Raw genomic sequence first — 72,089 nt, 5'->3', positions numbered from 1 at the left:
TCTTTTTCAGATGATTTAAAATTACATGAATTACTAGCCCCTACAGATCTTGCCTTGTTCCAAGAATGTAAATACTGTGATGACACCAACTTTAGTCAACTAAAAATGGTTGGATTATCATATTCTCCTAGTATCTCATAACTTCTTGAAAATATGGGAATCAACCTAGCTCAGACTCACTTAGCAATCTCACTGTTGAACAGTCCTGGTGTACAGTGCACATCCAAATCCTTCTGGTTTTTTATGGAGCAGCAACCACTTGTTACAAAGCAAACATAAGAGGGATACCTCCAAAAGCCAGTAATAATTACAAAGGCTACATCTCACAGTGCTGCACAGTGCTACTCAAAAAAAAAAAAAAAATGTCATATTTTCTGACTACCAGTGAAAAAACAAAACTGAGCTGCAGAAAAATATCCAATCCAGTTATCTATTACTGTATAGGAATAAAACCACATTTCCCATATGGCAGTAGTCCATCCTTGCTATCCATAATGAGTTCATCAGCGGTTGCTCAACACTGGTCTGTGCAGCATTAGAAGGGGTCAATGAAACCCTGAACCAATGGGTGTTTTTCTCAGCATGAGGTCCCACTGCAGTTTAAGGCTGATGCAAAGCAGTGTAGCTGCAGTGCTGCCCCATCTCTTGGAGCAGGAGAGTGATTCGGAGATTTCATTGAAAAACCTATAAGAGCAATTAGATCATCTCCCTGAGACATCTAATTGGGAACCAGGCCACAGCAACCTTCACTCTGTTTGGGCTCCTGTACAACCACATCCTTTCTAGTGAAACTGGTTCAGGTGTTCCCTGCTTATTGCACAACAGAAAAAGTAGAGTTCTTTTAACTTTACTTAATTAATGCTGTGATTTGTCACATGTATTCCAAACAGTTACACTCTACAACTACTAAAAAGAAGCCAAAGGCAGGAGAGTGTAGATGTTTTAAGCCAGCTTTGCCAGCACCCAAGGCCTTTGTGGAATAACAGCCAGAGCAGAGTGTGGACATCTGACGTGAGGTAGGTTCCTCCTCCCTTCACACTCCTCCAGGAGCCACACAGAGCGCTCTCAAAGTAGATATCAGCAGTGTACACCTCAATTTTGTACTTTCAAGCATAGAGAAATGCTGTTTCACAGAGACTGACACTGTACCCTCTTGAATAAGATCTTTAGATGCAGAGTTAGGAGATTACTGCACTCTGGTTTCTATCAGGACTAGTTCAACGGAAGTCAACAGTATTTCGTGTGACTAAATCCGATGCAAGACTCAAATAAAGCGCATAGCATTCAAACATTGTTTGCTATTTATTAATCTTCTTTGCATGGTTTTACTTCTTGAAATATGATTAGGAGGGCCACAGAAATAACGTGAACATGGTTGAAATAATTTCCTTGAAAGTAAAATATCTAAAATTAGCCACTGTCAGAACAAGTCTTTTACTCTAATCTTGCTACAGCTAACACCCTGAATTCTGGGACAGCAATCTAGGGAAAAACAAGTTAGGTACTCATTTTAAAATCCTTTGGGAGATGAAGGAGTCTATAATTGCTTAGTATGTTTTAATCAGGCCACAAACCATTGCTATTTAAACATAAAATTTAGTTTACAATCCAGTGCTTTGCTTTGAGAAATGTAAAATATATATATTCCTTACAGACTTTGTAATATTAATTATCATCATATTTCTACTTTGCAAACCATTAATTTATCACAGACCCAGCACTGTTAACTACCCAGGAGTTGTATGTCTGGCATTTTTATGAAATTGAGTATAACTTTGGCCAGCTGTGGGAAGTGAAAGACATGCAGGTTCTATAGCCTCATGATGTCTTAATCATTAACTTCCAGGTGGTTTATGTGCTTTAATAACTTAGAGGTTTTGGGACAGCACCTGCCCAAAGGATACCTCTGGCGAAATTGGAATTAAATTCAGATCCCACTCTAGAATTTTATCCATACACTCAACTTGACCATTTTCTCTGTGGCAGCTGCTTTCACCAGCTCTAGTTCCTCATCTAAGTAATCAAAACTACCCCTAATTTCTCTCTCTTTTAATAAACCTTGACTTTTCTTATCTTTACCTCCTGTGGACAATTCTGTTGACACTAGACTAGTTTTTACTTGCACCCTTGGGCAATTTCCTAGAGATTCAGACTTCATTCTTTGAATACATCTGTTCTTCATATGTACACCTTTGCCTATTACCATACTCTTCCTACTAAGTAAGAATCCTGTCAGCACAAGTGCCGCATTGTGCTTTATTTACTGCATGTTCTGGGTCCAAAGCGAAAGGATATTGCAAAAAAAAAAAAAAAACATCAGCTTATTATTAGAAGAATAATTTATTCTAATTAGGATCCAGTGTATTCTCCTTTTATGTCTTTCCAGGACCTTGGCAACTGACTGAAATTTCCACAGAAGGATTCAACAAAAATAAGAATTCCAGGCAAAGTAACAATATGTACCTGAAACATCCTCTTCCCTCCCAGGAAGTAACACTTTCAAAGAAACTGAATTTCTTATGAAACTGTATAACCTTATTGTCACTTTTGACCAGAACAATTAGTAGTCATGAGATTTGAATTGATTTGCACTGCTGATTAAAGTGAAGCAATACTTTGATGGGATACAAAGAGGGAATACCAGGAACCCTGAATGTCACTGCCTTCCCTGGTTGTTAATCTGCCCCTTTACATTTTGAAGTTCTGCCCCAAATCTTCCTGTCTCAGATTTCTGTCTGGTCCACAATACAAATACTTCTCCTTCAGTAATTTTTAGGTTTGTTTTGCCAGTTTCATTTTGGTTTTGTAGAAGACAGTTGTCATGAGGAGCAATTTTAGAGAGTTTTGTGATTATCCATCACAGCCTTCTGACCACCAGCCTAATATTCTTTAAAGCAGCATAAAGGATAATACAGATTTAATCTCACAAAAAAAAAGAGAAAAGCTCTCTATTATAGGACACGAGTCAAATACATACAATTGGATTAGCTTCCGAAAAGCTGTATCAGCATTTTCCTCCGGTTTTGCCAAAAATGGCCACCAGAGCCTTTCTGCCCCTGCTGGTCTTTTCGGGTATTTCTACAGGAATTTGAGGGAGAGGGAGGCCAAGGCTTTTATGCTTATCTCGTTTTCCCATCCAGGTTGAGGAATAATGGTTATATCTTTCCTTCTTACATTCTTATCATGAGCTGAGAACAGGAAAATTCTATCAGTAAACATATACCACTTTTCATATACCATTTTCCACCCTTTTCTCTTCCTAAGATCACAGGTGCAACAACAGCTCATTTACCCTATCATTTTGTCTTAGATCCAGTATCAGGACTAAATAAATTTAGTCGGGATTAGGTATTTATTTGGGTTGTTTTCCCCCTCAGACCCTTTTTAACTGCCTAACAACTGTCCTGCTTTCAGCTGGGACATTTTGTCTTATTAGCTGGTCCAGCGCTATGTTTTGGATTTAGAATTAGAATATGGACTTGGGGATTTTCATGCTTGCTCCTAAAGAAATATGGCAAACTTCAACTACCTTCATAGACACAGACACCCTATTAATCAGTGGAGTCCAATGTCAAATCACAGTAGTGTGTCAAACAGTTGATTTTGTACTATTAATGTGTAAAAGCAGGATTTTTAAATTAAGACATCGGCTTCTTTTCTCCTCAGTCAGGAGCCAGTGCCTACTGAAGTGCTGTCAGTGCTGTTATTTCTCATTTCTGTGACTTTAGAAATGCTACATTGATCAATGCATCCATCATACAGCTACTATATAAGTAACACCATACCTGACTGTATAATGTATAAGCGGCCACACCTGACTAAACACCCCTGACAAGAATAATTGCCTATTTAACAAACTTAACAGTCTACAGCAGCATATAGGATTTTTACTAAGATACATGATGCAGGGAATTCATATGAGCAGGACCAACTATACTTGAAGCAGACAATTCTATTTGGTATTTGGTAAACTGCACTAAATAAGGATGTGGAGAGCACAGTCCCCTTTTCATTTACCACCAAACAGTACAGGAATCTTTTAGTAGGAATCCGCTTTTAACAAGCAGGAGTATCTGGACTGCTGTCTCATCTGCAGGTGTATTGATCCCACAGTTGGGATTGTTTCATGTGATCAAGAGATGAAAAGGTCCTTGAGCTCTTTTTTCCATACTCTACTTCTAGAGCTGCCTGGCACAGCAGGGCTTCCACAAGGCTGGCATCTGCCCTCACTCACACTGAGTTACAGAACACTGACAGCTCAGGCAGAGCATAAATCATACAAAGTTTTAAACCTATACACTTAAAATTACAAGTTTTCACTGTAAAGATGTCATTCAGGACAAAAAAAAAAAGGAAAAAAAGGAAAAGAAAAAATGCAACAAAGCTGTTCTTTCACAACTGAACTGTTCCTCACTTCCACCAATACCTAGCAGCCAAAGTGAGGAAGAAAATGGCAGCACAGTGAAGGTTTCCACTACATATTTACCATTCCACTGTCATCCCAATGCATACATTCCTGTTTGTCTTGTGTAACAAAGGCAGACCACCATGGAAAGACCTTCACTGAAAGGGGGTTAAACATCCCATTTTTAATTGCAATTTCTCAATGCTAAGAAAAGTATTTTCATGGCAACCTTCATCAATGTCAAGTTCCAGGCACTCAGAAATTATATTGTATAATGCTAAAAATACCTAGCAAGTCTTCAGAAAAATTCTAGCCTGTAGGAAGTTTCATAACATACTGAACAAAGTTACAGTATTGCTTTGGACAGAATAAAACTTTTCTGAGGAGTATGTTCAACACCCACTCATGTTTTCTGAACTCTAGCTTGCAGAGAAAAAAAAGTCTTAGTAGCAAAAAATGTGGTGACAAGCAAAAATAAATAATTGCCTATCTCCTTGTAATCTTTTACAGCTCTGTTATTGAAAAAGTTCTAGATATTACTCTAAAAAATACATAAATTTCTAAGTGGCATTTCAATAAGTTAAAGAAAGATTCTGCTCTAATTTGCATCTATAACAGAATAATTGAATTTAATAGTATTTTTATTGCAGCTGAGGATACAATTAATTCAGAATGCTTAGGGCTCATGTGGCCTACAGGTGAAGAGAGTGGATTTGAAAAGCAGCCAGAAACAGAACATGAACATCTAAGGCAGTGACATCTCCCCTCTGTGGTCTGGAGAATGAAAACTGTGATCCTTGAGGACAGATGTTAAAATGAAAAATAGTATTAGCTGTGATTCCTGAGCCTTGTCCCCTTAACTTGACTGATGTGTTCAATCAGTTCTGTTACAGCAGGAAAACTTTTGGGGTTAGTTTTCCCTCACAGGCCTCCCACTGCTCCTTCCAAGCAGAGCCAGAAGTGCTCTGAGCTGCCACTGCCCTTTCCTCTCTCCAGCAGCTCCCTTCAGTTGCCCATGGCACTACAACAGGAAGGGATTTTTGTAGGGTTCATTTATTTGTTTGTTTATAAACTTGTTTTATGGCTGCAGAACTTTTGGTACAACCAAATCACATTTTCAAGTATTTCCCCGACATAGTGAGAGCCAGCAGTGCATACTACAAAAAGCTGGTATTTTCAAGGCATCTCCTGAATCCAAGAGCTCAGGCTTTAGCTGCAATTAATACAATATGCCACTAACACAACCCTGGCATCAGCAACTACAAGAAGTGGAGCCCATGTCCCAAGCACATTTTTGTCTCTCCCTCTGTCATGTCCCCAACAACAGCATCTGCAGTGGGGGCAGGGGAAGGGGGAAAGCTGGTTATGTTGCAGATGATGTCTTCAAATGGATAGGAAGAAATATTTTGCTTGTGAGTTTCAAGAAATATTTATTTTCTTGGTCAGAAGTGGTTGTTACTTTCTCTGCAAAATCCTCAACATACAGAAATAACTCTTTCATCCTCGGGCTTCAAAACACCTGGGGATCAAGAGGCAGCTGTTTGAAGATGATCACTAAGTTATTTCCGTCAGTAAGTAAAAATCTACAGTTACATCCTTTTTCTCTTTTTTTTAGCAGAATTTTCATCACCCTGGAGGAAACAGGGTAAGGAATGATCCACAATTATCAGGAGGAGAACACCATATCTATCCTAACTTACAGAAAGGAAAACCCAAAGGAATAACACTTGCAAGCATCAGCTGAATTGATTTATTCACTGCTACAGTCTGTAAGCAACGGTTTTTAAACTGTTAATTTTTCACTTCTTCAGCTACCACTAAAGCAATTAGCAGAACTCATTAGCCAAGTGACATTTTACAAATTAATGATTTACTCCTGTAAACTGATAGAAATGCTCAGTAAATAAATCTTGAGTTAAATAGGATCAGGAAATCGCTCAGTCCTAGACTGTGTTTAATCAGTATTCATGGTTTTAAAAACAGAAGTGTTGAGAAAATTATTATCTTCTGTTCCAGTCTAGCTTTTGCTCTATAGAAATAATTTTTTCCATGACATTAATCAAGGGTAATTTTGAAAAGACAGCAAACATTAAGATTTCAAGGGACTGAAATAATGACAATGTGCATATGAAAAAAGGCTGAATTTCCTTCAGTGTATTTCTATTACTGCAGACATCTTTATATTTTAGTATACGCAGAAATAATCCCTTATCTCACTGGAGTAAGAGTGTAATAAGTGAAAAAACATCAGGAGTCTCTCCCGCATCCACTGCAGTTCAGAGACCTGACTTTTGATACACCTGGGTTAGGCAACACTTTGGTGTAGATAGCTCTATTTCACAGTAGATACTGAATTAGAAGACGATATTTAAAATTAAAAATTCTGTCCTCATTATTCTAACTGTGGCTGTTGTTGTACCACATGATTCCATTCTCCTTCAGGCAGTCTCACTGCAGGTGATTGCTTTTCAGTAAGGCAGCTCTACTTACACTTCACAGCTGAGGAATAATAAAAATGTTGATTTCTGTGGTTTAGTCAGTGCAGGGAAACTTAACTTTAGATCAGAAGGAAGCTTTGGTATATTACTGAGCTTCTTAACATTATGTAGTTATTGTATCCTCAGGTTTAAATAATGAAAACCGTAGATTTTTTTTATCTTTCATTAAACTTTTTATATACTATCCTCCTCCCCAACACATAGGCATTTTCCACTCTAGCACTTTGACACACTTTTTCACACTACTCAAAGTAATTATACTATCTTTTTATCTTAGTAAACATACTATACATATATGTGTCAGCGTTACACAAGGAAAGAAATTTGTTAACAGGTCAAAATTCAACCCATGCAGTGGGACCCACAGAGGCCATGGGTATCAAGTATTATTTCTGCCAAACAGGAACTATGTCAATGAATCCAAACATGAGATTCTTCTATTTTTATACCGGCACCTTGTGCATTTCTTCTGGGACAGCACATGATGTGAGTGACTGTCAAAGGACAGTTACTTTGAACCTCTCTATTCTGCTACTGAGCTTGGCAAAACCCTATCTCAAAAATGAAATCAAAGGGTGGTTGAGTTTATGTTTCAAGAAACAGTATCACTTCCTAACAATAAGAACTTTTCCCAAACATCAAGAAATTGTACTTACAGACATAGTTCAGGGGCCTTCCCTGTCCAAAAGGAAGATCTGCAACTCTAGGAGGAATCCAAAGGTATTTAGTAAAGAAAACCAGGACTAAAGTTTGTAAGTGTATTAACCAAGGAACAAATAATCATCACTGGGGGAAAGCCGATGTTTTGAGGCGCAGGTCACTAGAGCATTTGCATCTGAACAGAAACTAGTTACAGTCAAAACTGAAAGTGAATTGGTGCTCATTTCCTTTGTTAGCTTCAAGCATTGAATCCTAAGCGTCAGTAATAATTATCAACGACCAATGACATGAAGGACAATAAAGAATACTATTTGGCTTTCTGTGTATGGACTCACTGGTAGAGAAATATATCTCCAACACTTCTATTGATAAGTTTCCAAATACAGAACTGAGTTCTCCCTACAGTATTTTTCCTGCTGCTATTTTTTACCTGAATCTTTGAGTGACACTGAAATGATGTTATGCATTGCAAAATCTATCCCGAGTCAAGTATCAGGTTCTTGATAGAGATAAAAATAAATTCATTTTCTCTCCCTGTAATGGTCTATATCAAACCCATCGTAGAGGATACATTTTACAGTTATTGCCATTTATCCATAACCTTCTCAGTACATGTCTGTGGTGCTTTTCCCAGAAACTACCAATGTTTTGGGGCATCACTGACAGCCTTTATGATTTTACTTTTGATTTTTTTACAAGATACTCCCTATCTCATTTACTACTGTAAAAAAATGAGATGAAAAGGCTAAATTATTTTGAGTGGAATTTTTGAAAGTCTCTGGGAAAACTAGAGAAATTCCCTTTCATTTAAGAAAAATTTCTTGTCATAAAAATGCAATGGAGAAACTAGTTCAATTTCCTTTTTTAAGTAGAAGGGTAATGTTTTATTATTTTGAAACAATAAAGTAAAACAATCATTTTACTTTTTTCCCCTCATTTTCATGCTAAGTTTTTCCTGACCCTACATGGCTAGTCCCACTTGTTTCACTGTAGAAACAGTCTTTCCAGTATAAGTGAATCCTTTCAGAAACTCATAAGCTTTTAAATTTTAGGAAACCATTTTTAAATTAAGGGGACTTCAGAGGATTTTTTTTTTACTAATTAGTATCAAGCCAAGCTGAGTAAAAAAGAGCAATTACCTCCAAACTTCCAAACTTGAAGTTGTAACCAACTCCTGCAGAGGGCAAAGCTTTTCATGCATGCTGAGTATCAGGAGAATAATACCTGTCTTAAACCATTGTATGGATGGACTTTTTATGTAATTTGCTAGACACTTTTCTAATAAGACAGCAATAATCAGTTAAAATTACACCAACCACAAGAGTAAGGAAACAGACATTTTGTTTACAATTTAGACAACAATTGATACTGCTTTTGCTACAAACTTTTAGGTATTTATTGCTAGTTAACTCATTATTCCATTACTTGATGTTTAGACAGGATTGAAATAATATATTTTCAGATAAAGACATTAAATGAGTTTCTGTCATAAGTAATTTTTTATTTTAAAGTTATGATTACGTTTCCTATTTTGGAGTATAGAAAAGGTCAGTATACAACTTAAGACAAGGAAACAAGTTCAGAAAACTGTTCTATCAGAATAACCACTCCTTCTAAAATTTTTTTAGAATAAAGTTTTGGTCAGGACAAGTACACAATTCAAGAATACCCCATTTAGTATGATTTCTACTATTTTTGAGGAGATAGATGCTTGAGATGAGAAAAAGCACAAGATCTTGCTATATTATCAGTCATCTCCTGTAACACTCACAGCCTGTGAGTGACTCTGTAAAACCTTATCACTCCAGATTTGCATTGCACAAAGTAGTAATCTGTCAATGCAGCATTTCAGCAATTTTTGGCTAAGCAGCCTAGAAACAAAAGAATTCCTCCAGCACAGGATGGAGTAACATGTGCCAAGAAGTATGAAAGGGATGGCAGAATTCACCTCATTTCTGGTGCAAGTTTGCTGGGGGCACAGCTCAGATTAAAAGCCTAACTTTATGCCTATTACTGTGCAGAATTATTTCTGTATTTTATGTAATACAAGATCAAATTGTTCCCACTGTGCCCAGATTGAAATAGGGCATTCTATTTCTCACCAAAACCTCCAGTTTGACAAGTTTCATGGTTTTATCTTATAAAGGTAGTACCAAATGAAAATTCATTAAATTCCTAATACAACAAAGATCCCCTGGATCTTAGCATTTTTGAGTGCTTTTTCTATCTCAAAGTAATATGTGGTATTTTTGATCTACTCGGAGCCATAGCATTCCTGTGAGAGATACACTAGTATGGTCTTGCATCTTACAGTAAGTTTATGAGATTCTTCTGGAGTATTGTTTTGCAAGTAGTGAAGTTTCAGCCTTTGCAGATTTACTTATTTGCTCAATAGCAAGACAAGATTAATTGTCATTTCAATAGAACTGTTTTTCATCATCACTGAGAGTCCACAGAGTGAACAAAGAGTTTCCCATGTGATAATCCATTCAGAAGCCAGGCTTAGTTCTATCTCCATGCTAGCTCCTCTCCTAAGCAATCACACAGTAAAATTCTATTCTACTCTGAAATGAATGTGTAGTCCAAAGAAGCCACAGTATAACCCTACTTTCTGCCACCACTCACAAGTCAGAAGATGCCTCTTATCACTCTGTAATGCTTTTCAGAGCTTCAAGGAATGACCCAAATCCACGCTTAGAGTTTTTCAAGAGACACTAGAAGAGACAAAGAGCATGTCTCCAGCAAGGAACTGTTACAGCAATTCCCTGAGAAAGCTCCACTGTTAAACTTGAGATCCATGAAAGCAGGTTGACAAGGGCCTTCCTCTCCCCATAAACACCCACATCACTCACTGGCGCTCAGCTTGACTGATGAATCACCAACTGCTCAGCCAGCCAGGTGAGCATCAGAGCTCATGCATTTGGGCCTGGAGCACTGAGAACCTGCAGCAGCTGTTCTGCTCTGCATCATCTCATCTTTCTGGCATTCGGAGAGATTTGAAAATCCTCACCTGCTTTACCTGCCAGCCACTGTTCAATGGCCAGATCTCACTGTGCATTGCCATTTGGGCCATCTCCAGCCTCCACCTGACAAGCCTACTTCCCTCTACAAAGTACCTCTTCATCCTGGACAGACTGTCTTAAACATACACCAACCATGACTTAGAACATTGTGGCCTACAGATGAATGGCTTCATTAATGACATCTCTTCCCTAAATGGGTGTTGACACAGAAGGAGGACTGATGACACAGCTTAAGGCTATAGTGCCGAGAATCTTTTAGATTAGTCTTCCAATTTACCCAAACAGCAGAAAAGAAGAACTCAACCCTTGAAGCAACATATTGATTGTAAGAGAATTCTATTCTATCAGTATTCTACTGGTTCATCAACATGATACACAGTCCTATTAAGTACAACTATGAAAGGTCACGTGCTGCGAATGGGTTCCAAGACTTTCAGGAAGTCTGAAGTCCTTACGGGACAGTTATACAGAAGTACCAAAAATGAGTAAAATTGGAAGCCTTGGCTAAAAAGAATAAAATGCATCAGAAGGTAATGTACTGCTTCATACACCAGTGTCGCCCCGTGAAATTTCCTTCAGTCAATAGAAAGAGCAGACTATCAGAAGTCACTAGGTGATCCATTTTCCCTGTACTCAGCTAACCCATCACTAACATTAACTCCTAATTCATAGCTGGGTTTGCTGCACTTGATGGTCTCACACAGCCTTCCCTACCCCCAGCAGCTGTTACCCAGACTAAAAATCTGCCTCCCCAGAGCAAGTAATTGAGATTTCCCAGAGAGCTGAATTCTGTGTTGTACCTGGGAACACTGGGCAAGAATTCAAATGAGAAAAAGCAGTCACTACAATAACTTCAGTGTACACTTCAAAGGCACTTCAAGGTACACACCAAGGCTACACATGGCAACAGGATGGGAATTTCACCTGAGCAGAGGGTGCCACAACCAAGACAGTACACAATATATACCTACACACACGGTATCAGCTCCTGTGGATTGTTATAGCTGTATACAAGGGACAACAAAAAGGCCACTCATCCATACAGTGAATATGGTGTATGCTTTATTCTATTTACAGTACATTTGTTATAAATATAATACATTTCTTGAAAATCTTGAGTAGATTTTTTTAAAACAGATCAGTTGTTATAGTTACATAATAAAGTAAGTGACAATTTAAATGACAATCTCATGGTTGTGAAATAGTGCATTCTGTGTTGAGATGAACGAGAAAATACTCAAACTGGTTCAAGAAATTATTTTTTTAAACACCTTAGGTGGGACTTTTATGTAAACCTTGAAAGGTCACCAGTTTCCATAAATATGAAAACAAAACTTTAAACTAAAGAACCGAGAATCGGAAATGGATTTGAGAGACCTTATTGAACTTCACAGTAAGGTTGGGATTTATCATGACTAATGGCTTCAGACAGGAAAAAGCCAGTGAGGCTTTCTTCCTGAACCATATCCTAATACAGCCACAAATATTAAACACACCATGCTGGAAGTTGTAACAGCAGTCAAGCTGCATTTTTGAGAGGGCATTGGACATACAAGTATGTTCAGATCTGGAGTTAGAGTATTTTGTGTTATGAATATCTTAATTACCAGAGAAGAAATACATTATAAAAGGATAAACGTATTTTCAGTCCAACGTGCATTGCATCGAGAAACAAATTGACAAGTCATCTGAATATTTTGCTATTTTCTTTTCTACACGATCTTTAGTAACAAGTTAGATGTTTGAGGTGCTATTTCAAAAAAACTGCAGCAAAATGTCAACCAGCAATATAAGAAAAGAATCCCATTTATTTCATCTTTTAGTGCGTTTTTTCTCAGGAAGTGGTCAGATATTATTGATAATAATCAGTGCAGGCATGGAGTTCTGCTGACTTGTTTCAAACAAAGTAACTTGGTCCACTAGCTTGGCAAATACTCTGGGGGTTCCAAGATTATAGACACCTGTATGAACGAAGCAAGCCTTCAGCTGCAAGCTATAGACCTCCTGGCCTTTAAGTTGAAGCTTGTACTGTGTTTGCCCAAGCCATGTAAAAGATCCATGTATTTCTAGTGCTTCAGAGCTGAAAAAGAAAGTAAAAATGTTACCCTCTGAATCTGAAGCGTATATTACCAATTTACATGATTCCCTCCAACCTCAAGTTTTTCCCAAGATTTCAGGACGCACTGTGTCCATCACCAGCCCCTTACAAAGAAATGCTTATTTATACTTTCTGAAAACTTCTTTTCCTAATATGCTGTACACCGTATACAACATTAATTATATATATATGTATAGTGATGGATTCCTGTGTATTCTCAGCTTTCTACATAACTGGCACGTAACACTAACAACAGATGGTAGTAACAAGATCCAAACTGTCACAGTTTAAGGAATTCCTGCTTAAGGCACTCTTAGACCTGTCCCATGACCTAGAGTTAAATCAGACTGTCACACAGGAATAGCCAACATGGATATACACTGCTTTAGAGACATTGCATTAATAAATAAGGAGGGGGGGCGTTGGATTTTTTTATTTTTAAGAAGTTTCAAGGTTCATGAGTACACAGTCCTTCCAGTGACATGTCTCACAATGTTACAAAACACGACCATCTTGTGAAAAAACAACAGATCAGTGAATAGGTCCCTAATCATACCTGAAAAGTAAACCACACATAAGTCTCCTGTTCTGCATTTCTGAACCTGTGTATCAGGCTCGGGGCTTTTCATTTCTTACTTGCCTGCATGGATTGTAGGCAAGAAGCCAATGTTCCCCCATGACTAAGCCCACCTCAATGTCTTCACAATCTTTCTCAGCCCCTTGGCAGGAAGCAGACCAGGTAGTATTATGTCTAAGGGGGCAAAAGGGAGGAAGGGAGGCTGTCACCTGAATTACACAGGTTAAAGTTGCCTTGTTTTAACAAAAGTGGCAGAATTACAGTGGTGTATTGCATATTACAATGGTATATTATGGTAATGAATTCTCTCTCCCACAAAAACCTTTAACAAATTTTTTAGAAGCAATTCACAAACATTTCCTCAATGCTAATGTTTTCAGACATAATACTACACTTCTAGGCAAAAAGGAAGTCATAAGGATCTGCTGCTAAACCTGGAGGAAGTCTTAAAAATATCCAAGGCTCTATGAAATTTTATACTAAGAAGTACAATTTTATACTAATTTTATACGAAGAAGGAAGTACCTGTTTAAACTTCCAAACGTTGTTTTCTACAAATTACTTGCCATTTTAAAAATTAAAATCCAACAACATATGTTTTATAAAGTAAAATTGCTGAACTTCCTATTTCACTAGTCGAAAAGTATTTCCACTTTATTAGAAAAGAGTTTTAACAATTCAAGAGTCACAATTCAAGGTCCTGTCTTAGCAAAGTGAAACAGAGCACCGATTGAAGACCCTTTATCAACTTCCCTTCTTTCAAAGAAGCCACTGTTGAAAAAACTTATTCTAGATATTCAATATAATTGAAACAGTACAATGAAGTGTTCTTAAAAAATACTGGTTTATTAACATTTACACATTACCTTGTTGTTTTATGCCGCAAATCAATCAGCACATCTACAACAGCCTGCGAACAGTTGGAAAGTAGGAGAGTGACAGGTACCAGACAGAGGCTGCAAAGAGAAACAGTTCCACAGTAAAGGAAAGAGATTTTACTTTGGACAGTCTTAACTATACTCAAATAGTTAAAATGAATTTCCAGTAACACAGAATTAACATGTAGCTGTCAATTATGCAACAGTCAGACAGTGTATGTAACAAAATAATCACTTACATTGACAAGAACTACTCAAAATAAATGCTGTCAATTAAGGCAAACAGCATTTGAGCCAAATGAAGCTACCATCTCCCCTCATCCAGCTGACAAAGGATAGCAAAAGGATAAATACCACCTCAGTTTACAGGAAATCTACTTTTATGACAAGAGACATTTCAGAATGGGATAACATGATCCAGCATGCTGGTTTCTGAACCAGTGGTTGGTACATTTTGACTGGATCCTTTTCTTCTGCACTGCCTCCTGTAGAGGAATTGCTGGCATTGCGCCCAAAGTTGTAGCCTGAACAGTGCCCAAACAGAACAGACAGCACATGCACAGTCGGTCTTAATGTAAGCCTTTACCCTCAACAGAACATAGAGTTAATTGATATTCTGCTTCTTCATAATTAGTATTATCAATTTTATAAATAATGCTGCAGCAAGAAAGACCCCAAGACACCGACAGGCAGGAACACAAACTACTGCAAATGAAACAGTTCTATTCAGTAAGTGATTTGTGTCACTGGAATTCCTTCCCATTGCTTAACAGTTTAAATATACTAAATTTGACTTAGAAGAAAAGAACAATTAGCAAGTATAACCAATAAGTGAATGTCTTACGGGAATAAAGCATGCTTTGTAACTGTCATTAAAATATGATACCTTATAAAACATTTAAATGTTAGATTTAAAAAAGAAAGAAATCCCTTTCTTTTGGCAACTTATACTAACTGAAAAAACTATAACACAGTTTTCAGATAAAACAACTGAAACCTAAATAGGTATCTTCATGCTACAAGTACAATTCATTTAATGTTTGGAAATTAAACCGGGGGGATTTGTTCACGTCATTCTAATTTTGAGAGATCCATGGGTTTCACAGGCTCCAACTAATTCACTCCAGCAGTATGCTTTTGGCAGAGGTTAATTCTGATATTCTTCCATGGGACAAGCCCTGGTGATCTGAACTGTTACCACCTTTCCTTGTGACATAAATCAGAACCATGTGCAGCTAATCTTGGCAAGTCAGATGCTGTAGACATAACAGTACTTTTCACCTGAAAGCACCTCTTTACTTTCTGTCTGGCTTCTCAAAAAAAATCACACTGTTATACTCTGACAACAAAAATAAACACAAAGGGAGCACAGTATTTCTCTTTCAGTTAAGTTTGATAACATTACTTGTAAACATTGAAACTGCAACCTATGGTATTACAGCCTTTTTGTTTGGTTGCTTTGTTTTGCTGGGGTTTTCTTTGTTTTGGTTTTTGGTTTTTTTTGGTTTTTTTTTCCACAAAACTTTCATTTTACCAATAAAACTCTGAAGCTGTGAGTTTAAAAATTGAGCGAGATTTCACCCTTGCATACCAGACTTTTATCTTTTGTATCAAAACCGACACAGCATCTCAAAAGGATTTATGCCCAAATATTAACAATATTTCTAAAGTCTCTAAAGGAAATGTTTCACTAACCTTTTTTGATGAAAAGAATGATTGAAAGACTCTGGATAATGAAGACTTGTCTTAATAAGACTAGAAAGCTGCTCTGGTGTTGGTCTTGCAGGTACTGGTGTGTTTTCTGGTCGAAAAAACTTTAAGAGAACTGTTTCTGGTAGTTCCTGAAACACAAATTCAGAAGAACATTCAAAACAGTGACATAAGGTACAAGAAATCCAGTCACAGATGCTACAATGTTCCATTATGAACTACAGCTCATAAGGGAAACAAGACTGCAGCATCACAAAGCTTACATTTTTTTTTTTCCGAGGTGTTTTGTATTTAAGCATATTGGATGAGGAACTGCTATGATTTATCTATTACTTTCTTTTGAGACACATTTTACAGCTGCTTGTGAAAACACTATCTGTGCAAGGTTCACAAAAGCACACTACTGTTGCAGTGGTTTGTTAGTGTTTGGGTTTGGCTTGTTTCTAAGAAGAAAGAAAAAAAGTTTACACAGTTCCCTATTCAGCAGCTGTACCTAACAACAACAAAAAAATTCATCACCTGCCCCTGGAAGTTCACAACAGGAAAGGCAATGCACAAGTTTCCCAGAACAGATCCAAAGTAAAGAAAACAGAAAGAATTTAGTAATACAGAGTATCTTAAAAATAGCACAACAAGCACTTGCAGATACAGAAGTTACCTTTGTCCCCAGATAAAAGCCCAAGACAAGCACTGACACACTACTTAGGATTCACAGAAAGCTCCAACACCAAATGAGGCACCCAAGCTGCATTTGGTGCAGCACTCCTGTCCAACATCATCTAAGCTGTTTTGTGAGCAGGATTTATTCAGGAAGGAGCTGCCTTTTAGTATTCCCTTATGAATCTATTCTACAAAAAGTCCACCTTTAAAAGAAAAACGGAATTTGCAGCAGTAAGTGTGACTGCCTACTAAAAGTGTGTGAAACAAAAAGATTTTTTAAAAGCCACCAGAAAGTTCACTGCAGTGTCATAAACTAACACTTTTCATTAAAGGGTGACGGATTGTACCTTCTAAGTAGAAAACGAACACTACAGGCAATAAAACCTGACTTAAAAGCAAACACATTGGGCATTCTGCAGTGTATCAACACCTTAGTCACTGTTTGTTTGTGCTGGTAACAGCAGGAAAACACCCAATGTTTTCTCAGGCTTGCAATTCCTTCCTTCAAAAGGAAGAGTAATTTTCTTAAAATGAAATTTCAGAAGAAAAAGGTATTTCACAGTAACAATAAAATATATTTTAAGGATTGAATGAATTTGATGTTTCCACCCTATCCTATGGGTACCTAACGATGAAACCTGACAGCATGAAACCCAGAAGAGATTATAGGTTTTAATTTAAACTAATCTTTCCCCTCAAATTACAGTCCAAGCAATTACTCAAGGCTGTCTTCAACCACATATCAATATCCTACATAGTATAGTTTGCCCTAAAGTCAATTACCTGTTCCAAGTCCTCCCAATCAGAATTCCCGAGTATTTTTTTAAAACCCTACAAAAGACAAATATGAATATTTATCTCTACAAATGGACAAGAACATCGTGAAATGCAGCAGGAACATTTACTGGAGAAAGTGCAGAGAGCCGTTAATGTTTCAAACCTTTAGTTCTAATCTTACACCTCTGGCAAAGGACTGGAAAGCAGCAAGATCAACCATTTACCACCAGAGGTAAAACTTAATTCCAGCCAGCTTCTGGGTGTCAGAGTCACAGAAGATGTCTGGCTCTCCAAGTTCAGCTGCTCAAAGTCTAGTTTTTTTCTGATTGTGTACCTAGAACAAAGGCTAAGATATGACATTTAGTACATGATTCTCTTACCTAATAGTTCAGGAAAGAATTGAGCACTTCCAAATGGCAACCAAGAAGATGTGCATAGAGATCACGGAGCTACCTAGAGACAGCTAATAAATGCTAAGTTTAAGGAAGAATTAAACTCCTGGCCTACTCTTGTGAAATTAGATCAAGGCTACAAAAAAACCTACTTGGACATCTGTACCCTCTCTTCAACAATATACACCAAGCAGTAACAGCCTCAAGACTTTTGTTTTTTTAAAAACTTAGGAACAAAGCAAAAAAACCCAAAGAATTAAACAGGTTGCTGAACTCCTAAAATATCAGCCTAAATGGACTACTGCCACTGCCTTTAAAAGGCAATAAAAATGAAGTTTTGACAACTGAAGTCTGCTTGCTGAACCACTGTAGTTCTTTGAAAAGCCTCCAGAAGTATCACAAGCTCCAGTAGAACAGCAAGCATCATATATTGCACACTGACTGGAAAAAGGGTATGTGTTTTTGTCATTGTTTTAAATTTCTTACCTGCATTTTTAAGCTTTTTGGGTTTTGATTAGGAACACGCAACAGGCATTGGCACCAGGACCACGCTGCTCCTCAGTTACCTTTCAAGAGTTACAAACTGCATAACTGGTGCTAGAAAAATTGTTTCTATTTTTAGAAAGCTTCTTGTTGCCCAAAGCCATTTACAAAGGCCAGCTTCAAACAAATACACTTAAACCTAGACTCAAGCTTGCTCTTTCAAGTAGAATAATCTCTACATCCTCATTTATTTGGTAGTTACAAAAAAGCCAGGACACTTTTCGAGTCTGATGTTTTGCTACTTTGAAATACTTATGTATCATCCCTATGTATCCTCCTGAAATTGCATTTCACTCATTCACACGGGTTTCAGATCTCTCCTGCAGCTATACTAAGCTAAAAGTTGAAAAGGCAACATTTAAACCATTCAAAGCATCTTCTGATAGATGTAATAAACAGATCTACCCGTAATACATTCCTTATATCTCTCAGAATGCACTTTCAAATTGAAAAGTTCTTCCTTATCCTCAGATGGATGAAAGTGATGGTAGATGCAGCCATTTTAAGAATTTTTTCTAGGTAATATTAGACAATTTTAAAGTTTTCAGTTTCAAAAACAATATGCTCTTAAACACACCAGAACAAGTCAAATACCACAATTTGATTTCCAAGTTGTATAGAAAAATCAGCATATTTGCCCCATAAATCACAAGTCACATATAGCCAAAAGGATTATTAATGTGCTTGGTCAAGTATGAGGGGCCAATATGCACAGTAGAGGAGAAAGACCTTAAAAGGAAACTCCTGAATGACGCTAAGCATAAGTAAAAGCAGACTATAAAAAAAATGACACAATAGAGACAAAGTGAGATCCTAAGCGATGTGTCTCCCTTTCCCATTTTAGACCTGAGAACTTCCATTTAAAAACCTCAGTTTTAAGTTGCTTCCTTCGATATCTGACTCATCTATTCCTTCCAGCTAAGTACAGAAATGACAACTCCAGGAACAGTATTTTACTGACACCAGTAATAATACATTTGAAAACAAATACCATCAGCTCTGCAGTCCATCAATGTGTAAAACAGCAGATCAAATGTTTCAGCTATTTGGAAAATTTCACTCATGACAATAATATAAGCCAATCCTCACCCAGTGGTACAGTATCTGCTTCGTTAATTGATATAACAGAGCAAAAACATTTCAGCTCTTGATGTTTATTTACCCTTAAGAACTTAGCTTTCTCTCCACCAAGCTGGTTTAAAAAAAAAGAATCTTAAATGCATTCCAACAATCTGTGTTTGATTCAAGCAAAGCATCCCTTCCCACGTATTCTGTAAAAAAACCCAAAACCCTGAACTAGCACAAGATGTTACTACCAGTAATTCACTGTTAGGAAAAATAGTTACTTAAATCCTACCCTCTCCTACATTTCAAAAATTACTACTTCCAACCAAACTTGCTGACTCACTAAACTGCATCTATTTTAAGAAGTAGTGTTACCAAAAATTATCCTCTCTGAAGTGGAATACTGCCAAAAAGTCTGCATCTGTATGCATTTTATGGATATTACTTTGAGCCAGCTAGCACTGGCCTAATCCACAGGACTGAATGAGTAGCCCAGATGCATCTGGATTAATTCTGCCTGGAAGATATCCACTTTCTGCATTACAAGATGGCTTCACGATAAAAATAGAGGACTGAAAAGAGAACAGTACCTTTAAAAAAACAAATGATCTAAAACACACTCATAGACATTTCATCTTATCTAGACCTCAGTTAAAACTAAGTTTACACCCACATGCTAATCTGTTTCAGAAGGATGGATGCTATTTCCAACATGCTGACACTCAAATGACAAGCCTCTAGACTGCTTCTCACCTTCCACCAGTGTGAAGTTGTTACAAATCAGAAGCGTGGCAAATGCCCCAGTACCACACTATTACTTTTATCCCGCCATATCACACTGCACTTTTCCTTTGAAATATTTTGGATTGAATTCACCAGATTAGAAAAACAGGAAAAACAGTAATAAGAAATAATATCGATCAACAGCCCTGCTGTGACTGGATGTTTAATGCATCTGAAGTTTTTCTCCTATCACTAAGTTAAGGTAGAGGTCAAGAATAAGAGTCAGAAGATCTGTATTTTGGATGTAATGGTAAGTTGACCTTCAGTTCAAACTATCTGATTTCTAAAAACAAATTTCAAAAGAGAAACAGAACCCACAGCAGTATCACTGTCAAAAAAACCAAACAAAAAAAACCTCACAAAAACAAAAAACCCCAACCAAACAAAAAAAAAAAAACAACCAAAACCCAGCCATGAGTTACAAATACCCAGCTCATTTTTATTAGAGATGCTTTTATTACTTGGACTGAAATGGATCTATTCAGAACTATTCACATAACTTCCACCTTACGCGATTTATTCTTCACATATTGCTGCCTGTGACTATCACACATATTGCTTTGTGGTGTTTCTGATTCAAAGCAACAGATGAGAGTTAGACATTTTTTTCAAAATGCAAATAAGAGAAAGGACGGGAAGATAAATGTTTTCCATATTATTCAGAGAGCTTTCTATATGAAACAAATAATGAATATTATTTTTGTTAAGCAGTTAAGTGGTCTGTCAGCATACTACCTTATTGCAAACTTTGCAAACAAAGATGTAAGCAGTCCATCACATCACCTAGTAAGTCCACTGTGCCTACTACGCTCAAAAGCAGTGCTATTTAGCTAAACAAAAAAAGCTTTGAAGTTATAGTTATTGCCTTGGTTAGAATGAAAAAAATATTAGAATTCATAATTCTGCTTTGAATAGACATGGGAAGAAAAGGAAGCCCATGCATTTGAGCATCCAAGAACTTGTATAGAATTTTACTGCTACTTACTTCCTTTTTATGTGCAGAAATTTTACACAGAAAGCACCACTCAAGCACCACTATAACCAGAGGTTTTATTTTGATTTTATCAAGTACTACAGCAAGTTATGCTACTGCAATACAGGAATAATTGCATTGTGTTGTCTGTTCCACATCCCTGTTGTACACATTTCATGTCCCACAACGAACCAAGCAGACACACATCCTTGCATCTGAGTCAGCAGTCCAACTAACACCTTAGCCTAAACACATAATACAGATAACTTTATACCAGTGCACCCCACTGTCAATACACTAGAAACTGCAGGAACAACTTAAACATAACAGTGTCAAATAATATCAATCTCCCAGTCTTCACTACAGTGCTTTACTGCAACTTTGTTTCCCCGAACAGCAGTAAATCTAAACTACACCTTTAGAAGCTGGCAAAAAATTAATCTGAGATACACTAGAATTGACATCACAGCAGAAGCTTACCAGTACAGAGAATTTAATCAAAATATAAAGGAAGATATCTCACTTTGTTCAGTGTAGTTATTTGATTAATTCATTTAAGATTTGAGTAATTTCTCCGAGCACTGAAAGAAATAAAGGGAATGCAGAGAGAAATCTTGTTCATGTTCTTCCATGCCCATTGTGAGACTGTTCTTGGTTGGGGATAATTGTGTCTGTGTCTGAGATAGACAAAAATTCCTTTGGCTGGATACAACAGCATGAAACAGAAGATGTTTTAAATCAAGAAGAAAGCTACTGTAGAGGAGCAACAAACAGAACTCAGCAAGAAATACAGAGAGTGGAGCCTAGCATCCCAGGTGACACCCTGTTCAGAATCTACAAATAAACTTCTTGTTTTCAGATCTGAGCAGCCCTCTATCATCTACAAACTGGTAACCAACATGTGCTGGCAAAAAGCACGCATCTCCATCTCCCTCTGCTGTCGAGTCCTCAGAAAACAACGAACTTCTACAATGTCAGCAAAAGAATTCAGGAACAGTCTACAATAGTTTCCAACCCTATTTGTGACTTAGGAGAATAAATACAGATTTACGAGACAAAACTATATATACTGAAAACGTTAAATCAGAAGCAAAGTTTGCGTTTGGGATTTTCTACCACCCCTCCTCTCTAGCTTTTCAATGCCTGTGCTACTTCAATGCAAGAGCAAGATAATTCAAAACCAATATGCAATTCTTAAGAGATTAAGTGTATTATTTTCTCTACCTACCCTAATTTAATCCTATTTTGAGCATTTTTTTAATTCTGAAATGTGGACTGAATGAAGCAAACTCCAGCAAAGTCTCAAATCAGTTCCTTTGTTATATCTCACCTCCTACCTCAGAGTGGTTTATCTACCCTCCTCACAATAAAAAGTCTCAATTAGAAAAAAAAGTAGTACATGAGCATATGAAATTTCTCAATTCTTAGCAGTCCTCAGACTCTTAAAATTCAAGCTAAATCTGGGCTTTGGTTACCGTGAGGACACAGAATTTGCATATGTTTATTAAAAACAACTACCACTACTCTTATACCAGATTTCAACTCCATCACAATGCAGATGCTTTTTGCTTCCAACCAAGGTACAGAATATGCTCCTTATGCTAAAGAAAGTGAATTCAATAATCAAATGTAGAATCTATTTGAATGTAGTTGTAACAAAAATTGATGAGAAACAGATTATAGACAGAGAATGCTAATACAGTAACATGTATTCCTCCAAAAAAAAAAAATTGAGGATATATATGGATCCTCCTTGGTGATGGTGGCAGGATTAATTTCTTTTAATTTGAAACTGAATCCGATGCAGAAAAATAGGTTTCGGTGCAGACAACAAGAAATGCAAATTTTTACCCATAGCACGTTCAGTCATTTATTTTAGGCTGCAGATGTGATTTGTTTCTATTTTCTCTTCCCACCCATTTGTGAGAACCAGACCTCAATGAGATCAGAAATAGAAGTTCACAGTATTTTCTCTCCTAACTTTAGATGTCTACAGTGTGATCTACTGTTCCCCATGCATCTTAAAACAGGAAAAGTAATACCAGAGGGGGCAGTTGCCATTAGACTTGTACTGGTCAGCATAGCTTGAGAGCCCATGTGCACAAATTCCCATTTATTTCATAAAACAAAGAACTAAATGGAAAAAATTATCTTAATGTACAAATACTTAAAGACTTATGAACCGAAGCCAAGTGCACAGCTTCAGAATAATTCACTACTTGCACTACAGCATGATATTTATAGACACATTTGTCCTGTACTGTTTTCTTGACAAAAATAACATATAGTACTATTTGCTGCAACTTTAAGTAAGTGTTCACTAGAAGTTATATATTATATTTGCAATATTGGTAAAAACAAGGGGAATGGCACCAAAACAAGAAGAAACAGTAAGGTACTGCTCAGTCAAAGACTGAACAAGTATTATTGTTTAAGACTTATTTCTTTTTTATTTTGCACATTAGTCTTCACCCACATGAACTGAATTTAACATAGATGTTTTTACAGAAACTTATCTATAGCTTCCATAATTGTTACTGATTCATGTACCAAAAGACATCCACCCGTTTCTTATAGATTCTGTTTTCTTTCATCAATCAAAATGGCTATGAAATTTCACCATTTTACTATTAACTTTGTTATGAAATTATTATTACCTTTAATATTTACAAGCTTCTAGTTCTACTCAGAAATACCACAGAATTTACTCCAACAATTGCACAGCAATATACTTACTTGTATATTGCTTTTCTCACCTTTAAACTAAGCTTAGCTATTTCAGTACAGGTGACTAATCAAATCTGAAGTCAGTCTGAATTATTTAGTAATAACATGTATCTGATGCTAGATTCCACAAAGGTTTCAACTTATATACAAGAGAATTCATCAAGTCAATGTTGAGAAAGAATCAACTGTAAAGAAAAACTTCACCTGCTTCTGAGGAAATGAAAAAGCCTCCTTCCCAACTGTGTTAAGGGCAACATGATGCTGGCCCTCCAAAATAAGCTGCTTGTTGTCTTCCACAACATATGCCTACAGAACATAATACAAAAAAAAATATTTTGCAGATCAGAAACTATCATAAGCTTCACAGTACAGAATTACTGACTTCCCCCAACATAAGTAGAATCAGCTGTACTGTTCAAAACCTAGAGGTTAGCATGACATATTTATGCCAATTTCTACTACTTAGTATTTGCATTCTGGTAAATGAGATCCTTTTCTTCAAAGCCAACTGGGTCACTCTTACAGTAAGAGCAAGCATTAACAAACCTCTTAGTTTAAGATTTCGTAATTTTCTCTTTTAAAAGAGAATTTATAATAACTGAGTGCATCCAGAGCAATGTAAAACCATTTAAGGATACTTATCACAGTAATAGATATTAAGACTCTCTTTGCTTCTTGCACCATTTCAGTTCATTTGCCTATTTTCAGAAAAACCCTCACCCATAAATTTCATATGCTTGAAATATGCTTGAAAGTTCAGGATGCCATATTAAATTATTTTCTAACAGTAATGTTTCATGTCCAAATTACCACAAAGACCACAACCATACATACCTTCCACAGTACTACAATGTTCAAATCAACTTCACTGCATCTTTGTATCAATCTGACTGTCTCATCAAATGATTGTTTTGCTGCCCTTTGAGATGCATGAGGATGAGATTGCACATGTGTTCTTTTAAATTCAGAGGATAAACTTTGGAAAAAAAAGTCTGCACAAGGACTGGTAGAACTTATTATCTACAAGAGAAAAAAAAGCAAGAAAGTGTTCAGAACAGGATGCAAGCTTACACAGGTTGCTCTAAGAGAGCTCATCACTGTAGTATTTCAGTTCCACTATCTCATCTCGCTTTGCTTCCCTTTCCAAACCTAATGGATGCCAGACATCTTGGTTTCCATGCTCAACCTGTTAAGAGTTCAGCCCTATCTAAAGGGCTGTTTAAGGCAACATAGGGAAACAGCTATAACTTACTGATTTAAAACTACAAATACCAAACTTGGAAATAAGGGGTTTGATTATTACCAAAAAGCAGACTACTGTGATATATATGAAGTATAGCAGACAGAGCTGAAGCATCCAACTAACTCACGTGCAAGTCATTTTTGCCTTTGAGTATTTTCCTCACATTAGATAGAATTATATATCTAAGTTAGAAACATAAATTTTGCTAGCAATAGCACAGATAATAGATTACATACCATATCCCCCATGTATAAGCGGCACAAACAGAAGTTTGTCACCATTTGTGCCAAGCTCTTCCAACACCAAAAGCCTGATAAGGAAACTGGTTTTTAAGAGTGACAGCAATGATACTGTCTCCTGCTGGAAACAACAGGATAAGCAAAAAACTTTAGCTTCCCAACCCCTCCTTTTCAAAACCGTGACCTCTTCCAGAATATGGTGTTGTAGAGCTGCTAATTATTGCATTAGCAGAATACCAATACCCAGGGAGAAAACCTGTTTTTGGAGTAACTGTGCAGGAGGGAGGGCCTCCTCCTCATCCCCCTGTTGTAATAAAATATTCTCTAGGAAAGCTAAAGTTCATGCAGCTCAGATTCCAACTTTTTAAATGTAAGGAGAGATCATCTACCTCAGATTTTCAGTTCTAACTTCAATTTATGTGCCTATGAAATGAAATGGCAGCAAACTGGTTTTCTTTGGCTTTTACAAGTTGACTATGTATAGGAAAAATATGTGTTCTGCATAAAATAAGCAATCTCACATCCAGCTACATAAATCCACTACACAGATTTCTGATCTGATACAGGTGGCCTATGTTCCTCAGGTTTTGGAAAAGCATTTGCCGTACCAAGATCATTTGCTAAAAGGATTCTTCAAGACAAGAATAAGCTGTAATTACAATTTTTAACTTGTCTTAGTAAAAATACAATTAGGAACACGAATCTTGACATCCACAGACCTCTACTAGAAAACTAAAGGGATGAGATGTATCGGAAACAATTGTTCCGAAGAGCTGAAAAGGAAGCAAAAGCATTAGCAAAAAAGCTAGCACTGCAATATGATCCCAAAGTAGTTCGACTGCGGAGCTGGGATCTTAAAATACCTGACTACACACTAGCTTGTTACCTTACCTTCTCTTTGAACAAAGAGAGCTGACCTAGGAGACAAAAAGTTTTTGATACGCAAAACTCAACTTTCCAAATATGAAAGCACTGCTCCCGTTTTTAAATTTTAAAAAAGGCTTTCACTGGGATACTTTTGCATGAGAAGGACACCTTGCACAGGACAAAATACACAGTTGTACCCATTCACCTACCTGCTCATTTCCAAAGACAATGTCTGCAAATGTGTAATTTTCTAAGGGATAAAAAGAGAAGGCATTGTTTTAGCATCATAAGAAGTCGTAACTTCAGAATTCAGTATCCAAAGAGTATTTTCTTCAAAAGGTTACTACATTCAGGAAAGGACCTACCTTCTGAGTTTTTGCATCTGACCGCTTTAAAACATAACTTTGCTCTCTCTCTGCTAGCAAGTTTAGTATCTGAAAGAAAAAGGTTGCAAGATTTTTTTCAGCATAATCAGAGTCCCTCAGACAAAAGTAAGCCTTGAATATTCACAAACAGGAAACACACTGATGATACCCAACAAGCATAACTAATCAGGCAGAGCAACGGCATGGTAGAAAGAAGATGCATCTTCTGCTGACCCCTTCCATCTCCTTCTAGAGAAGGAATTGAGCCATAACACATAAAGGAGATGCAGAGAAAGAATGAAGGAATGGAAGACAAAAGATTCAGCTTATCATCTGACTGGTTCACCCTCAACATTCATACAAGAAGAATATATGTCTATACTAATGTTTAGGTACATAAAATGTCAGCATACAAGTAAAGGTAACATTTTTTAGATACAATAACAGAACCTTTGTTTTTTTTGTCTGGGACAGTCAGCTTTGTCAGCAACTAGCAGCTTGCATTAGCTAAGGCAGGATACAGAACTAGCAATTTTGGTATATTACTAATACCTGAATATTCAGAGCACTTGCCAAATATGTCGATCAGTTAAATTCAACACTGACATAGTTCATTAAAAGTAAAGAGACACTGAAACATATTTCTTATAAGCCAAGTCATCATCCACCCCAGACAAGGAGCACAACATAACAGAAATAATTTACCTGTAATTAAGCTCATTTTTAAAATTAATGAAGTCTGAAAAAGTAATCTGACAATATACTTTTCTTGAAACACTAGTAAAAGAAAGGCTTCAGTTTCTGGAAACTAATTATTCTGAAAGCCAAATTCAGCTCCTCATAAGATTCTTTTAACTCTTCTTATCAGGCAGGACCCAGACTTGCCATGATTTCGGTGATACACACCTTTGTCTCCAGAGATGTTAACAGATTTTTGAAGCTTCCAGTGCTTGCTATTACTTGAAACTTGCACTATATGAAATTCCTTAACGCCTGTCTCACTCTAAGGAAGAGACAAAAGCAATGTCAAATAAGACCAATCACAATTGTGATGTGCAAGGTGGCACTGTTAGAATCTTAACTCATTATTTACACACCATCCATAACACAGTACTAAGAGACAAGGAGAGATTTAAAACCCACTGTAATGTAAAACAACAGTCCCAGCTCACAGTAACTTCTGATTCCAGTAAATAAAGCCACAGAAAGAGGAAATAAAGATCCCCCAGAAAAATACCTACAAGCTAGTGCTTTAGTTCAAGACAACTTTAACAAAAAGTAGGCTTGTTTAACTCCAATGCAGAACACTGTCCACAAGGCCACTTAGTTCCTAAGATTACTTTAGGAACATTGCTAGGTCACAAATCCTAGAAATTCAAGATTTATTTTGCTTTTACATATATACACAATGAAAAGTAGCTTTCAGAGTTGGTTTCCTTTCTCATAAAGAGAGAGGTGGTAATGGAAAAGTAAGCCTCACACTGTTAATGTGGTCAGTACTTTGTAAAAACATTCCTTCCTCCTTAAATGAGGAGTGGACAATACTAACTTTAGTAACTGAAAAAAAAACAAGAATGTGCACACCTTTAAAAGAAAATGACAAATCAGCTCAGTGAATCCACTATCAACTAAGTGTCTAGGAACTCTGTGAACAGAGGATTCAATTACCTTGCTTTGTGATTGAAAAAATGAGAGCAGCTTTACCAAAAAAACAAGTAGATTTAAATTAGTGCGGTATGAAAAATGAAATATTTTCATCTGCTTTACTAAGTCAATAGATCACAACAGACAGATCTGTGTTTGGATTATATTAGCAAAAATGCCTTTAGAGTTTGATTATAAATGTAAACACAAACTTCCTTCAAGCTCGAGTTTAAATTTTGTCTTTGAATTTACCAGTGTTTCCACTGAAAGCTGGAAGAGGGCATTGTCTCATTCAAAACTATTTTGGAAGTTGCAATCATCAAGAATATTCATCAGTTTGGAATAAATCTCCCTAAAAAAGACTTCAAACCATAGTTCTGAAATTTGATTAGGACAGCAGACTTCCAGAGAGTTGAGATGCAACAATGTTAATACTCTTTTCAACAGTAATTGAAATGGTCAAATATGCAAGTTTATTTAGTGTTTGCAAAGTTGCTGTAGGAAAACCTTTTACTTGAGTCTTGGTTCCAGTGTGACACATCTGCTGAGCTTTAGAACAGTTATTATTATTACTAAAAATAACTTACAGTATTGATATTTTCTACATCGACAAACACCAGCATGTTGTCCCCTCTGCCTTCTTCATCTCCAAGTGCATTACTTCTGCAGACAGTAGCTCGAATGTGCAGAGACCGGCTGGTACAAATAACTGCAGTGTGCCTTAATACTCTATGACTAGGAAAAGAGGGGGAAGGGGAAGGGAAGGAAAAAAAAAAAAAGACAACATTCTAAATAACCAGGACTGCTGCCTAGAACAACGCATCAAGAAATTTAGCTTTTACATTTGTCAATATTAAGGTCATTAGACAATTTATTAATTTCAACCAAAGACACACTTTTTTTTTTAGCTCCACATCAAAACTGTACTATTTTTTAAAACCATGCTTCATGAGTAGGTGCTGTTCAAACACAGTCTCTTAGCCAGTATGAAACACTGTAAAAAAAGGCTCACCTGTTACCATGAAAATATATCAGAAATATTCCAGGTGTAAGACAACTGGTACAGTGAAAATAGACAGACATATACTGGCACAGGGATATCATTAAGCTAATTAATGCCACCACATGCTTTGGAAAATAGTTTTTGAGTAAATAAGCCATAGAAGGCTCACTAGTTAGTAATATCTCTTGCATAAGCATTTCCTAAAAAGCACTTAGAATACCACTGCATTCAACAAGTTCTGCTGAACAGAGAATCTTCTAGAACGAAACCATTGCTACTCCGCCTGTTTCCAGGCATGCTCAACCTTCAGGACAGTAGGCCCTTTGTAGAAGTTATCTTCCTGTTTTTCTAGAGATGAGTAAAGTTCCATCCTTGGATATCACCAAAACACATGAGTTTTTCCCATGCAGAACCCTCTAGGTTACCATAACTTCCATGTGGAAACATTTTAGAGGCATGGAAAAATGTGATATGCATTAACTACTAAATATGTTGAATCATCATGTGACACTTGTTTTGAGGGGGTGGGGGGGGAAAGAGTGACTTCCTAAATTCTACTTCACATGTCACAATCTACAAAATTAACAGTTTTGCAGTTAATATCCAGATATAAAGATGTCTATATAGCTTTCAGGTGGCACAAATTAAGTAATTTTTGAACATTTAAAAGCTCTGCTCAGTCTACAAAGAGCACTCTTATACCAGAGCACTTTGCTGAAGATCCCCTCAAAACTTCAGTGCAGTAGGGAACATGTACATTCCCCAAACAACCATCTTCCATCTCTCAAACGCCTCCATTTCTGAATATTATCGGATATGTCTGTCACGTATTGGTCTCATAAGCCACCAGCGTGCCTGTAGCAAAAGTGGATAGTGCCTTCCCAAATCTTCGTTTGCGAAGCCTAGCCATGAAAATGATGTCAAGAATATGCTAGTGATCCAATCTCTTAACCATCTTCAATTTACTCTGCTTTGATTTACATTACAGACCAGTCTCACAGCCCACAAACATTGTTTCTCTCAGAACTAGCCTGGAAAATAAGCTTCAGCCACAGGAAGACATTCAGTCAATGTTACTAGAGCTCATCTGAAATAGCCCTGCTCCCCACCATCGTCCTAAATATGGATAGTACAGGCACCAGGTGTGCTGGCTTGGGCTGGGACAGAGTTAATTTTCTTCACACTAGCAGACAATGTTTTGGATTCTGCTGGAAACAGTGTTGATAACATAGGAATGTTGTTATCGCTGAGCAGGCTTACACAGAGTCAGGGCCTTTGCTGCTCCTCACCCCACTACTGAGGAGGCCAGGGATGCACAAAAAGGTGGGAGGGGCCAAAGCTGGGAGAGGTGACCCTAACTAATGGAAGGGATATTTCATACCGTAAGGCATCAACAATAAAACTAGGGGGAAGGAGGACGCAGGGACAAGTTTGGCCTAACAGCACATGTCTTCCCAAGTAACCACTACGCATGATGGAGCCCTGCTTTCCTGGAAACCTGCCTGCCCATGGGAAGTAGTGAATTAACTGTTTTATTTTGACTGCATGCACAGCTTTTGCTTTACTTATTGAACTGTCTTTTTCTCAACTCCCAAGTTTTCTCACTTTTACTCCTCCAATTCTCTCCCCCATCCCACTGGGGGGTGAAGTGAAAGAGCGACTGGAGTTAAACCACACCACCTGCTTCACTCCTCATAGCCTGCACTATTTCTTCAAAGGCCTTTGAAGAACATGTTTCTCAAAAAAGCTACCTCCTTAGCCTCAGACACAGGTAGGACATAAAAACTTGCTACCTTTTCAAGTACAGTTCAAAAAAAGCACTACTTGTTAGCTTATGGTGTCAAACTTTACTGTCCACTCTGTCAAGATGAAGACTATGCATGTCAAACTTGGTATTTAACACCTCCAAAGAGAATAACTTTCATCACAATACAATTACTAACCACATTTTAACTAGAGAAAGAAATCTTTTATTCAAAGTAGACAAGATTTTGTTTCATAACATGCAGAAACAAATTAAGTCGTGATTTTTCACCCTATGTCTCAGAAAGATGTGCTTTCAGAGAAACTAAATACAAACAAGGTTTGTATTAACCCTTCCTTCTATTATATTTTAATAATTACTACTTCAATGGAAGCAGTGTAGGTTACATAATTTCATATGGATATTAGACCATAGAGTAGAAAAAACATGGCTTAGAATAGCAGATAACTGGCCATTTTTACAAAATCGCAACAATGGTGAGAATTCATGAAGTTTTACTTCTGTGGTTACAATGTTTATAATGTGTCTAATAAGTATGACAAAAAAGGTAGATTAAAAAAAAAACAAACTTACCACATTTTTGAGTGTCTTTTAATACTTTCATAGTAAAACAAGAAGTTAATTTCATGAACACCTTCTTCATCTGGTCCCCGTAACCACATTGGCAGCTGCACTGAAGCCCCAGGAAGAAGAACAGCATCAGGAAGTGGAACCTGTATTACTTCAAGTGAACCTCCTGTGCCAACCCCAAAGTCTGCAGAAGAAGCTGAAGACAGCAGTGCTGTTCGCACAGAGGTAGGATCTGTCACAACAGTCTTGTAAGCGCTACAGTTCTCAGAAGCTGAAGGACTCAGTGGCGTTAGAACAGCAGTATTTCCACCAAAAGTGAAAAATTCTGGATGCTTGGACACAACCTTCAGCGCAGTAAGAGGACACTTGCTTACGTTCACAAATTCTACATATGCTTTTCTGATTTCTCCACAGAGAAGCCCTGTAGGAAAATTTATAAAGAACACCTGCATGGGAGAGAAAAGGAGAAAATAAAAGCCTGAACACTGAGCCAAGCTATGAACACCCCAAGAAACAACCACCAACACATTCAAACTATACTACTGCCTAGAGCTTCCCGAGGAGGGGAGGTGGAGAGGGAGGCACGGATCTCTTCTCCTTGAAATCCAGTGACAGCACACATGGGAATGGCTCAAAGCTGCACCAGGGGACATTCAAACTGGACTTTACAATGCATTTCTTTACCAAGAGGGTGGTCAAACACTGGAACAGACTTCTGAGAGAGGTAGTCAGTCGATGCCCCAAGCCTGTCAGTTTGGACAATGCCCTTAACACAGTGTAACTTGGTCAGGCAGCTGGACTAGATGATCACTGTAGGTTCTGGCTAGCTGAACTATCCTATTCCATAAGATGTTGTCATTAACCACCTAGTCAGATCACTTTCATAACCCCAGTAAGGAAAAGCACTGTGTTTTAATTAACCAACTGGAATAAATATTCTAGATGAATGGCAAGCAAACAGAAAAAAAGCTTCTTTGCCCATTCCCCCCTCACCTCGAAATCTGGCTACAAAAGCTGTTGCCAACTAAAATTCTAAACAGAATATAGCAGTTTCAGAAGGATGTTAATTTTGAGGCTTCAAGTTTCACTTGGGAAAAGCCCACACAAGTTCATCACTGACAGCTCAAAAATTGCCTGGAAAGATTTAGGCATTAATAAAGTCCAAGACTTCACTGTTAGAATTACATTTATAAACTCTGCATTCAGCTATTTTCTCAAAACTGCCAATAGAAAGTAGCTACATACCTCCAACAAAGGCATTTCCTCTGTGATAATGGGATCTAAACGTCGATCGGGTCCATATTTAATTGATGTTTTTTCCTCTTTTGTGTTATTAAGTCGAGGCCCTTGGATTTCTAAATCTTGTCGTCCTCGTACAGATAACCCATTGGAAACAAACTTTCCTGAAAAAAATTTAAAACATTTCATTTTTTTCTTTTTTTTTTGTAACTCACCTTTTCTTCTGAGAAGTGAACCAAAGCTCCCTACCCAATCTCAAAAGTAATTTTGATTTTTCTATTATTTGGCACATGCAGTGCTCATTGTTTAAGCAGCATCACTGACAAAGAACTACTCGAAGCTTACTGTCACACATCAGACGTGGCTACTGCAAATTCAAACAGCCAGTCATCCACTGTTGTGGACTAGTTCTGCCCTTCAATAGTTTGACTACAACTAGGGCAGGGAGCAGCAGACATGGTGCATTTATTTCCTTTCCCAGTTTCCACCAAGCTGGAAGTCACCTAAAGGATTATTTCCTTCAGACAGACACCTCTCCAAACATTTTTTACTGAAAAGGCTTAGTCTGTAGATAAATAAGCTTCATTATTTCTTTCAGACAGTTTCCAATGTGTTTTAATCCCCCTTTCATCTAAAACCTAAGTTTTCCCTGCAAGAGACAGTTTCAGATGAATGACTCAAAAAACTAGATCAAGTAACATGCAATGAATAAGCCATTTATATGTTAGTATAAAGGAAAGAGAAGTCAAGTCAAGACGCTAAAAATAAAATTATATCAGCCAAATTTAAATTTGGGAATGTATGAAAAGAACTTCAGTGTAAAATTTAGACAGAAGTTGAAAGTTAACAAAGCGAAAAGATGCAGAAGAAAATTTAATGCCAAGAGTGTCAATGAAAGTTGTTATAGATTCAACATGGCAGAGACGGAATATTTAAATTTCGATTTTTTACTGGTTTCAGAATTTCCACAGATTTAAAAAGAGCAATAGTGTATGGGTCTGGCATCCCTCCTCATGGGATTCCTAGAGGTGCCAATTCACTCTTTTCACATTTCAGTTGTTTCCCTTATTTCTACACCCCTACCTGAGGGAAGGCCTTGCATCACCATAGTCAAACACTAGAATTTAGTTCTACTGCAGAAGCCATGCCTCCCCCTTCCAGAGACACACAATTTAAGGTAGTGACACACTTACCTGATTGTAATCCAATAGAAGGATCTATTCCATCTAATGTCACAGCACCTTGAACAGTGCCAAGATTATAAACGACTCCCAGAATATGTAGCTCCCCTGTTTGATGGGGAAAGAGCTTTAGTCTTGCCTGTGGAGATATGTTAAATTTTTGTTGTTGTTGCTACTAGAAAGAAGTATTATTACATTTAAATGTCCAATTGCTAAACACACTCACAGCTACATTTACCTTACAAGTGTGTCAGATGTAACTGCATCAATAACTACAGATCACTTACTGGATTCAAAATTTCATACACAGCATTTACCAAATCAGGTCACAGTTGAGAAATGCTCATTACATTAGGAAAAAAAATCCTAAAAGTTAATTTTTATTGTGCTTAACAGAGGTAGAGTCATAAAATGGTTGAAGTAGAATAGACCTTTGGAGGTTATTTTGTCCAATTTCCCTGCTCAAGCAGGGCAACCTAGAATCAGCTGCCCAGGACCTCATCCAAATGGCTTTTAACATCTCCAAAGATGGAGACTTCACAATCTCTCTGGGCAGCCTGTGCCAAGTGCTCACGCACCATCACAGTTAAAAAAATAAGTGTTTTCTGATGTTCAGGTGGTGCCTCTTGTGCCCACTTCCTCTGGTCCTGTCACATCCTCCTTCAGATATTTATACACACTGATGAGATATATGAAGTAATGGAACTTCTGAATCAGTCATGCCTTCTGTAAGTTTAGCATTAAGTTCATATCATAACAAGTCTGAATTCCACTCTAGGGTTCAACACTGAAAAGACCATTCTTAAAACAAGATACAGTACTTACCACTTTTGTCTCCTCACTATTAATTAAAAATTCTGGTATTGCTTCAGTCCCTACCATATCTTCATCACACATTCCCTGAAAAGAAGAAACAGCTTTTTAGATACTATTACTCCTAAGCAGAGAAAGTGCCATAAATAATACCTCTAACACCTTTCCTAAAGTGTTCAAGGGAAAAAAGCATAGAAATTTCAAACTGCAGACAGTTAGGACAAGCATGTGCTGCATGCCCAGCTTCTCAGGATTTCTGAATTAAAAAAGCAGCTTGAGAGCTCAGTAAACATTTATTAAGAAGAAATTTAAGATTTAGCACTATAAATTGGAACCATTCCCAGTCAATTTCACTGATATTCACAGAAGCATTTATCATATCATTAAAGTAGCAGTTCAGAACAGAACAGAAAGGAAAGTGTATGGTAAGCCTTGAGACTTAGTTATATGAAACCATGTTTATAACTCTGGCAAGCACTTAGAGCACCTTTAGAGACCACTATGTTCCAAATGCTTTTGGCCAGGAAAACAACATATTTAGGAATTTACTGTAATATTCAGTATTAGAACGTATTAAAACCCTTAAAACATGGATGTGACAACAGTCCTTTAGAGGTTTTGGCAGCATTAGTTGAAACATTAAGTTAAACAGTAGTAAAATTATTCATCTAAAGCGTTCAAAACATTCATTTTTAATACATTTTCATTTTTCTTCTAATTGAGATACCAAGATGTTCTTATGTCATATGAGCAGTTTTTCAGAACACACATTTCACTATGCACACTAGTTCAAATAAGAAAAAGGTATTTGATAATCTATCTATTGACACTGCAATTCATTTTTGCTGGTCAAGGCTAGCGAGACTCAAAACAGACATAGTACACATGCAATGAAAATCTTGTAAGTAATTTTTTTTTTATTTACACTTAAACCATAATGTTTAATGCTTATGCTTAAATGTATTCATACTACAGAATTTTGAATACTTAATATGTACTCCATAAACGTAGCTATTTGGTTTGGGCTGAAAAAGAATGAAGCTTTCCTTACCTGCTCTTTTGTTTCTCCATCGTGCTTTGCATTGAAGTCTTTAGGTTGAAACTTCCACAGCAATGAAAGGTCAGTCAAAAGAAGTGGAACTTTGAGAGGGTTTCGGAAGGACACTTCTACAGTTATCAGTTCTATTAAAAAAGTGCAAGAAAATAATGACAACAGGCTTTCCCCCTCACAGTCTGAAGGTTCGCTTATCTCACAGCATTCACGTGCAAACAACTTGCACAAGAACGTTGGTTCAAGTCTACAGTAAGACAGGAAATACTGTACAAATTTACCTAACTCACTTTATTTCTTTATTAATGAAGCATAAAAATCCTGACTTTACCTTCTATCACAGCAAGTGGAAATTTGGAGTTATCCGAGTAGCGATTTAAACAGAACTGTGTTGGTTGAAAGTTCGAAGGTATTGTTCCTTTATTTATCACAGACACAACCTGCTCTTCAAGCTCCTTCCACTGTTGTGATGATTCTGAGTCATACTCCTGATCCAGACTTATGTGCGTAGCTGCCTGCTTTTCACCTGGTAGGAGTACGGCAGTTTTAGAAGACAAGAAAAGCTGCAACACAGGGCTCCTCTGGTGGTTCAGTAAGTATTCTTAAAATATTTTAAGTTCTAGGTCACTACCATTTTTATGTTACAATTGATTTAAGACAGTGAATTGCAAGACAACTTGAAATACACAATGGAAGACAATACTGAGAATAATTTGAGTATAGTTGTATTTGGAAATTGTGGACTTCCCAGATTATAGCATGCTACATGGTATACACTCAGGTTACAGATAATTTTTACTTTAGGATGGACTATAGCCCCACAGTACAGCCATGGTTTATGTAATAATTTCTTTACATTCAGGAATCAAAGAGTTTCAAACGTTTAATCCAAGAGCAAGTTAACTGTAAAGCTAATTTCTAGCACTGCCACTAGCACCTAGCATGTGCTAAAGCATTAATAATCCCTTTCATGAAGTTCATTACAGACTTGCATTGAAACTTTCCAGGTATGAAAAATAGTGGTAGTCAGCACAACCACACACATGGATTTCGTGTTCACACAGGAAGTCTGGAAACATCTAGCAAGTATAAGTTTTTCTTTTGAAATATTTTTTAAGAAGTTACCCTGTCACATTAGTTTTACATAACGACAGAATTTTTTTAAGTAACACCAAGTGCTGCATATATTTTGATTCCCCAAATAAGGGACTTCAATCTGTTAACATAAGATTTTCTAACCTTCTGCTGGTCTTCGATCATGCCCAAAGAAAACACGGGTTGCTGAGCTGTTAATATATGGTAAAGGAAGCTGTGGCAAGGGACCATCAGGCGATAACTGGGTTGCATTCTGGAGCAAAGCAGGAAAAAAACAGCATCATGCCATTATGCAAATACATGGATCTCCATGCTGTACATTAGCAATGGCTGAATGATAAGGAAGCCAAGTTAAAAGCACTCAATGTTTGAACAGGGAGTACTTTTAAAATGGTATAATTTCTGTTAACTATTTTGACAGTCTGAAGGAGAATTTTTTTCCTTCAATAAGAATTAACAGTTTGTGAAATCTTTACGGAAAAAGGAGAATAATTATTTCAATCCATCGCTCTAATCCCTGTTGTGGTTGCATTACAAGCCTTATTTGATGCAAAGCTTGACTCTAACTCAGAATTTGATAAACTGCACTAACTACCCCACCACCACTAACAAGATTCTCACCACAACTGAGCTATAGACTCAAATACCAGTCTTTTGTAAGGTCTACCATAACTTAGCAAACACCACAGAAATTCTGTTTATAAGCTTTAAAATACAGTAAGTATCTATATGGCTGTAATTTGCATGGTGATAACAGCAGTGAACACCCCATAATATATAGGGTATATATTGCAATCCAGAATCACTCATGAACTTACAGTGAACTCAATGAGTCACTCGACCTATAAATACACGTATTAAAGAATAAAATTCACTGCAACATGGAGGGTGACAGAGCTACCTAGTCTTTATGACATATTTACTATCAAAAGCCTCAAAAATTATAAATTGAACAAAACAGATCCACTTCCTCTAAAAAGCTACTGAACTATCATAAGCTGGAATTCAGCTGTGACCTTAAAAACAAGGCTTCCTTTTAATAAAAATACATACATTACAACATACATTGTTGTAATAACAGACACCAACACCAATCAGTGAAAGTGTGCTTACTACATATATGAGATGCAGCGTACATGGGTTTCTTGAAGCCTGACATAAAAAATTAACACATCAGCTAGATAAAAAACAACCCTGGGACACAGCAGGTAAGACAGAAAATCATTTAATGACTTAGTAGAAAACTATTGTTAATAAAATTACTGATTATTCAAGGAACGAAGACAATGTAGTCATTTACCTTATAAACATAAAGATATTCTCTTAAAAAAGCTCCTTGCTGAGCTGGAGGTTGTTTACTGTCATTGATCAAAATATGCCTGAAGGCAGAGACAGCATTGTCCAGCTGACGAAGCGTAAAGGACTGACGGCCAATAGTGAAGTTAATATGGTCTTCTGCAAGAGACCAGCCTTTCCCCTTGTAAACCTGCATGGCTTGACAGTAGCATCGTAAGGCGTGTTTTTTCTGCAAGAAAACAAACCAGTTAATTTCTCAAATAATCCCATTATCCACTGATTGTAACTATAACATTATGAAGATTGAACTGTAAGTCAGAAAAATTACTGTAGTTTTTACCACCCCCCCTGTTAAGTGTAATGTTTGCAGAACTAGACCTTGTAGCACCTGGTCAATGCTAATTGAAGCACAGAAATGTTCATTCTTACAGTATAGAGCCTAGCCTCCAGATTAAGTTCATGTTTTTAAAGACTAGGGTAACAGGCAGCAAGTTTAAAAAGCAAATAACAAGAAAAGATTGCTTTCAAAAACAGTGCTGTGTTGCTCTAGTACTGACTGCTAAAGCTAACAGAGCTCTACTGCCAAGCCTCAAGACATAAGCTAGATTTAACACTTCTCATTCCACTCTGTAACTGAACTTTCAGTGTGACACTCTAAGTCAACTATTGCTCAGCAGACATATCTGGGACAAAATCCATGCCAAGCAAACCAACAAAACACAGCCCTACAGAACATACAAGAAAAGTTACCCATCATATGAGCCATTGGGAGATAGGTGTTCCATTCCCAATCAGCTCCACAGTTCCTTTCCTGCACATACATCAGGACCTGAGCACTCAATCCCAAATCTAGGTATTGAACAGCTGCACAGACATTCACTGTATAGATAAGTCTCAGCTTCTGAAAAATGGGAACAGCAGTCCCTTATTTACAGCAGTAGTGGGAAAAAAAAAATCTAAGGTATGTTCAAATTGGTATGGTGATGACAGCAAAGTACAAACAGTAAATCCTTAACATCAGCACATACTAATGACATTTTAAAATAAGTTATTACAGTATGCAGTTAAGTAGCCCGGCTGACTTCTCTTCAGTAGTATTTTATATTTTAGTGCCTCTAAGGATATGAAAAAGAAAAAAAAAACAACAACCTACATTTTCTGTAACACTGAAAAAGCATTTCCTGGAAACCAGAGTTTCTACAAACATCAGACACAAACAACAAGAGAGTTGACACATGAAGTCAAAACTTAAAAAAATGCATGCACTTTTCCAGGTAAAAAACTCTGATCAATAGCTGCCAGTACTGCACTGTACTGTCATAACAAGACAGGGAAACTACTACATGAAGAAAACCAAGAAAGGGAGGAAGAATTCCTACTATTCTTCACATCACAGAAGCCAAGTATACAACAATACCTTCTTTGGTCATTACCAGGACAATGAAACTGAGATTGAGCAGAGTGGGAGAAAAAAAAAATCCAAGGCCATAGGGCTTTGTTTCAAACAGAATTTTGATGCCTGTGTTCTCCTGTATTCTTTTGCAATAACAACCTTAGCAGGAATCAAGCACAAGCTATCTTTAGAAAATGCATCCCACAACTGAGGCAGAAACAAAGTACACATGTTCTGTCCAACAGACTATGAGTTTATTTCCCGTAGTTAGAGAGAGCTGCCTGCACAGGAAAGCGAATGGAAGTAAAAACAATCTGATATGTATTGGTTTAATTACTGCTAAAGCCGAGGTAGCCACAAAGAAAAACCTAAGTTTGTCTTGTATATGCTCACGTATCTGCCCCTGAAATAAAACGCATGTATATTTAAGGCACCAGCAAAAACAGATATCTAAATTTTGCTATTATTTTAATAAATAAAGTTTAACAAATACTTAACTCCTGCAATTCACCCTTATCTCAAGAGTAAAAATACTCTTTTGCTCAAATAAAAAGTCTTGTATTTTACTGTGTACAAAATGAGACCCAGAAATGACACATCACTTAAGTTTCAAGTCCATGATCTTCAGCATTACTTCAAATACAGAAGTAAAAGGCTAAGCTGACCAATGCAGAAGTCATTTTCCGAGGATCAAAGAGCTAAATACTGCTGCCACAAAAGAAACCAAGCATCTTTTTCCAGACTAATGACATATTCAACATGTTTTTCAAGTATCAAATACTGGCCATATTGTCCATGTGGAAAGATAATACTTACCTGGCCTGCTTTACTAAACCTGTGGCCAGCCAATATCATATGAAATGCAAACTTTCTAACCATGGGACTTTTCATGTTTATGAAGCAATGGGCTGCCTGTTCCAACAGGAGTGCACTGCGAAGATCTGAATCCTATTGAAAAAGAAAAAGAAGAATTAGACCTCAGAGTTGAATACAAGCAAAAATAACAGTGGCCTTGTTTTAATGGTAAGGGGGACAGTAAGTGCAATAGTACTGGGAGGTTGAAGATTCTTTTATATAAAACCATTATATGCACACGTGAGCATAAAAAAAATAAGACTAGAAGTATTTTTCACTCATATTTGTCTAATGCTCAATACCGTCATGTTCCTATTTTTTTCGAATGGAAAGATTTACATACAAGCCTGTTTCAGTATGAGTGACAAAAGAACTATTTTGTGCTTTTGCACTTACTCAGGCTACAGTTTCTAACACCTACCATTACCTCTGAAGCACTCTGCTACTCTTTCCCTTCCCTCCCCCTGCAGATATTAAGGCTAGAAATAAAAGTGAGACCTCTAAAAGGATGAAGCAAAAATAAAGGGAGCAATGGAATTTGGTGAATTTGTATCACAAGAACCTGGATCATTTCTTAATAAAGTACAATTTCTTATTATTTCCCCATTCTCTTCTCCTGTCAAGATACAGCTATATTGTTTTAACTCCTCAGAACAGATCTACTTGATTTTACCACAGCTGAACTCCATGCTATCAGTGATGGTCAAGTATGTGTCTGGACTACAAATATACTCTGGGACACCTATATAGTATCCTATGAAGATTTTCCTAGCAACTACAAAAAGGCACCACAGGCATACTACATGTACTTTAAGTTGTACAATGATTGTGCAGAGCCAACAGTATTAAGATTCTTTGCTTAAATATTCTGCTCTCATAAATGTTGGTAGCAAACTTAAGTTGAAAGGACAAGAATGAAGCTACAGAACATTTATTCCATGCTCAATCTACCTGATGCCTATCAGAGGCATCACATATGGTGCAGCTAGCCACAAAGTCAGAACTAACTGCCAGTTAGACTTTCCTCTAAGCTACAAAGGAAATGCCATACTATTACTGGCATTACATTTTGTTTCGCTCTTTTTCAAGCAAGATAATTTCTAGGTTAGAAGCTAATTCCATGCTTAATTTCCACCAATTAATATCACAGCTTCCACTTATGCAATAAGATCCTAATGGTTCAAAACGGCTGAGCTATGCCTTACTTAAACTATAAAGAACTTTTGATTATATATAGAAGAGTATCCATTATGGCTCTGGCAAGTCATGCTAATACTTTTAACACACGAGTTCTTAAACTGGAAGTACACTATCCAAGAGGTAAGCAGATGTCAAAGAAAATTAGTTATAAAGCCAAAGATAACACATTTAGCATGGTTAAAGAAGTCAAAGAAGTTATTTGACTAGAAAGAAAAAGAATAACTGTACTAGTTCCTTCACTTACAGTGTAAACAGTTTTCTTCACTTCATGCTCTATACCTGCTCATTTGCTACCTTTGTCTAGAAAATATTGTAGGACAAGAATCAGAACGTAACCTAGAAGTGCTTGAGTAAGAAAAAAAATAGGGAGAGGGCAGGAGTGCAAAAATCTACCAAGTTTTACCTCACTGGTTAAACGAATCAGAAGAGCAGCTGCCTCTGAATATTTGCTTTGACTTTTTAAGATTTCAGCACTAAGCAGTACACAGCGTTCAGCCAGAACCATGTTCCTAAAGTAAAAACATACATGTATTAATATTTATCAAAATAAACCATAGAAAACTTTTCACTTCAAATCTTACTAATTTTCTCCATAGACAGACTGAGATTCTGTTGCCCATCCTTCTTTCAGTAAAATATCTGAAAGTTCATTCTCTGCAAAACAACCACATATAGATTGACACAATAAGTGTCATATCCTACCATAACAGGAACTTTCTGAAAGTCAAAGCTAGAGAGCATTTTTGAGGACAGTAAAGTGTTTATAACAATACCAACTAAAGTGATCTGATAAACAAGAAGTCCAACAGCTAGAGCCACGTTGTACTGGGTTGACTTTGGTGGGTACCAGGTGCCCACCAAGCTTTTCTATCACACCCCAAGCTCAGCAAAACAGGGAGATTAGGTTAAAAACCCCATGTGCTGAGATTGTAACTGGGTAACTGAGTGATCACTCTGCCCCTGTCATAGGCAAACCAGACTTGGTTTGGAGGAAGATTAAGTTAATTTACTGTCAGTAACAGAATAGGATATTGATAAATAAAAAGAGAATTAAAACACTTTCCCCTGACAATTCCTTCTTTTCCAGGATCTACTTCACTCCCAGTTCTTCTACCTCCTCCTCCCCCAAGCAGGGCAGAGGGACGGAGAAAAGAAGTTATGGTCACTTCATAACATTTCTCCCCTGCTGCTTCTTCCTCCACATTTTCTTCCCCTGCTACAGTGTGGGGTCCCTCTCACAGATACAGGTCAAGAATTGCTCCAGCATGAATCCTTTCTGCAGTGTACAGTCCTTCAGGAACTGACTGTTCCACTGTTGTTTCCCCATAGGCCACAGTTCCTGCCAGAAATCTGCTGTGGCATAGGCTCTGTACAGACTACAGCCACCCTCAGGGTACATACACCTGCTCTGGCATTAGGACCTCCATGGGTTGCAGGTGGAAAATCTGCTTCATCATGGTCTTCACCACAGACCGGAGGGAAGCACCACCTTCCTCTCAAGACCCCTTGATTTCTGCAGGGCTGTTTCTCTCATTTTCTCACTCCTTTCTCACAGCTGCTGCACAGCTATTTTTACCGTTTCCTAAATATATTATTTCAAAAGCAACACCAGATTGCCAACAGGCTCAGCTTTGGGCAGCAGCAGGTCTCTTTTGGAGATGAGTGAAAAGTGACTCTGACACAAGGGCAGCTTCAGGTTTTTTTTCACAGAAACCTTCCCTGCAGCCACCCCACTAACGAAGTCTACCATGCGAATTCAATATATAAGTTTAATAAAGCCCTCTGTCAAGAACAGCACAGATCTCCTTTCATGCCATCCTATATTACCTAACGTACCGTACACTTTGAAAAGTTACCATCATTCTGTGATGTCATCTGGCACTACGACTGTGCAGGGGAAGAAAGTTAAGCCACCAGGTCTTTCAACTTTCAATGGATCAGTACAAAAGTTACCCACATACTTGCAGATATCTCGATAGGTCTGAATTGCTGTTTCCATATAATGAGCAGGATACGGTCTAGGAGCCCCTGGTTGAAGAAAAGCTGATACTGCTGCCATTTCCTACAAGAGAAATTCAATACTGTCACTGCAGCTTTTTCAACAAATTGTAAACGTCAAAAGAACACGTTCAACAGCTACTAGTTCAAGATCATCTAATCAACTACTGGCACACAGAAGTGTATTCAACACACTGTACCTGATGAAAGGTTTAATACAATAGTCTCTTTATGGCTCTCCTTGTAATTAGCCAGACAGCAGCAGGAGTTACACACAGAAGTGTCTGCAGTTGACAGTACCCCCAAAATTATGCAGAAGCATTGAGTTAGTACTGCTTTACAAATCCAAAAGATAATTTCCTATTGCAGGAACAATCTTTCTGATAAAGTAGCGCTGCCGTGTATTTAAGATGAGTACTGTTTTCCAACTTTTGCTTAAATGAAATCACATTATCAGCTTCCAAAGAAGCTCTAGTAAACATGCACTCCGAAATTTTATTTCTTTCCTCATGGGGTGAAGATATGATAGCAAAGTTCTTCTGCAGAAAGCAAAGACTAAGACTAGTAGGTTGCAAAAAATTCATCAGGAAGTTAAAATAACTTTTCGGATTATTCAAATGCAAAGCAACTGTGTAGTATAAAAACATAAAATTATGTAAAAGTATTACATCAAGCTGGGACAATGCACAAGAATGCTTCCATAGCTCTACAAAGTACAATTTCAAATTTTATCAAGTTAACCAGACTAAAGGTCTACAAAACATAGCTTTCGAAAACTGTTAAAATGAGCTTCTTATTTTTTCCCAGTAGTCGCATTTATCTTGTTGAAAATTATTTTATCAATTTAATTTCTTTAATCTCGGGAGGAAATAATATGTGTTTACAGTGAAATTCAGCAGTGACATACTCAACACCCCTCAAGTTTTAAGTCCCCCTAAAATAGGTACAATACCATATTCATAGTGACCTAGTCTTTGACTTTATGGCAAATAACTATTTGGCCAAAGTCTAAAAGAGATTCTATAAGACTATATTACATCTGGCTTTGAGTTATCAGTTTAAAGATTCATTTTTCTGGAGGTTGCATTCCAGTTTCCTCCTTTCCATATTTCACATTTTAAGAATTAACTTAAATTTTCATTCACAACTTTATTCCCTTCACGTAACGGCAGAAAATAACATTTTAAAACACTTTAGAATTTGCTAAACATACACAATAAATTTGGGAAGATCCTTATAAATTTGGAGGGAGAGGGGAGAGATTACATTTTGTTACCTTCAGACAAATATTAGAAATTATTAGAAAAGGTTCACAGAACGTTTATGTTATGTGAAATACCAACCAGTGCTCCAGCTGCATAAAGCATTGCCTGATCATTCAAGAAGTCTTTCTTTGCTGTATGGTAACAGCTATATGCAAGTTCATAGTGTTGCACCAAAAAGCACAGGTCTGCCATTTTCCGGATCTGAAGCTCTGGTGCTTCTGGTGGATATCTATAAATACAAATATTTAAATTCAAAGTCCTCAATTCAATCAACAGAGCACGACATGCTCTATAAAGCCATCCTTTCTCATCTGAATATCTATTCACAAAGTAGGAATAAAAACCGCATTGCTTCAGCCTTACCCAAAAAACAGCTAAGAAAAGCGAAGCTGCTTCCTTTCTGCCACATGTACTTTGGTTTCACACCCTACTTTCCGATTAACAAGATTCACTGTTCCAGTAACAAGCAAAGCAAGCACTCCTCTTAGCCAAGAAATAAAACATACTGAATAAAGTATGCAATTATCACTGAAATTGCTCACTAAGATTAACTAATTGAGCTAAGCACAGCAGTATGAGAAGGAAAAAACTTGCTCACCTGGCTACAACCTGTTATTTCTCCCCATTTCTCTCGAAAGAAATAAATCCACTAAAAAACTATGCTTTAAGGCAAAAAACTGCACAACGTATAGCACTTTTCATTTCTCCAATTGAAGTCTTCCCCATATTGCTGATTTAGTTCACTTTGCAGAACACCATCATATAAACACAGGTTTTCCCTTCCCCCCAGAAAAAAAGATACATTTCCACTTTAGATCTAAAAATAAGGACTCAGGTTACTCACAGCAAACCAGAAGTGTTCTTCAGTTCATTTATGCTTTTCTCTGGAACCTTGCTGCCGCTAAACCATTTTTTAGTAGCAGAAAACAGTGAGCGACTCAAGCCTTTCCTGGATATTAACTGCAAAAAGACACTGAATTAGAGCACTACGTCGCAAGACGTAATTAAGTAAGTCAAGCTAATACAGAAAAACCAAGCTTCCTAAATTGTTTCTAATAAAACATAAATAAATAAAAACAGCAAAATCACTAGGAGCACGCTCCTATACAATTAATCACTGACACCAAGACAGAAGTTGCAATTCATATATTTATTTCAGACAGCTGAGGTTCATTATACTTGCTGTAAACTGCAGACATCATCTTAAGAACTGAAACATTCAATGTAACTATTTGAAATCTAACAGAATATCTAATTTTGAGTGTTAGTCCAACCTAAAATCTAGACTAAATGCATATTACAAGAGAGAATCTTCTCCCCATCACCATCCACATGAAGCATTACCACATTGTGAACATCAATTTCAAGTGTCAAGGGTACAAGTCATACCTGCAAGAGCAAGGTTACACAACTTTTTTTCTTTTAGGTAATTTCCACTAACAAGGAAATTTCCAAAGGAAATTACCATTCCCAAGATCTCAGGCAAACTATATATCTTTTAAAAAATAATTTTAAAAATTGTAACAACTCACTCTTCTTAGCATGATTAGGAATCTATCACTGCATTCCTAAGGTCAAGGATGTTTGCTACACTTTACTTTTGCACTTTTTTAAATGTTTCTTCGTAAAACTTTTCAAGTGTAAACATGGTCTGCATACACAAACTCCCAAAAGTCAATTCGGTAGTGAATGTTCCTTACTGGACATGATACTTAGTACCAAAATCCCTCATACTTAAAACTATAACTTGAATAGACAATTCAATCAAAATACACTGCTCAGATAACAGACTGATATTTGGGTCCAAGTCTTAATGTTAAATACAGTAATTTGATCACACTAAGGTAAGTCAATCCATCTCTGCAGTTATTTAAGAGTATATGAAAGAGAAACACTTGTAAAACAAAGGACTTCACTGTGATCAAAATAACTTTACTGCATGTGCTTGATTAAACAGGGGCATGATATTAACTACTGCACTTCCAAAAAGTCCAAGTTTGAAGGAAGTATATTCAGCTGCAAAAAATGCTGAGATCAACACAGCTGCATGATTCAGGGGGTCCATGCATTTCTCCTCTGTCAATAGCAACTGAAGAATGCACCCTTCTTTGCAGATGATTATTGATAAAATACATTTCTTAAATTTAGTTGTGTATTCTGATGCTAAAACACAAAAAGTCCATTTTGTTCCTGTGCCAGAATCCTTCAAAAGCATAGAATATAAAGATTTTAGGGGCAAGGACAGATTTCCCTGATAACAGTTCAGACAGGCTTTTACCAAGAAGCCACCTTGCACTGAAGCTGTTGATACAAACTAGTTTTTTTTTTTGAAAAGACAAATTAAGCAAAAATTGTAACTTCAGCTATTTCTCTTAAATTTTCTTAGTTTTCAGACAGACCACTGAATCATTAGGCGCCAAAGGAAGTAATACTGTCACAACAGATTTTTGGATACCTGGAGTTATGCCCAACCTTTTATCTTATTATGGTACCAAGTGTTTTTAAGGGTAAACTGACCTGATCATTTAGTTGCCGAATTGTCTTCTCTATGTGTGGCAGAAGTCCCCGGAATGTGAATTCCTGTATGAACTGCCTAATTCGATCGTGATCTGTGAGTGTTAAACAAGCACCATGAGGTGTTCCAGAATTTGACTTCTTCGAGTCCTGCAACGATGCAGCAGCCTTCGTGTAATCTGCACTATCCAAACTGCCACTGGGATGATCCAGTTGAAGGGGGTGAGTCTTAAAGTTATTTGACAGGCCATCTATTGAAAGATTGAAACCAAAACCCCCATAAGTACGAAGTTACTTAAACATTTTGGGTTTTAAAGGTCATTTTTATTAACCGCCTTCAAAGCCTTCCTTACTCAGAACTCTGTTAAGGAAAGCTATTCACCAATTATTCTGCACTACAGATCAATGCTGAGCAGATAGCAGCAGAGTGCTACCCAAGTATTGCATCACTCCTCAAATTCTTCAGAAAGTTCAGGGAATCTCAAGAACTAAAACATGGCTAAATATGTATGGTTTTGGCTCTCAACCACAGTGCAAAAAATCCTCGAGTACGCTGACTAATATCAACATTAAAGGAAAACTACAAAAAACATTAAAATCAAAGTAAAACATTCAAGAAAAGTTGGAAATGCAGCAATTACTACAATAGTGCCATTGGGTCCATTCGCTTTCTTCTGCTTATGTTTTATGGTTTAAAAAAAAAAAAAAAAATCTCTTTTTCCAAGCAATCATGACATAAAACAATCTCCTACAAAGTCCTCCCAGTTCAGTGAGAAGGGCTGCTCACTATTATTGCATTTAGCTACCCAAACCAGGCTGAGACACCACTTCACTCTAAGACTTAAACAGCTGTCACATTCATTATTTCTCTTCTCTATAAGAAAATCAACCTGTCCTATCTGACACTGAGCAAAGCTGAGCTGTGAAAGCAAATCTTGAATGGATTTTACTCATGAAATATAAAGCTGGGTATGTAAAGTTCAGTCAGCAGCTCACAGACGACATCTGGGCTGCAGGTCCTAGAAATGTACTTCTATAGGCAACTACAGGTTCTCCTACATACAGAGGTCCCAGTATGCCTCTCAAGTCAGGTATGAAGGATCTGGGAGGCAGGCCAGACAATGCAGGGTACCTCACTTCTTCCCTATTTCATGATGCTCCTCATCTGAATCCTACACAGCTACCTTAAAAATTCCTTTGAAAAAGGTCATGCATTAAATTTACACTCAATTTCATCTACTATCCTCTCCCATCCACAAGCTGAGTTGCAAGGCAAGTGCTTCCAAACAACTTACAAACTAAGTCACTACTCTGACATTTACAGACTTAATGCCAAAAACAAAGACAAAAAACCCTCCAGAAGCTCAGGTTTCAAGTTATATCAGAGTACACAACTCAAAACTTATTATTATGAAAACTGACCATTTGATCCTATCTTACTTTTTACTAGCTGCCAGAGTTTGCAGAGAATATACTTTATCTTACAAAATATGAGCCCAATACATCATTAGCCACCTCATTAAGGATATATCTACCAATTGCCATCTATCCAGTAGCTCAGTACCACAGCACTTTATCTGGTGGACAGATAAACTATTCCTTTGAATTCCCTAACAAATCACCTAAGTGATTACCATCTAACAGGTGAGACAGTTGTGTAAATTCTGTAACATCAATGTTTTGACAAAGTTACAAAAATACCTTTAATTTCACTGTCTAAGCCATCTGATATCAAGTGATCAGTATTCTTGCTTGAAACAGCAGTATAATCTTCATAGCAATCCTGCCAGAAAAGGGAAAAAAAGTCAGAATTTTAAGACTACTACATTACATACAAAAGTCAGTAAACAGTACTTATCAGCTTCAATAACAGCTAAATGAATTATTACAAAAACATGTGTGTTCATATATATTAATTTCTCTAAGTAGTTTCTGAGGCTTTAAGAAACTGTCCTAAAGATGAAAGTTATAGTCACCAAATTAAGCAAGTACCTTCTCACTTGCTCAATTAGCATCCCTGTCAACCAAAGCAAGCAACTCCAGCTCTTACATAGCAATGCCTACAGCAGCAAAAATATACTCCCTAAAGCAGTTCCTGAACAAGTTCTCACATGTTAATTAAAAAAAAAAAAAATCCATGTTAAAAATCTATGTTGCACAGTTGATAGGGGACAGAAAAAAGATCTAATCAGTTTATGATGGAATATGACTTTTTGGTCCTAAAACCAAAAATACAGGTATTTATGGCAAACTGAACTCAAGAACACACTAGCACTTGCAATTTTAGCAGATGACAGACCAGACTGAACCGAAAGAAAAACCACACAGAGTCCCACAAAGCAACACACCCACACTATTTAACAAAGTACTGAAGACTCAGAAAATAAAATCCAAAGAGTGAAGAAGATGTAAGTAAGTAGAAAGTAGAGTTACTATGAATAGGACATTTCTGAGGTTACTTCCTCTTGTCAGTGTATAAAGCACAAGTCTTATTTCAGGGCTCTTGTCAGTCTACTTCAGACAGTCTAATATTTCAGTGTTCCTTGCTGTCAACTGTCCTACTGACAGCAGCATAGAGTATAGTTCTTAGAGAGGACTCATCTTATGCCCTCACAAAAAGTCACAGCTATGTCAGAAGTCCATTCTGTAGAAACACATACATAAGACTAAGGTAAAACTTTAACACAACTAAAATGGGCTTTCATATGCACTTAATAAACTGTTTTTAGAACACTACAGTACCTGGTTCTGGATAGTATTTTTCTGAAGGTACTGACTCCAAGGATCTGGTATCTGTTCATCTGTTCCTCTATTAGACACCCGAGAATTTATTTTCAGCAAATAGCAACCCTGAGTTCCATACCTCTGCTTCATCTCTTCATAAATGGAGTCAGCTCTGAAAAAGTAAAACGTTTACTCTGTGTTGATATCACACTAACTTCATTTACTGCAACAAGCTATTTTAGACTATTATCCATAGTAATTAAAAGAAAAATTCTCCCATTTTTAAAGCAGTCCTTTATGCAAAAGTAAAATTGAGAATATTTTGAGAATTAGTTCAGCAAGCTAGCAAAGAAAGCATCTACCTCAAAAGCTGATTCTTTTCATGTAATGTAAACACAAGAAGTAGACCTAAAAATAATACTTAAGGAAATCTGCCTTGATAACAGCATACTGGTAAAGGCATCCTACTGTATGTCTGATCTCAACTGAATTTATCAACACAAAAATTTCAGTCAAAGAGCTCATCTGTAAATTCACTGAAGGCAGAAGACCCACCTTTGTTCTTCTCCTGTGCTTACATCATGCAGTAACACGTAGTATTTGAGCGTGTTTGGTATAAACCACTTGGGATATGAGTATTCACTACTATGCTGAATCCGATGTTGCTCTTGAGACAGCTTCAGAAACTGCTCCACAGGCTCTGGTTCACTGGAGGAAACTACGAGCATACCTAAATTCATCATTAAGGACATACCAAGGGAACACAGGGACAACCACTGATCATAACAAAACAGGAAGGATATAAAATGAAATACATGAGTACAATACTTAAACCTGTAAAACACATTATCACAGAAGTACATGCAACTAGAATTTGGCCTCAGACTCAGTAAAAAACAGCATTTAAACAATCAGTTAACTAACAGCTCTAATACAATGCAAGAGGAATATGCTCCAATTCTGACACTGAATCCAAGTTTAAGGTAATACATAACAGCTTATCTAAGATTTGAGATACAGACCAAATGTTCATATAGGAAACATGTAACTGAAATTCATCCCCACTGGACTTTAGCTTTCAACTTCCACAGAGAGTTGGGACTTTAAGTTACTACCTGAGCAACAGCAACGACCACTATTCATAAACACAACATATTCTGAGTAAAAAGCAGAAGTGTTCAGATTTTTACCTCACTGCAACTACACAACCATTAATAAGGAACATCCTGCTCTGCTACATCTATTCACCAAATCAAAACACATTAATTCAGAGAAGCCAGAAAGCAAAGTTGTATTTTAAATGCTACTAGAATATAGAAGTCAAAAGATAGAATCAATATTTTGTGAAGTTAATTCTACTCAAATAGCTAATGGCCATACTTTTCTATCATACTAAAATGATAATGTACAGTAAACAGAGTAGGTATTATGAAGCCTGCAGCATTATAATTATTGCAAAGCTGATCAATGGCTACACCATGAAACAGTGAGTATTTTTATTTTCCCTGTAGAAAAGCAAATCAGGCCTAAGTTTTGGTAAAAAAAAAAAAAAGAAAAAAATGAAAACATTCAGGCATCTTTCTATACTTCTTTTCTAAAATAGCTCAAAGTTCACCAATTTTCCAAAACATCCTCTCCATCTGCTTTAAAAAAAAAGCTATAAAAAGTAGCAGGTGCATCCCAAATACACAAACCTCTGTTGTAGATAAGGGACAGTCAACAGATTCCTAAACGGTGACAGCAGAAAATGTTTTAGAGTGACAAAGTTTAGTTTACAGGTTACTGGCTTTAAGTTCACTTTGACACAAAAAAGTGTGTGGAGAAGGGGGGAAACAAACAAACAATACAAACAGCACAAAAAACCCTCCGGCCAAATAATAACCACAAAGAAAAACTTGACACCCTTATGAAACTAGCCTGTGTAGTTGGACATATTGAAAAAAGATATAGGGTTCAAAACATAATTGCAAAAGAGTTACTGCAAAACTTCAGTGTCTCCTTACATTACACCTTGTAACAGCCTCCACTGGAGCAGCCTGTAACACTCAAAGGATACATGCAACATAGTGGTTTAAGAATTCGTGATCTGATGCAGGCATGGACTGAAGAAAGCACTCTCTGTAAGACTCAAACCAAGGAGTAGTAGCTGCAATACACAACAAAACAGGACAAATTAGACTACTCAGTGAAACTTCTGCATACTCACTTATGAAAAGGAAATATGAAAGACTACACCTAAAAGTGAAGCTTGCAAACTCTTGACAAGGTTTGCACGGCAGGGGAAAGAAGGGGGAACAGTCCAAGGAGAAAGCATCTAAAATACACACAAGTAGGAGAAACAGTAACACTTTAAATCAAATCCTGTGAAACTGAATAGCATGGTAAGTACCGAATTCCTCAACACTGTAGGCTCACCTCTATTCAGTTGTTAAACTACCTACTCTTTACCACCCCTTTATACACACACACACTTGGGAAAGAAAGAAAACAAAAAATTGCTCTAGCAATCACTGAATTTGCTGGGCTAGGGATGCAAGAATTGACCAATTGACCATTTGAGTATGCAGAGGAGTTAAAGATTACCAAAATTCTATCCTGCCTGTTTGTATGAAGCTTTTGTTAAGTGTTTTGACTTGGCTTGACAGCAGGCCCCTCCCTATGCTTTGCTAAAATAAACAGCTCAGCTGTCAGCTGGGAAAGCAAAGACCCCAGAAGATAAAACCTCGGACCTGAGTTGTGCCATTAGTGCCCCATAATTTTAACCTGCCATGTTCAAATGCCCTTTTACAATAGGGATTTCAGTCTCCTAAGAGTAGCAAATCAAGGGAAACCAAGGACGTGTGGGACATCCAAAAACACATGAACCTTGTCCATTTCTTCCATTTCTCCCACTCCAACTATCAGTCAAGCAATGAATTATTATTTCTTCTTTCAAGCCTGTTTTAGGCCATCTCAATTCTCCAACTCCTTCCCTTAGGTGGACCCCAGAGCAAAATCAATTCATTTCCAATAACCTGATTTCACACTGAAGTAACTGGAATCCATAGTCAACTAATCTAGAATGATAGCAAATAGCAAACTAGAAAACAGTAACTAGTACAGGAGAAAAAAAGCATTAACAAGAAATCCTGAAGGTATTTATTTTCTGTATATGGCCCCAAAAAACCACATTTAACTCCCACAAAAATTTCTAATATTTTTTTAAACCTCTCATGCACCCCCTGCAGGGAAAAAAGAAAATAAACAAACTACCACCTTGATTTCTTAAACTGACTTTAGGAAGCAGGTTCATTTTTATGTTGGAATTATCTTCTAGAGCACTAAGTTAATGCATTTTGTTTAATCCTGCATTGTCAAGCCCTCTTAGATCAGCTGTATCCACACAGAAGTCAGACAGTCATGCTTCATAACTGAACTCAGTCTAGCAGGCAGCACATCTCACATAAAAAAGACCAATAGGAGACAAACTTCTAGCTTTTGATTATAGCCTTTCTAGAAGCTGCTCTCTGAGCACTCACCTAGGGTATAAAAAGCTCTTGGCTTTACTTAGTCCTACATGTAAATATGCCAACTATTTAAATTAAGGAAAACACAGCTTGTTATTAAAAACAAACCATGAGAAAGTGATTCATATACATATTTTTCACAAGTATAACAAGGCTTGCACTAACTCAGGTTCATGGCAAACAACATTAAACAACTTAAGGCAGAATCTTCAACCGCACTGTAGTTTCAAGGGCTGCTTTCAAATTTTCACTTTTGTTTTGCTGCTGAATCACAGCTCTTTAAAAAATATGACACAGTTACAAATAGGGAAGTACAACTTTGTTTTGTGAGGTGGTTCTCCCTCGCCCCCCTTTCTTCTTAGGCCTATTAAGAACTTTGGAAGTGACCTCAAAGGCAACTGGATTCCCTCTACACCACCACAACATACATTAACAGGATTCAGTCAAACATTTACAGGGCTATAATAACTTATAGTAGATACTTAAAATAATAAACACACACCATATTCAAAACAAAGGCAGTATTTGAAAAAAATTTCATAAGACACTATAGCAGTGCATACCAACACTGTGTCATTTAGGTATCCAGACCTATGTTTTGCATTTCTCCAGTAATATATTTTCCAGTATGCTACACAAGTAGAACTGAAGTTTATGCAAACTTGCTAACGTGTTCGGAAGTTGTTAAGAAAAAAAAAGTGGTAAGTAATGTTTGTACATAACAGCTTAAGAATGAGAAGTCTACTTCATGAAGTTTTGTACTCTTTAGGCACTTAGCAGCATCTGAACAAACACTATTGAAAGGATAGCTATTACTAACCAAAAGCATAAATTTTGTTAAAATCTAATATTGAAAAACATAAAAATCTGGCTCTTATAGACCACAACAGTCTCACTGTGAGTTGACAGGCCAGTAATCAAATGGTTTGGTAGCAATAAGTCTTATAAACTAGGTGAAGATGTATTAGAAAGCATTTTTGTTTTAAGAGTCATACTCCAGAAAGGATGTCAAGATAGCAGAGGCGTATGTGCTCTAAGTACAGTCAGCACTTGAGTTCCAATTCAAAAAGTGTTACTTTCCTCTGAGAAGGAAGTTCTGTAGAGAAGCAGAAAGTACATTTGAAATACAACACAGTAACAGTATACAGTTCCATGGGATCAAACAATCCAGTACTTTTACAGCATGAGGTAAATTTTCCACCACCACTGTTACCGACTGCAAGGAAAGACCAAATGATTCTGATTAACAAGAGTAGAAATGTGACTAAAAGAAAATTAAAACAACCATCACCAGAAATTTTTCATTTAGGGGGAAAAATGGAGGAACACACATCTACGCCAAGAAAAGTGCTAAACAGTTATAGCAGATGGTAAGGAAAGGTGGATGGGGCACATGGAAAAGGAGTAAAGGGCAATCTGGCAAATCGGCACCAACCACAAAAAATACCTGAATAAAACGTGGATGTGTTCAGTTCCATCAGTGTCTCTTTCCAATTACTGTACCAAGGAACACTAGCTTTAACTGAGCGATCTGATAGAAAAAACATGATATTATTATACTAAAAAGGGTCAGGTGCAAACACACTATTGGCTTTTACACTCTGGTAGCGTGAAGTAGAAAAATCGATAGCATGCAGGCCCATCAGGGGCACTGAAGACATTTGATTCCAGCTAACCTTGATCTTGAGTATTTCAGGCTCCTCAACATTTGACAGTGTACTTTCATGGAAATTAATACTAATTTCTAGTTCAGCCCCAATTCGAGGCTTGAACAAAAATGGAAATTCTATAATGTAGCAAAGATTTAAGTTTTATCTTGATATTATTTCTATTTTTCTAGTTGGAAGATACTCTAAACCTAAGGCATTAACTTCTGAGATTTCTCAGCCTGTAGTACTCGTAGAAGTAACTGAATACATTAGCTACTGAAAGTGGTTGCCCCAGCATTTTCCCTCCTCTCCATCATTTTCCTGCATTGCTTCATGCCAGCATTAACATCATGCAGCCCTGAAAAAACATAGCCAGGGAATTGATCCAGCTGAAAAAAATGTTTTCTTCTCTGACATATTTTAAGTCTTTAGTGGAATCGTTTTTCCTCACTTTCCACATGCACAAGTACGTGGGAGAAACAGGGGTGGTTGAACATAAGTAACCTTTCAGCATTCAACCAAGTCTATCAGTAAAAGATTATGGAACTATGAGACTATTAAACAACAATTCTAACAAAGAAGGATTACAAACAATTAAATCAATACACCACAGCAGTTCCAGAACTTTTCTGAAAAGAGTAGTATCACGATCCCAGTGCCAGAAACACTCATACCTCAGCTTCTTAAACATTCGTGTCTTTCTTCAAAGCAAACTGCACTTGATCATAATTTTAAAGATTAAGGAAATATTTAATATTGCTATCCTAGAAAACTAATGCACACGCATCACCCCACCACTGCCAAGGAAAAAAAAAAAAAAGAACAAATTAAAGAACTGATTAGACTATTTCACATTTCATGCCAAATAACTATGTTTTGGTTTCAGGAATGACTGCTTCCATTGGTTTCAACAAAATGCTCTAAGAAAGTTGGAAAAAAAAAAGTTCTTTAGTAAATACTTTTAGTTTTCTAAGCAGAAACGGAACCCCACTTGGCAAGCAAGGGTTGCCAAGTTCCTCACATTCTCCTGCAATGTAATGGGACACAAGTTTCTTCACCAAGAACGCTGCCAGTGCTTTGTGCTAAACTCCTAAAATGGGATACTACAAAGCTGTTACGTGATTTTGTCCTTCTGTATGATCTTAAGCATCTTATACATCTCTCCTGCTGTCAAATAAGCATATAGTCAGTCTGAATGGAAATAAGAACCTAATCACTGAGACAGAAGATAGTCAAATATGACCATTTGTACATCTGACTCTCCAGGAGTAAACATAAAAAATAAACTACAAAGCATAGCTTAGTATAGCCACTATTTTTTTCTCCTTTTTCCAGTACCTCACTTCTAAACTGAGATCATTAGAAATCTTATGGAAAAGTCTATTCACTGAAATCATTCTGCGTTCTTTGGGTCTTCAAATCTCTAGAACTGAAACAAACTTTTCATCAAAAAAACTTCACAAAAGAAGTCAATTCACCATTTGACAGATAGACAAGGGCACAGAAACTGAAACAAGTGTGCCATTTTTCCATCCTCAGCAGAAGGAAAAAAAACCCCTCATACATCAGTGTACTACAACAACATCAGTTACTAATCCTCATGAGGTTGTTATCAGTCTCTTGCTATAGCAGAGACAAATTCTTCAGTGCAGACTAAACTTTCAATACAATAAATTATGGATGTTTAAATAGGGCAATGCATACATGCTTTGAACTAAGTCTGTACTCAAAGGCTTTAACGGATTAGGGTCTTAATTGGGAGGAGTTTAATCTTCTCAGCTCCCAAGATCAGGTCTCATTTAGTATTATTCACAATACCTCATCACTTGGAGATCTGAAAAAAAAAAATTTTTAGAATATTCTAGTCATTTTGACAGTGAAATATGAAGCACTGAGTTTCATGGGGAGAAAAAAAGCAAGACAAGGAATCATACACCTTTCCTCAAAATCTTTTTATGACAACTTTATGAACTCCATGTAATAAGTAAAAACAAAAACAGAAGTCATAAATATGTAAATTAGTACCAACATTATAAATAAGTGCTGATATTTATTCAGCCAAGTGTAACAAGTCTTGTTACAATCCATTTTGTAACAAGAAAATAAGACAACCAAAGCATGACTAATTTCTACTTGAAAATAATGATTTAACACAAGTTCAGAAGAATTACAACACTAGGAAATACTGAAGTTATTAACTAAGTTCAACCACTCTTTTAGCATCATATAAACCCAAAACTATTTGATAAATCTGAAGTTACAGTAAGAACAATGACTCAAATCTGAGCATCTCTGAGTAATTTCAATACATGCCATGAAGTTGAAAACAAGGTCAGAAACCCTACAGCAAATTCCAGTTCAAGTTACGAAAAATACAATATCATTACATACCACTAATGTTGAGATCATAATCTCCAGCTGTGATCACATTAGCTACCAGTCCTTCAGCAGGCTGACTGACAGACACAACATCATTCAGAAGTTTCCGAATGGCACCAGGCTGAGGTGGGTGAGTAACGATGTTGTTGACAGCAATCTTCAAATTTTTAATTATGTGAAGCTGATTATTAGGATCCCTCATGTGAACTAAAAAAAGAAAAAGAAAAAGCTTTGTTGAGAAGTATAACATAACAGACAGTTAAAATAGTTGTCATGCATTAATCTTTTTACAACACAGTTTTCCCTTAAAGATTACTTCACTAAACTTCTCCATCACCAATTTTAGATCAGAGTCCATAATACCTGACTATCAAAAATGAAGTGGGGGAAGGTAGTAACAGCAAATTAGTTCATGTTTGACATTAGGCTTCTCTAGGCAAACTGATTAAAACATAGCATAGGATTTTAGCTTGTAAGAATATCCACTACAACTAACAAAGCACTCAAAGTGCACACCCTACACTGCTGCATGCCCTTCTATGTGGAACATACTGAACTTTCACAGGAAGCTTATAGGAACCATATATGGATTTCACACATCTCACGTTTTGAGGAATCACCAGTTTCCAAGAAAACCCCAGTAGACAATAAATAGCATTTAAGAAACCTGACAGGGATAGCATACATTCTTTCATCCAAAATGAACATATTCTATGAAGACAGGCTGAGAGAGTTGGGATTGTTCCTCCTGGAGAAGAGGCTCCAGGGAGACCTCATAGAAGCCTTACAGTTCCTAAATGCGACTGGCAAGAGAGCTGGAGAGGTAAGCAGGCATTTTGTGACAACACAAGGGAGAATAGCTTAAAACTGCAAGAGAGCTGGTTTAGATCAGATACTGGGAAGAAATTCTTTACTCTGAGGGTGGTGAGGCACTGGAACAGGTTGCCCAGAGAAGCTGTCAAAGCCACATCCCTGAGGTGTTCAAGGCCAGGCTGGGCAGGGCTTTGAGTAATCTGGTCTAGAGTCCCTGTCTGTGGCAGAGGGGTTGGCCCATTGCAGGGGGTTTGGAACTAGATGTTCTTTAAGGTTCCTTTAAACCACTCCATGATTTTTAATACTACAACTTCCTTTTTAGATTCTTTGTGAAACTTGCTCCTTCAAGCCATCTGTTTTTAAAAAAGTATTCATGACATTTTCAACACTCATTACAATTCTTGGCCTGCTCTGATTTTTCATGTAATTTTCCCCTATTTCAAACCACAACCACCACCAATCAAGCCAGTTTTGTAAGTTCAGGCAGGACACACTGACTATGGCTGCCTAAGCCAACTGGTGCTACCATATGCCCCACAGTACAGCCCTCAACTAACTCTTCTGTATTTTATTTTCACAAATCCCTGTACAGTATACAAAAGGCAGTGCACATAAAGGGAAAATTCTCATTCTTCTCATCTTTCAACTGATCACATGAAAGTCTGAAACTGAGTCTTCAATCCCCTCCAGCCTGGAGAACATATCACACCATTTACACAAGTATTTTCAAAAGTGAAAACTAAGCAGCCCAAGCCAAATCACACAACATGTCTTTACAATCCATTTTAAGTGTTAAAGCAGATTTCTAGCGCAGTTGAAATCTTAACTAGCAAAGTTCTACCCTCCTCAATCACATATGCACTCCCAACCTTTACTGAGCACTGAAACTCATGGGAAAACACAGCAAAGCAGTTTAGAAAATTGGACCTACCCAAGAAACCTAAAAATTTGTGGGTTTTTTCAGCTCTAAGTTTCAGACTACATATCAACACAGGGGAAGGCAATTGTGCTGTCTAAACTTAATTTGTCCAGTTCAGCATTTCTAACAGAAAGTTGAAAGAGTTGTTTGGGGTTGGTTTTTTTTCATCTTATCACATAGGTAAATTATCAACCCTTCTGCCACATGATTACTGAAAATATCAAAAGTAAAGGAAGTGGAAGAGACAACCATGAAACTAGTTTGCCTTCACCAGTGAAGCTATAACACTGGAACTCATCATTGGTGCCTATCCTAAAATATAACAGCCATAATAATGAAGAGCAAACACATTTCCATACAGAACACAGATGACATTTCTGGAATATGTGCAATGCTAAGGACTGAAATAACGGACATAGCTGGAACCCCATAAAGCACTTGTCTTAATGCACAATAAAAAAAAATTTCTACTGTTATACATTTCTTTCAAGAGTTTAGGAGAACATTTCAGAAAGCACTTTACCAGAAGTGCAAGTAGTCACATATAATATTAGAACAGTATCTTTCTCAACAGAAGTTGAAAATCGCCAGATGCTGACTAAAATACTCACAAACAAGGAATTCCTAACATCAAACTAAGCTCAAAAAACCCACAGCATACCCATTAAATCTCCTTCATCACTTGCTAGTTGAAGTGTACACTGTAATTCTCCCTCCCAGCATTAGTTCATATAGTATTTTTAAAGACTCTTAAAAACAGGATGCTATTCTAAAGAAAATCTACCTATAGAATATATATATTCATTAAATTAGGCATCAATTGTTATAACAAATGCAATAATTAAGAAAGACTGCCACTTTGAGAATCAATATGTAGGTACAAAATCCTCAGTATACTTTTATTTCCTTTATCAAAGTTTGGGGAGGGTTTTGGTTTCACTTTCCTCTGAAGTCAAGACTCACCAGAACTGTAAAGCTGTTCCTCTCACTTTTTTAACCATTTCAATAACAAAAAGTAACTTACCTATAGAAGTCAAGAAGCTAAAAATTATAGGACAGACCATTCTGAATCTGTGCTCAGCATTTCCTACCATCACAATTTGCTATATTGCAAGGGTATTTTCAGCTACACCAACATTAGCAAGTCACTGACAGGCCAAAGTTGATGAGTAGATTAAATAATGATTAGTGCAGAGGGCAGCCCCCTAGATCTACACTATGTATCTTTGTGGGGTTCTACTTGAAATTAGATATAATCTGGTCTCCTTGGATTGAGCAACCTCAAGCAGTGTGTGGTTTTACACTACCTGAAGAATAAAGCAGTATTTTTGGCCTTCCCATCTCTGTTAACACATGTAGGATGACTGATATATGCAGAGTAGACAGCTCAGCTTAGTTCCTGTGTATCAAAACTGTTCTGCACATAAATCAGGAGATTAATTTCATAACTGCATAAACAAGAACGCTGATGAGCGTGCAGCCTTCAACAGGTTCATAAACCATGTAAATCCTAAATTTCAGACAAAAATATCTATTATGACAGGACTCTAAAAATGCAGTAGCAAACCCGTGGTTGAGCTTATCAAATTATAGAAGAGTTCAGAAAGCAATGCATGTACTTTAAAGTTTTGCACAAATACAAGGGACAGTTTATTGCCAAAAGAGAAGAAATGCTAATAAACCCAATTTTATGTTACAAATTCAATGAAATAGCTACTAAGTAAAGATGAGAGCGTTACTTTAAAAAGGACAGCATTTCACACTCCCTTAGGAAAATACAGAAATGCTTACAAATTAAGATGCCAAAACAGAATCACAGAATAGTCAGCGTTGGAAGGGAACCCTGGAGATCATCCTGTCCCGCCCCCCTGCCAAGACAGGGTCACCTGGAGCAGGTGATATAGGAACACATCCAGATAGGTTTTGGATGTCTCCAGAGAGGGAGACTCCATGACCTCCCTGGGCAGCCGCTTCCAGTGCTCTGCCACCCTCAATGTAAAGAAGTTCTTCCTCATGCTGAGGTGGAGCTTCTTGTGTTTTAGTTTATGGCTACCACTCCTCACAGAATAGTTATCATAATAATATCACGATCAAATATGATGATGATAATAACAATCATATGCACTGAAACACACAGTTGTGGAGGCATGGCATGTACGCACATTCTGCTGTACCATGAGCAGATCATTCATCATGCCTCTCTTCCTCTGAATTTGACATGAAAAGCACCATGGAAAAATTTTACCGCTAATTTTGGTCAAAACTATTAAAGTAGAGAAATTTAAAAACTTATCCTATGTTTTCAGTGTTGTGCTCTTGGTAAACAGTGTCACTATGCAATAGTGTTTGTGCAGATTCCAACAAGCATGTTCCCCTGTCATAGACTTCCACCAATTCTGGAGCTTGAGAAATCACTTACCATTGCACAAACTCATTAGAAATTTTATTCCACCAAACTACTCTTCTGCCTGAAGAAAATACCTACTACGGCTTTCCTTACCCTTATACATGCTGGCTTCCACCACAAGAAGTTACAGACAGCATGCAGAAACACGTTTTTCACGAAGACAGAAGAGGAAGTCACAAAGAAGAAGAACGGGAGTCAGGCCTGTGGCCTGTTCAATTCCAATACACAAAGTAGTGCAGCAACAAAACCCTCTGTCCCAAGCTCTACCCAGGTAACCTGAAGATGACTGAGGTTTTCGAGCTCCTTAACTGTCAAAACAATTGGAACAAAACCAGTTGCAACTAAGCAACACAAGAATTAAGTGTTTTTCAAAGTGAATGCTTCATTTTCAATAGTCTGCCTGGTTTGGTTTGCTAGATGCATTTTGAGAGCCTTTCACCAAAGAATCTAAAGAGATAATTAACTTGAGAACTCTAAGGATGCAAGCGCCTGCATTTATTATTTTTATCTCTGCTGCATTCTCACACAGCTCATGAGTGTTGCTAAAAAAATGAAAAACATTTATAAACAAATCTTAATAGGTTACTAAGACTTACCACAAATTAAGAGATTTTTAACACAGAGTAGCTTTTAAGTTGATGTCATTTTTTTTAAAGAGAAATGCAAAAGCCTAACTCAAGAGACAATACAAGTTCCATTTTCTTGCATTGTTTCTTCAGCACATGACACGCAGAGGCTGAAGTCTGAGATACCAAATCTGACAAATGTCACTGCATTACTATCCTGACAAAGAGTTCTATTCAAATTGCTGTCCTGCATACTATTTTGATGAGCAACAGCTTGAAACACATAGATTAGTTAAATTAAAAAAAAAAAAAAAAAAAACCAAACAATTCCAGATAGTAAGTTAAAGTATTAGAGCACACTCCGGTTTCCCTCCAGTGGTCAATTTCCAGTTCTGCTAGACTTCACGTGGTCATTTCAAGGCTGCCACATGACCAGCTCAACTCCAACCTTTTCTTTGCACAGGTCTTACTCAGAGAAACGTCACCCAAAAAAAAAGCCTATAGGATAAATCTACAGGCGAGAGAAAGACTGAAATGACAACGTTTCTGAACGACTGACCACACTTTCAACAACTAGGTATAAGAAGTGTGAAACCCAGTAAGATCCGTAGTAAGAGTCGTGTACAAGTACCAGCCAGGTAACAGCAAAGTGGTTTCAGTGAAAGACAAAAATTCGCCTGAAGAGCTGGATTTACAGGCACCTTCCTCTTCCGCCGTCTGATGTCTCCAGGAGAAGCTCAACTTCCCAGGTTCCGCAGACCGAATGAAACTAAGCGGTCTTAAGAGCTGTCACCTGCGGCAACCCCGGCAAACGCAAAGCCTGTCCCAGCTCCAGGTGACACCCGGCCGGCCGGCCGCCGCCAGGGGCCCCGGGAAGGGGTGTCTTCCCCCCGGGGAAGGGGTTTCTCACTCCCCGGGGAAGGGGGATCTCGCCCCGGCGGGGACAGCCCCGGTGGGACCCCCCGGAGGCCGCGGGCGGAAGGGAGGAAGGGAGAGGCGCCGCCTCCCCCGCCCCGTGTAAACAACCCGCTCCGCTCCCGGCACCGACCTTCCGAGGTGAGGCGGCAGAAGGGCCTCACCAGCTCGGCGAAGCTGAGGTTGTTCCTGCGGGTGAGCCGCTCCGCCTCTTCGCTGCACAGCGCGGCCACCAAGGGCACGAACGAGTCCTGGATGAACTCCTGCACTGACTGCACGCACTGGGCCATCGCCGCCGCCCGGGGCCGCCCGAGACGGCCCCGCCACCTTTCTGCTCGTTTCTCCGGCTGCCCTTCCCGCTTCCCGCGGCGCTGCCTGTGCGCGGGTCCCGCCCCGGCCCCGCTCAGCGCCCGCCGAGCGCCGCCATGTTGCGCCTCGGCCGAGCCCCTCGGGAAGCGCCCGTTCCCGGCGGCCCCCGCGCCCGCTCATGTGATTGGCCGAAGGGGCGGGGCCGGGCCGAGCCGGGGGAGGCGACGGTGGCCGAGCTGGGGGGTGTGTGTGTGTGTGTGTGTGTGATCTCCCTCTCCCCCCCGCGGAGGGACTTGGTGCGGTCCGAGGTGGGAAGGTGGGGGGGGGCGGGCGCGGGGCCCTGGGATGTCCCGGGGGTATCCCTGGAGCCGGGAAGCTGGTTTGGCACCGCCGAACCTCCCCTCATAAAAGAAGTTCTGTCGGTTTTATTAGAAAAAAAACCAAAACAACAACAACAACAACACAAAAGCCCCAAACAAAAAACCTCCAAAACCAACAGCAAAAGCGCCAAAGAAATCACCCCAAAACAAAAACAAAACAAAAACAACCCCAAAAAAAGCTCCAAAAAATAAGATCAAAATAAAAAAAAAAAGCAGTTATAAAAAAGCACCAAAATAACCTTAAAACAAAAGAAAAACAGCAACAACAACCCCGCACAAATAAAACCACACACATAAACCCCCTGGATGGTTAGCTATAAACTAAAACACAAGGAGTTTCACCTCAACATGAGGAAGAACTTCTTTACATTGAGGGTGGCAGAGCACTGGAAGCGGCTGCCCAGGGAGGTCATGGAGTCTCCCTCTCTGGAGACATTCAAAACCCACTTGGATGCGTCCCTGTGTCACCTGCTCAAGGAGACGGTTCCTTGGCAGAGGGGTTGGACTGGATGATCTCCAGAGGTGCCTTCCAACTCACAGTTCTGTGACCCGCTGATTCTGTTAAAAAGTAGAGTTGTTTGGGTGTTCTCTGGCAGATCTGTCAGTGCTCAGTTGTATGCATGACATTCAAATGGGGCAAAATAGCTTCATTTTTTGAGATTAGCCCACTAAGGCATGATATCATACAAAGTCCTTTTGCATTCATCGCTTAGGGAAGTGACTTGGAGGAAGGCGACAACGATGATCAGTATGAAGTAAGTAATTTTGAACGTGTTCTTTACAAATACGGAGTATCGTAGTAGGGCTGGTTTTAACACCCTACCAGGAACAATCCTTGGGACAGGGCTTGTAAACATCACAAAAAAGCCCTTGTGTCTTTGGAAAACAAGACTTTAATAGAGCATGATTTCAGTGGTAAGGTTTGGAAATCATTAGCCAGTTTCTGAGTATTCGACAGGCCTGTCAACAAGCAGGAAGTTTTTATGAGTTGCTGAAGTGAGCCAGGTAAGCACAGGAGAGAGCTAATGTTGAGGGAAAACTTAAAACATGAGATCACTCCTCCCAAAGTGCAAATGTCAGGGGCAGGGATATTATTACAGCTTAGATTCAATGGAAGATCACAGAATCACAGAATCAATTAGGTTGGACAAAGACACTCTGAGATCATTGAGTCCAACCTATGACCAAACACACCATGTCAACTAGACCATGGCACTAAGTGCCACATCCAGTCTTTCCTTAAACACCTGCAGGGGTGGTGACTCCACTACCATAACACGTTATTTTTCAGATGCACAATTTACAAAGGCATAAGAAGCCAAGGCTCATTATTTCTCCAAATGCCAGAGGTACTCTTTATGTACAACAAATTTCTATGGTAAATCTTCATATATAAGAACCTTTAAAAAAAAAAAAGCAAAAGAAAGATGAGGGGTTTTTTCCAAGTTGATATCACAGAATTAATAGATCTGATTGAAAGCCAAATAAAACTTGGGGGAAAATAATATTTAATTGTCTTACCTTACAAAGTCAGTAATTTGGTAATGAGTGTTAACTTATTCATCTACATCAATTGGGTCAGCAACTTCCTTTCTGAATGAAAAATTAGTTGTTATGTAGACAGTAAGAAAAAAAAATAATAAGCCATGCAAGTTGATGTTTTTCATTATTGCGTCCTGGGAATGTTATCTAAAAGCTACTAAATATTGCAGGAAAAAATATTTTGGCTTTGATAGATTATTAGAACAAGGTGAAGGCCATCATTCCACAAATATTTATGGCTTATCCACATTTGGAAATTCCCCAGAGCTATTCCAAAATAATGTTTTCAATGATACTTTAAAGTAGGACCTCCACACGGGCGTTTTGGAAAAATTGTGCTTCTGCCTCATTTCTCTTAATCCATTACTTCAGATTTACATCTGGTAGACTGAAGTGCATCAGAAGTCCAATCCTGTTCACACATGACTGAGATTAAAAATTATTTTAAAATTCTGACCATCATCATGTCCTTCTGGCAGAGATTCAATTTTTGATTCAAATTTCCAGCAGAGTCTCAATTTAATGTGGCTATTATCAGTTTTCAATAGCCATTACAGAATGACAAGTCATTCCTTTTTTTTTTGTGATTGTGTTGGGGTTATTTTGTTAGAGCAGCTCTGCATTCAAAACCTACATTTGCGTTTAAAATTTATTCTCTGTATACAAAAATATGTACACATTTTCTTTTTACCCAGTATTAGGAATTTTGTGCTTAGAATTCTTTCTCTCATGGCAATCTCTCCCAGTCTGACACTGTCCAAAGGACTGGCTCTGTCACACTCATTTCATGCAGCTCTGCCGTCTCATGGGCTGCTCTCCTAAGACAAGGGCATAGAATCACAGAATCACAGAATCATTTAGGTTGGAAAAGACCTCTGAGTTCATCAAGTTTAACCCTTGACAGAACACCACCATGTCAGCTACACGACAGCACTAAGTGCCATGTCCAGTCATTTCTTGAACACCTCCTGGGATTGTGACTGAGAACTTTTGATCCAGCCTAGGACTTGCCTGGTGTACTAAGGAGGGATGAACAACCCCATCTTCAATGCACACAGGAGCTCTGTTGTGTCCTAGATCTGTTTGTAAAAAATGGTGCAGTCAATTAGGATTCAAATAATATTATCTTTATTTACAAGGCAGAAGGCACATTAGAAGGAGTATAATATATCATTGCTAATGACTTGTAGCATCCTAAGTCTGGCAATTTGGGCACAAAATTTTGCTTCCACATTCTGACAGTGTACAAATAGATAGGATAGATAGTGGACAGAAGTACAAAGGAATAATACAATATCATGAATCCATGCTTTAACCATCCGAATTATTTAACTGAAAATGCTTGTTATTACAGAGAAAGCTACAGATCAAAGGAAACAGCAGGTGAACAGAAGTGAGTGTGTGTAGAATGAGACGGGGTAGGGGAGGCCTGGTCTGACTGAACAGAAAAAGAGAACAAATAGTAAGAAAGTGTCATGAATAAATCAGAACATAAACATCACTGAGACAGAAAAATGCATCCACTGTTTCAATTGTAAAAAAACCCAGCACATTACTGCAAAATTTTGAGTTGTAACTTCTCAGCCTCTACCCTGTGCTGATTCCTTGCTGCTGCCAGTAGTGCTTTTTTACTCCCTTGGGCTAGAAGCTTCCTGAACTTTTAAGTTTTTGTGATTGATTCGTTTATGTAAATATTTCTGCTGAATGCAGCTACTGCTGAGGAAGTTTAGTTGCAACTAGTTTTTTCATCTGTTAATAAAATAATATGTGTATTACTGTGTAGGTTTAAACCAGGAAAAATAATATAGAATTGCAAGTGCTGCAAGCTGAATTGAATTCAGTGCCTTCCTCTGTAGTTATTTGAATACGGAATGTGTTTGTTTCCCTGTGGTAGTCACAGGTTAAACTACATCCTTGAAAGTTTACATCATGAACTCCCAGCTCCTTGCAAATTTCAAGTGTACATTTGAGTTTATGCTCAGTTCAAATTTTTGTAGTGTTACAGAAGTGATGTTTTTCACAGCAATTCACTGCAGCATAACTTGAAATGAGAGTTTAAGATTAGGCTAAAATCACACAAGAAGCTACATATTGACAGGTGGAGATGGTTGTTTGAGGTTTTTTTTAATAAAGTGCAGCAATAGACAAATAGTTCCAATTTAAATATCCATGTAGATTTACAGCCAGTTAGCTGTTGTGTGGTAACTCCTCAAGCTTAATCTGGGTCCCTGACTTCTCAACTTTTTGATTTGCTTATGGCCTTCAAAAGCCTTCTGGACAATGTGGTTGTCTATGTCAGCAGTTCTGCACCAGCAGCACTGGTACAGAAGATGAATTGCTTCCAGAGTGAGGCTGTGGTGTCTGAGGCTTTGGTCCCTGCAGTCTGCTCTGCATGAGTTTCACTGCATTCAGGAAAAGCTCTTTAAATGCCCCTCTGCATCTTGCAAGACTAAGAAAAACAACACACAAGGACAGAAGAAACAGCAACTCATCCTGTGCTGAATCAACACATTTTCCCAGAAGACAAGGAAAAATAACCATTCTGAAGGAAAATTGTAGACAGCAAGGCAGTAAGAATTGTTCCAGGGGCCTCAAGTGTGTACCAAGCCCATACGTACCAAGGCCACGGTGCCTGGAACACGATCCAGTCCCTCTGACTCACAGACACACTGGCTGAAGCAGAAGGTCAGATCTGAAGCTGCAAGGGTTAAATGGAAAGGTTTTCCCAGCCATGCCTCAGGGTGGGTCATAGAGAGGAGTGGTGGCAGCAGGGGGTCAATCTCCAGCTCTTACGAACCAATGGTATACTCTCCCTGACAACTCTGGATCCCAACGCCCTTGATGGATGTGGAATGAGAATGGGTGGTCATGCAGTTCTCCTTCCAGGGATGATAATGCAGCTCTTCCAGTGAACAACTCCTGGTATCTAGAGAGAGCTAGGAAGAACTCATAGCTCCTGACGATCCTGCCCTGGCTGGGATTTCTGAGGTAATTGTTCTCTATAACCTCTCTTTTGCTCCCCTTAGAACCAGCCATCTGCCACTCCCCTGACTCAATCCAGGATTAACAGCGATCTTCTATTCTTTGGCAGTATTGCCCCAAGGCTTTTAAATCACCAGCCTCTTTTTATTAACAGATGTAAATCTAAGAAAACTCCATAAGAATCACTGTTTTTCATATAATTATGGAGCTTGTACATAAAAAAAGAGAGAGAAAAATAGAAAAAAAAAGAAGAAATTAAGGAGAGCAAGTGGATTCCAAACTCAGAAACACAGACTTTGGCTCCATTCACCACAAAATTTTGGGACACATATAAATCTTCCCAGTAACCTTGTAAGAAAAATTAAGTTCTTGTACTCACTCTCTCACACACACTCACTCTCATACTTCCCTTTTCCTAGTAATCTGAGAGACTTCTACCTTAAATAAGTCATCCCTGCTGCCCATTTCTTTTAAACTGTAGTTGGATAATCTTCCTGATTCTGGGCGACCCTTTATCAGGGAAATTCCTGGGGATGTTGCCCCCCATTGCTGAAACTGTGTCACTAAATTAACAGGACTGCCTAACAAACTGGTTTTTCATGTGTAGGCAAAATTTGAACTAATGACCCCAAACTAGTTTCATTTCTGCAGACTTTGTCACATGCAAAAGCCCTACACATAACGTGGCCCTATATCAAGGTATATACTGGAGTATTTATGACTTAGTATGTGTATATAGTACACAGCTTTGATTTGTAGGTGATCAAAAGCAAGTTGGTACGTCTCAGGTGGATGGGAGGCAAGCATTGGTTACAGTATACATATGCAGAAATGTAGACAAATAACTGAAAGTACAAATTAAAACTAATTAATTAAATCCAGTTCCTTAGATTTCACCCTGATTTCACTGAGCTTAGCTGTCAGAGTGTTGTTAAATTTAAGCAATATAAAGAAAAAAAAATCATCGGAGCAATAATTAGAGAAATGTAGAGACAGCTGGAGATGTAAAAATGCATTGTCAAAGGGATATGTGATTTCAGAACTTTTCATGAGGTAACCATGAACATACTACATTTGTTCACCTGAGGTAAATTCACACAAAAAGTCTCTAAATTAATGGGGGGAAAAAAACCCCACTTTTTCTTGCTATGTCCTGAAACTACACTATTTTCTGTCTATCATAAAGCTCTCTTTTTTATACCACACTATATTAAAACACTAAATAAATCCTGACCCTAAGCTACCTTTTTAGTTTACTTTGAAAGCAAATTTTCAGTAAATTTGACCATACCATGCCGTGTATGAAAACCAGCCTTCCTACAAGGCATTGTATGGCAATTTTTGGGCATGCTTCAGCAGCAGCAGCAGCAGCAGCATGACAATGGGGCAGGAGATGGGGCTCACGCCAAGGCAGGCCTGTTGCCTGTGGAAGCTGCCACTGCCAGTTGGGACCGATGCCCCCCACCACCTTAGGCCTCCACTGGCATGGGCAGCCTCAGAGCAGAACTGAGACACTGTCACGTCCTCGAGTTACTTTTAACGCAGTGGGGTTTTGTTGTGGAGGCAGTATTTCTAAGGTATGGATTTTTGTTACTCATCTCCCCAGAGAAGCTACAGATTTTTACATTTTACATTACCTGTGCAAGCCGTGTTGTTAAAAAATCCGAGATACTGAATTTACAATTTGTTGCCATTCATTTATATATATTTCTTTTTTTTTTAAGTCAAATAGCAATGCACTTAATGCAGAGGGACTTGCTGAGACATCTTAATACTAAATTTTTCTCGTCTTTTTCCTTAAAAGGGAGTCATGGCACATTATTGCTGTATTCAACTGGATTTTCTCTTTTGCTTTTCAACATATTTAAGTAATTAGGAGATAGAAGGAGAATATGAAAATGAGCCAAACAGTAGATTTTCACTTAGAAATCAGTATTTTCCTGGCTCACAGAGAGTATTTTTTCCGAGGTTTTTAGTTATGTAAATAAAGTGCTACATAGTACAAGGTCATACAATAATAATAAAATGCCTTGAGATGATAACATCACAGTTTTCTATTGTTCACCAGATATTACTCCAGGGAATAAAATCAATTTGAGATTTCCTGTCTTTCCTATGATTAGAATTGCCTCTCTGTCTTTCCACAAACATACTTCTTTTACCATATTTAAGAGAGCAAACAAATAAAAAAAAGTCTAAATAAACTTTTCTTTGTCATTTAAAGAAATTTAGTCTTTGAACCACCAGTTCAGATTTTCACTGCAAAAGGTATTTCAATGCATTAGAAACAACTAAGTAGCCAAGAAAGGCGATTTTGAGCTTGCTAGAATTTAACAGTAGCAATAGTCGAGTAGATGAGATTAATCTATCACACCACAGGCTGATTGAATGAGAAGAAATTTTTTCAACTGCCTTTATTATATGCTTAAAGTGTGAGAAGTAATGTTTCCAAACGAACAATTTGTTATTTGGGTTCTAATTAATAGAATTCACTGTATTCCTAGAAAGTGCCTTGTTCAGACTCTCTGTGACTGTAAATTACCACTTTTGGCCAAAAAAAAATAAAATTGAAGAGTAGGAGAAAAGCAAAAGAGAAATCCTACTCAAGAGATTTTTATTTTTTTTTTTACTATTGGCACAATCAAAAATTCTCTTGGGAAAGGTTCAAGTTACATATTTCTTTTATTGTGTGCCAGCAGAGTTTAGGGAAAGATGAAACTGTCCAAATAACATGTAAAATCTATGAGGTTTACTCTGTTTAATAAATCTTTTAACCCTAGTGCTCGCTGAATAAAATCAGCAATAAAAATAACTACTGGGCGTTTCTGTTTATCTTAGGAGCCATCATGTGGATGTCTACTTAGGGAATAGTTTCAGGAGAAATTGAAGACAACTTAAGCCTCATTTACTGACCAAAAAAAAAAAAAAGGCAAGCAGTTCCACCCTCCTGAATTGCTCTTCACTTGGTACCTTCATAAGTCTTTCCCAAGTGGTTACATAACAACCTGGAGCAAAGAACTAACACAGCTGAAAATTAACCCTATTTTTAAAAAGTGGTCCAGTTAACTTGGCCAAAGCTGCACAAACAGGAGAAAGGGGCCATGGCAGGAGATGACATCACTCCTTTCAAAAGAAGCCTGGGCTGTGAGTGACCTCAGCTGTCTGCAAAACACCCTGGAGGTGATGAAACATTCCTTAGACAGCGTGAACCGGATCTGCAGAGGCAATACTTGGGATATAACTTTGGTGCTGTTTTGGTTTGGATGAGAAGCCTGCTTGCTCACTGTGCTTTGTGTTCATATGAAGGGATGGGTTTAGATGTAACTGAAAGAGAAAATGCTTTGCATGGACACAGCTGATGCACTCAAACTGCTTATAGGTGTCCAGTCCACAAGATGAAAAGCATCAGCTGTCCCAGTCTACAAAATAAGGTCCTTTCAGGGCACACTACCTGCTAATGTAGACATAGCCACCTGTTACCTTCTCTCAGCTCCATTTCGGGGGTAACTTCAATCATCTGCTATAGTGTCTGCATTGAAAGCACCAGAGCTGCTTCCTCAGTAATGGTAAGGAAAAGGGCTGACAACAGGGAAACAAAGAACATGTAATTTTGTTTATTGAGATTTATTATTC

The 72,089-nt window shown here is 37.7% G+C and overlaps 1 protein-coding gene across 4 annotated transcripts; it reads right to left on the bottom strand.

Moving 5' to 3' along the window:
* Positions 1 to 11,626: 11,626 nt before the first annotated feature.
* On the bottom strand, positions 11,627 to 63,704 carry TRAPPC8 (trafficking protein particle complex 8). Of its 4 annotated transcripts, XM_032687828.1 has the most exons (31): positions 63,377 to 63,653; positions 57,636 to 57,830; positions 55,043 to 55,126; positions 52,146 to 52,235; positions 50,645 to 50,819; positions 50,108 to 50,261; positions 49,067 to 49,148; positions 47,369 to 47,616; positions 45,696 to 45,811; positions 44,930 to 45,080; positions 43,550 to 43,650; positions 41,992 to 42,097; positions 40,350 to 40,481; positions 38,145 to 38,369; positions 36,989 to 37,097; positions 36,081 to 36,275; positions 35,750 to 35,880; positions 34,711 to 34,785; positions 33,898 to 34,024; positions 32,711 to 32,868; positions 31,469 to 31,911; positions 28,715 to 28,862; positions 27,390 to 27,486; positions 26,484 to 26,552; positions 26,328 to 26,368; positions 24,604 to 24,789; positions 23,974 to 24,075; positions 17,293 to 17,340; positions 15,835 to 15,980; positions 14,128 to 14,217; positions 11,627 to 12,666 (listed from the first exon to the last, which is right to left on the bottom strand). In XM_032687828.1, exons 1-31 carry the CDS (start codon positions 63,531 to 63,533, stop codon positions 12,432 to 12,434), a joined length of 4,416 nt encoding a protein of 1,471 aa, XP_032543719.1. In that variant the 5' UTR covers positions 63,534 to 63,653; the 3' UTR covers positions 11,627 to 12,431. The 4 variants fall into 4 exon arrangements, with proteins under 4 accessions (XP_032543719.1, XP_032543727.1, XP_032543737.1 ...); XM_032687836.1 differs by lacking the exon at positions 17,293 to 17,340 and having other exon boundaries at positions 63,377 to 63,704; XM_032687846.1 differs by lacking the exon at positions 55,043 to 55,126.
* Between the last annotated feature and the right edge of the window lie 8,385 nt (positions 63,705 to 72,089).

This window comes from Chiroxiphia lanceolata, chromosome 1, assembly GCF_009829145.1.
Source record: "Chiroxiphia lanceolata isolate bChiLan1 chromosome 1, bChiLan1.pri, whole genome shotgun sequence".
In the NCBI taxonomy this organism is placed as follows: Eukaryota; Metazoa; Chordata; class Aves; order Passeriformes; family Pipridae; genus Chiroxiphia; species Chiroxiphia lanceolata.
The sequence above is the reverse complement of the archived record's forward strand: the minus strand, read 5'-3'. Positions and strand labels throughout refer to the sequence as shown.

Coding starts and splice junctions, on each gene's coding strand:
- TRAPPC8 (XM_032687828.1), bottom strand. CDS start 63,533: ATGGCCCAGTGCGTGCAGTCAGTGCAGGAGTTCATCCAGGACTCGTTC. Junction 52,236..55,042: donor CACATCCACGTTTTATTCAG/GTATTTTTTGTG, acceptor TGTGTATTGCAG/CTACTACTCCTTGGTTTGAG. Junction 38,370..40,349: donor GGTTTAGTAAAGCAGGCCAG/GTAAGTATTATC, acceptor GTTTTCTTGCAG/AAAAAACACGCCTTACGATG.